General features: G+C 37.5%; 1 long non-coding RNA gene across 1 annotated transcript; it reads left to right on the top strand.

Moving 5' to 3' along the window:
• Positions 1 to 6,756: 6,756 nt before the first annotated feature.
• On the top strand, positions 6,757 to 47,601 carry LOC122701033. Its single transcript, XR_006342903.1, has 3 exons — positions 6,757 to 6,843; positions 30,747 to 30,853; positions 47,493 to 47,601. It is a non-coding gene; the product is annotated as an uncharacterized LOC122701033 (long non-coding RNA).
• Positions 47,602 to 72,089: the final 24,488 nt, after the last annotated feature.

The raw sequence follows: 72,089 nt of genomic DNA on the forward strand, positions 1-72,089 counted from the left end.
AGAGCTGTAAGTCAAGTAACTTAAATAGAAGGCATACAGTTTCTAGAGTAATAGAAATATATCCATTTAAAGACAACATGATTGTTATGCAGAAAATTCTAAAGAATCCACAAGAAGCTCCTAAAACTAGTCAGTGAGCCCAGCAAAGCTTAGGATAAGATATTTAAAAGCAACTATATTTCTACAAACCTGTAAGGAGCAATTGGAAATGAAACTAACAAAAATGTATCATATACAATAGCAATGAAATCATGAAATAACTATACATTTAACAAAACATGTTCAACAACTGTATGACAAAAACTAAAAAATGCCTCATAGACATAGAAAACATACTTACTGGTTACCAAAGGATAAATTAGGAGTTTGGGATTAACAGATATGTACTACTATCTCCCTATCTCCGTTTCCTCAGAGAGATTCTTCTTTAAAAGAAGCAGAACTTTGCATTTGTAGATAACAAGATGCACCAAGGGACCAGTCCGACATGAAGAATTCTTTCTTATGAAACGAAACATACAGACATACAGCAAAAATCTTAGGATATATTTGGGAGCAGATGCCCAGATCAAGGAATAAAAGAAAAATATCTTCATATGCACATATGTATTTTATGGGTAATATAATATGGAAGGTGGTTTTCTTTTCATTTAGGCTCTTAAAATCTTAAGTCTAGGGAATAAGGAGGGGATTTAGATGCTAAGTTTCTTCCTTAGGAAAGGGTCATTCCTAAGTAATTTTTTCTCACTGAGCAAAATAAATATGATAAAAGTCATCAGGCTTATCAAGGGGCACTTTGGTATGATGGAAAATGTAATTTTTATGAAGTAGAAAAAGAATATTTTTATTTTGGGGAGGGAGAGCTTAAATTATATTGGAAACGGGAGTAAGATATTCAAGTTTGTGGTTTTACTGTCTTCTGTTAAAATGGGTAATGTGAAATATTCTACATTATTTACTGGAGAAAGGAACATAACATAACACTTAAAAAGAAGTGGTGAGCCAAAATTATTATGTATAGTAAAATTGTTATTAAATCTTGACAAGCAAGTTAGCATTCCTGTTATGTGTTTACAATTGATTACTATTAACAGGCTGTGTATACATACACAGAGGAAAATGAAAAATGGAATTAAAAACAGTTTTGCTTGTTAGGACTAAAAAATTTCTTTTAGAGATTAGAAATATTTGGAAATAGTTATCTTAACAGTTTCTTATCCAAATTTTAAAATAATTCCTTTTCCTTGGGCTCTAGTTCATTTTGAATGTATTTTGGATACACTAAAATAACAACCATTGTATATCTTACACCAGTTCATCTAATATCTAGAGTAGCTGTCAGCATTTCTTATTTGGTGATTTGCCATTTGAGAAAATGCAGCACAAGCAGAAAATGCAATTTCATAACATTTGCAAAGAGTGCAAACTACAGTTATTTGCAGCTTTGATAATTTTTATTGTTTGCTAAAATTTATCTTTTCCATACTAACTTTTTATTTTGACTAATTAAATTACTCGAAAGTCTCAGCATTTGCAGTTCAGGAATAAGAATCTTGCTATGCTAACAGTTTCTGTTTATGCTCAGAGAAACTAGATCAATCGTGCTGAGTTTATTTTTTCTTCCTCACCAGAATTATTTTTTTCATTTCTCTTATCCTCTGATACCTATATTTCCTTGCCATAATGTTTGATCTGAAAAGTTAAGTTTCTCATTGAAGACTGGAAGGATATACATATTTATATTTGCTTCCTCCAAAGCTCAACAAGTAAGACAATAAACATGGAATTTTAAGCCATAAATCCACAAGAATCAATAACAAACCAAACACACCCAAAAGTTACAATGACAGAAGAAATATTTGAAAGTAGGCTCAGAATGTATTGGGGTTGTAGACCTTTGAAATATCTACTAAGTGGGCGTCTCTGGTGTGCTGGGAAGGTAGTTATGGACGGTGCAGTGTGTTAGTTAAAGAGGGAAGCCGTAATGTCTGAACTCAGACCCTGTTTCCACTATTTGAAGCTGATTTCCTCTTGCGGCTCTGAGCTTCCTGAACTGTACGTAGCATGAAGCCGACGATAGTGGTAACTACGTTAGAGGGCTGTTTTCACTATTAAATTGGTTAGCTTAACTGTTTTCTTCAGTATCTTGAGCCTTGTTATCTCTCAGGGCGCTGCCAGATCGGCTTCCCATCCCACCCCATGGGCTTACTCAGCTGTCACTCTGCATTCAAGCTTCAACCTTCCTGCGCTTTTCACAGCAGTTCCAAATCCGGTGACTGATAGACTGTGACACTCATCACTTCCCTGGACACTCAGAAACAACCTTCACGAAGGTGTGATGATCCAGTCCTAGCACGAGTTGGATCAGGATGTACTACATGCTCAGGGCTGTAGACCTCTGTTGCAGAGTTACAAAGGCCTTAGGCAGTATTGACATCAGGATTTGAAACAGATCTGAGGCCAAATACTGATCCTATCTACCTGTGTGGCTTTAGGCAAGTTGCTTAACCTTCCTATTCATACAAGTATATAATGCCCCACATGGAGTTAATATGTCCCTTATAGTTGTACTGAAATCACCCAGTACATAGCTTGGCATGTAGCAGACACTTGTAACGAACAGCTATTAAAATTTTTTTAAAGTTTTTAAGCATTTCTCAAGTACTCTCCAAGAATGTATTCTATGGCTTAACTGTGGGACTAACAAGTTTCCAGGGATATTCAGCTTATTTGCAATGGTATGATCCTCATGTCCTTATCTGGAGAAAGTGATTCATTGTCTCTTTGGCTAAAACAATGCATACTCTCTCTTTTTTTGTGCCTGTTTTTTTTTATGGCACCCACTGTGTGTATATAAAAATAAACACTAATTTTGCCTATACTTATAAATGCCAGATTAGGGTGCTGATGAACCAGTTTGTCTTTCTCTTTTCTGAATTGCACTGCTTAGACTGGAGGAAGTATTTGGAGGCTGTAATAGCACCATAAAATAGAGAATTTGAATAAATGAAAGATTCTGCTAATGACTTAGATGTTTTGCTATTAGTTTTAAATCTGGTCCAAATACTTGAATGAACAAATGTATAGAAAGGTGTGCACATTTCATTATGGAAGGAGAGTAATGAGCTATGCTTAGTCACTCAGTCATGTCCGACTCTTTGCAACCCCATGAAATGTGACCCCCCAGGCTCCTCTGTCCATGGGGATTCTCCAGGCAAGAATACTGGAGTGGGTTGCCAGATCTCCTCCAGAGGATCTTCCCAATCCAAGGATTGACCCAAGTCTCCCACATTGCAGGTGGATTCAGTACAGTCTGAGCCACCAGGAAAGCTGAAGAATACTGGAATGGGTAGCCTATCCCTTATCCAGGGGATCTTCCCAACCCAGGAATCGAATCGGGGTCTCCTCCATTGGAGGCAGATTCTTTACCAGCTGAGCTACCAGGGAAGGAGATATAGAGAGATTCAAAAAGCAAAACAAAACTTTTTAATTAGGTGTACTGAGATGAAGTGAATTAAATGTGCCTTTTTTTCTTTTTTGTATTGAAATATAGTTAACATACAATGTTACAACAGTTCAGGTGTTCAACATGGAGTGATTCAACATTTGTATGCATTATGAGTTGATCATCATAAGTCAATAACCATCTGTCACCATATAAACTTATTGCAACACTATTGACTGCATTCCCTATGTTGTACATTACATCCTCATGACATTTATTTTATAAATGGAAGGTTGTAACTCTTAATCCCTTTCATCTATTTCACCCCCCGCAAAACCCCTGTACTCTGGTGACTGCCAGTTTGTGTCTATGAATCTGTTCTTGTTTTATTATGTTTATTCATTTGTACTGTTTTTTGAATTCCACGTATAATTGAAATCATACTGCATTTGTCTTTGTCTGACTTATTTAGCATAATACCCTCTAGGTCCATCCATGTTGTTACAAATGGAGATTTCATTTTTTATATGACCGAGTAAAACTGCATTGTGAATATATGCCACATCTTTATCCATTCATCTATTGAGACGCATTTAGCTTGCTTCCATTCTTGGCTATTAAAATAATGCTGCGGTGGACATAGGCATACATATATCTTTTTGAATTAGTGCTTCTGTCCTCTTCGGGTAAGTACTCAGGAGTGGAATTGATGGATCATATGGATCATATGGTTTAATAATTTAAAAATTTTGATATTTTGAGGCAGCTCCATACTGTTTTCTGTGGTGGCTGCAACAATTTATATCCCAGCCTACAGTGCATGATGGTTTCCTTTTTTCCACATTCTTGCCAATGCTTACTTGGTTTAGTTTTTTGGGTTTTTTTTTTTTTTTTTTGGTCTTTTAATAGTAGCCCTTCTCTAAGGTATGAGGTGATATCTTATTGTGGTTTTTATTTGCATTTCCCTGATAATTAGAGACGTTGAGTATCTTTTCATGGCTCTGTAAATTACCTGTATGTATTCCTTGGAAAAATGTCTGTTGATATCTTCTGCCCATTTTTAGATCGAGTTGTTTGTTCTTTTTGATGTTGAGTTGTGTGTGTTCTTTATATATATTGGATATTAACCCCTTATCAGATATGTCATTTGCAGATATCATCTTTCATTCAGTAGGTTGCCTTTACATTTTGTTGATGGTTTCTTTTACTGTACACAAGATGTTTCAGTTTAATATAGTCTCATTTGTTTATATTTTCTTTTGTTGCCTTTTTGCAAGGAGATAGATCTAAAAAAAAATGTTGCTATGATCAGTGTCAGAGAACACACTTCCTATATTTTCTTCTAGGAGTTGTATGGTTCATGTCTTACGTTTAAGTCTTTAATCTATTTTTAATTTATTTGTATATGTGGTATAACAAAGTGGTCCAGTTTCATTCTTTTCCATATCTGTCTTGATTCCCAACAATATTTGCTGAAGAGACTGTCTTTTCTCCACTGTATATTCTTGGCTTCTTTCTTGTAAATTAATTGATCATATAAGCATGCATTTATTTCCAGGATCTTTAGTTTCTTCCATTGATCTATATCTGTTTTTGTGCCAGTACCATGTAGTTTTGATTACTATAGCTATGTACTTAGCTATGTAGAATAGTTTGAAATCAGGGACCATTGTACCTCCTGCTTTTTTTTCCTTTCTCAGCGTTGCTTTGGCTATTCAGGGTCTTCTGTGGTTCCATACAAATTTTAGGACTATTTGTTCTAGTTCCTTAAAAACTGCCATTAGAATTTTGGTAGGGATTGCATTGAATCTGTACATTGCTTTGGATAGTATGATCATTATAACAATATTTTTTGAACCCATGAGTATGGCATATCACTGAATTTATTTGTGTCATCTCAATTACTTTTATCAAGTTCTTATAGTTTTCAGAACACTGGTCTTCCACCTCCTTGGTTAAATTTCTTACTAGATATTTTAGTCTTTTTGATGCAATTATAAATATATTGTTTTTAATTTTTTTTTCTGACAGTTTGTTATTAGTGTCTAGAAATGCAACATTTTTCTGTATATTGATTTTGTATTCTGCAGCTTTATTGAATTCATTCATTTATTGGTTGTAATATTTTTTGATGGAGTCTTTATGTTTTTATAAATATAGCATCATGTCATTTGTAAGTAGCCGTTGTACTTCTTTCTTTCCAATTTGATTCATTTCTTTGTGTTGCCTGAATGCTGAAGCTAAGATTTCTGATACTCTGTTGGATACAAGTGAGTACCCAAGAGAGTGAGTGTCCTTGTCTTATTCCCGATCTTAGAGGAAATGTTTCCAGCTTTTCCCATTGAGGGCTGTCTTATGCCATGTGCTTAGTTGCCCAGCTGAGTCCAACTCTTTGCAGCCCCAAAGATTGCAGCCCACCAGGCTCTTCTGTCCATGGGATTCTCCAGACGGGAATACTGGAGTGGATTACTGTTTCCTCCTCCTGTGTGTTTATCATATGTGCCCTTGTTATATTGAGGTATATTGATTCCTTCTATAACCTGTTTCCTGAGAGGTTTTATCCTAAATGTGTAATGAATTTGGCAAATGCCTTTTATGACTCTGAGATTATCATGTGATTTTTACTGCTCATTTTGTTAATGTGGGGACTTATGTTGATTGATTTGCAGATATGGAACCACTCTTCATCCCTTTTACAACACTCTTTTGATCATGGTGTATAATCCTTAGAATGTATTGAATTTGGTTTGGTAATATTTTATTGAGGCTTTAGTATCTATGTCTACCAGTCATAATTGGCCCCGTACATTTTTTTGTGTGTGGCATCTTTGGTTTGATGTTATGGTGATACTGGTCTTAAACAATGAAGTATTCCTTCCTTTTGAATTTTCTGGAATAATTTCAGAAGGATAGATGTTAACTCTTCTTCATATCTTTGGTGGAACTCAACTGTAAAACCATCTGGTCCTAAACTTTTTGTTTGTTGAGAATTTTTTTGATTACTTGAATCTGGTTCATATTTTCTATTTTCTCTTGATTCAGTTTTTGGAGATTGCACATTTCTAAGAACGTGTCCATTTCTTCTGTGTTTTCCATTTTATTGGCATGTAATTGTTCAAAATAGTCTTTTATGACCCTTTGTATTGTATCTTTAGTATTGGTTGTAACTTCATTTCTGATTTTTATATACTTGAGCCCTCTTCCTTATTTTTTTGATGAGTCTAGCTAAAGGTTTATAGATTTTTGTTGTCTTTAAAAAGAACCAACTCTTAGATTCATTGATCTTTTTTTATTATTTTTTATTCTCTATTTCAGGGGCCCCTAACCCCTGGGCCACAAACCTGTGAGGGTCCATGGCCTGTTTGGAGCCGGGCTGCCAGGCAGGACGTGAGCAGTGGGTGAGCGTGCGAAGTTTCATGTTTATTTACAGTTGCTGGACCTCATTGTTCACGTCACTGCCTCCTGTCAGATCAGTGGCAGCATTATATTCTCACAGGAACATGAACCCTACTATGAACTTCACTGCACGTGCTCTTTATGAGAATCTAATTCCTGATGATCTGAAGTGGAGCTGAGGTGGTGATGCTGGCCCTGGGGAGCGGCTGCAAATACAGGTTATTGTTAGCAGAGAGGTTTGACTGCACAGAAACCATAACAAATTATCTGCTTGCAGACTCATATCAAAACCCGATCAATGAGTGGCAAGTGACAATTGTATAATTTTAAGTTATATATTACAATGTAATAATAGTAGAAATAAAGTGCACAATAAATATACTTTGCTTTGAATCATCCCAAAGACATCCCTTGACCCCTGGTCCATGGAAAAATTGTCTTCCACGAAACCAGTCCCAAAAAGGTTTGGGACCACTTCTCTAGTTCACTTATTTCTGCTATGATCTTTATTATTTCTTTCCTTTACCAGCTTGGGGTTCTGTTTGTTTTTATTTTTGTAGTTCTTTCAGGTGTAACTTTAGATTATTTACTTGAGATGTATTTTGTTTCCTGAGGTAGGCTTTTATTGCTATAAACTTCCCTCTTAGAACTGCTTTTGCTGCATCTCAGAGATTTTGGATCATTGTGTTTTCATTTTTACTTGTCTCAAAGTATTTTTTGATTTCTTCTTTGATTTCTCCAGTGAACACTTTGGTCATTTATTAGCATACTGTGCTCTTTGTCTTTTTTTTTTTTTGTCTTTGTCTTTTTTTTTTTTTTGTCTTTTGATTGGAGCTTTTAGTACATTTACATGTAAATTGCATTAGTACATTTACCTTTAAAGTAATTATTGATAGGTATCTGTTTATCGCCATCTTGTTCATTGTTTTCATAGTTCTTTTCTGTTTCTTTCTTATTCTCTTGTTCTCTGCCCTTGTGATGATGACTTTCTTTCGTGTTGTTTGTATTCCTTCCTATTTATTTCTTGTGTGTGCGTGAAGGTTGTTCAGTCGTGTCTGACTCTTTGCGACCCCATGGACGGTAGCTTGCCTGACTTCACTGTCTGTGGAATTCTCCAAGCAAGAATCCTGGAGTTGGTTGCCGTTCCCTTTTCCATGGGATTTCCCAACCCAGGAATTGAGCCCAGGTCTCCCACATTGCAGGTGGATTCTTTACCGTCGGAGCCACAGGGGAAGCCCATTTATTTCTTAGTATCTGTTGTATGTTTTTGGTTTTGTGGCCCCTGGGTGATAATAGGTGACGGGGAAGATGTTACTCAGGCCCAAGCCAGCACTCTAACTTGAGTTCTTTCTGTAGGCAGAGGGATCACATGCCAAGATAAGTGCCCCACCAGTTACCCAGCAGCCTCCCGCATGCCTCCCCCATCCCCCTCCCACAGGTCATTCCCATGATCAAGCTTCTCTACTTGGCTGCACCCAGCCCAGCCTTGCCTGTGTTACCATTGCTGCTCTGGTGCATCCGAGAAGGGGCTGTGTTACAGGAAGGTGAGTGACCCTTGCCCGCACAGCCCTGCCTCCCAGGCCCGCACCAGCCCCCGACAGCCCCATGATTCCGCATGTGGGCAGAGTCTCATCCCTCCAGGGTTCTGACACAACCAAACAAAGCAGACTGTCTTACCCCGGACACAGATACAGCCTGGGCTGCTCGGGGGCCTCCTGCCTTGGGCTTTCACGGGCGGATGGCCTACGTGCCATGTCCCAGGGAGAAAGGACTCCAGATCCCCCGAGACCAGGGCTGCCTCATATCAGCCAGGTTTCTGGAGGATTCAGGTGGACCAAGGCCAGAGGAGGCCTCTACTGTTGGGAGAAGAGGGAGCTGCCGGCCTAAAGGGAGAAGGATGCTGGCCAAGAGGATGCTAACCTCTGGGGCAGCTGTGCCTTTGAAAGCAACCTGGATCTCTACAGATCTCTACCATTTTAGTAGATGACACCCATATATCATGTTGTTTACATTATAAAAATACCAGAAGTCAAAATACTTAAATCTGTTCATTAGCTGTGTGACCACAGACAGATTATCTCTCTTAGCATCAGTTTCCTATGAATAAACGTTTTAAATTGCATAATGCTTAGTTTTTTGTCAGTTACCGAGCACCTAATGAATAGAACACAATATGTTGAAGGAAATTCCTTAACAGTGTATGAACATGGTTTTCTATAGTTACACACCTGTTATCTTTGAGTATTTCTCAAAAACCCTAATCTGGTGATTAGCTCTTTGGCTTCAGCCTACTCTTCACAAAGACCTCTCAGGCCTGTGCCTTTTAATTCCTATTGTCCTTTGCTGCAATTCCAGAGATTTTTTTTTTTTTTCTTTTAACACTGAAACTTTAAAATCATTTATATGCTCTAAGTAGCAAGATACCTTCATTATGAAGGAAATACTTTGATTTGACTGACGATGAGGAGACTGAGAATTAAGAGGATGTTAAGAAATTCAGAAATGAATGAGGTAAATATTGTGTCAACTACAGACTTTAGTAAGGTATTATTCTATCAGGTAACATGTAAATAATCAGGCAAGTAATGAGTAATACTAACTACTAATACAAGAAGTCAAATACCTTGCTTAGTATTATAGAAAAGAAAGTATACTTTCTAATACAGCAGTATGATTTTTCTAAGACAGATTCATTTGATATTTTATATGTTGAATAGCCTTAAGTCATTGAAAATTTTATGAAATACTGAAATTCACATCAAGCCATTATTCATGCATTAGGATAAATACCTTCTTTTCACTGAAGAACCTGCATGAATTTATAAATCTCTCCTGACATAAGATGTACATGTGGATTTTTTTTCAAAAAATTAATATATGTTAATCAAATGATCACCAATGTCTTTGAATAATGAGTCAAGGATATATCCTTGACTGTAAATTTAATGGCAATACATTGCTTCTGTTCCTCTGCTGTTGTTAGTGGTACTACTTACATATAAGCAATAAATATTTGAATTAACATTGCTTGCATCTACTAAAATAAAAAATGCCAAAATATTATTCTAATGGTTACATCATTATAAAAATATAAAAGTTATATGATTTAATAAATATCAAAATAATCTTACTGCTTAAATTGAAGGAGGAACTTATGAGCTATATGAGTAGGCTCGAACTTGATTAAAGAGAGAGAGTCTCTTACGGGCACTATATAAAGTCACATTTCCTTCAAATAGATTACCATGGATGGTAACTTACAGAAATGGGCAAATAGCTCATGAAATGTTCTTTGCTTAGCTATTTTATACTAATATGTTTGTACACCTCTGTAAGCCTGATCTCCATTGGGTCTGACTACAGTACACTGATTATGGTATTACTTTAATTTCCTGTGGTAAGAAGCACATGGTTGAATTTCCTATTGTTTCTCAAATACCTTCAGAAGTATAGTATCCATGGACTCTTGAATCAAACATCTGCTTTGCATTATTCTAAATGTATTGTTTGCTGGACCAGCAATGCAAAACTACTGAACGAAACTGATTTGGTATTGAATATTTTCTTCAGTTTTTGAGGAAATCAAGGAATGATGTTTCACTACTGTTTCCTCTATGATTTTTGTAAAAGTGTACTTTATTATCAAAATTGACCTTCTCATAACCCAGCATCTATGACAGTGCTGTTTATCATTTGGTTTTGTAAGTGGGAATGCATACCATGACATTTATATATCTTCTGGAAGAATTTACCCTTTAAACAGTACAATCTAACATGTCATATACTAACAGTACTATTTGCTTTTTAATAGAGAGCATATTTAGATTGTCATGCAATTTCAAGTTTTCCAGTACATTATTGTCATCAGACACGAAAGCTGGTGGTTTAGAAATGTTTATTTTTCAGCCAAATAGAATCTAGCTAAATGCAGATGTTTTATACTCCATAAAGTAATTTAGGGAATCACTTAGCAAACACATTTTCATCAATGTTACAGTTCAAACTATTTCATGGCAGTTGCATTTACAATTCAATTCCCATTAAAGCAGCCTCCCAAACTACAAATCACTGGTCTGCTAAGAACTACCTGAAGGTGCCCATAGTTACACTTAATGTGGCGTGTGGACTGCTGAACTGCAGGAAGCCAAGTATTCCTCTGCACTCCAGAACTTTGCAGATAACAGGATTATGACTGTTTGTGTTTAACTTTTTGTATTTTATTCGAGTGGAAGAAAGAAAAAGTCTGAGGGAAAGAGAAACCTGGAGTTGCCTAAGGTCACATGAAATTGCCGGAAGTACAATCAAAAAGAAGGGGAAAAAAAGTCTGTGTGGCTATCCTTTAACTAAGACTTTTTTGCTAAGCTTTCCTATAGTCTCCCTCAGTACTGCCAACAGAATGATCTTTTACATTTTCTCTCCCGAAGGGAAATGTTATTTTTTTCAAGCTCATTCTTTATTCAATTATCTATGTTATTCTACTCCATAAATTATCATGTGTCTACACAAGGACGTTATGACGATAGGAAAATCTCAGTGGAAGACATTGTCACCATGCCACCTTTTTGCAAAGGACCAATCACATGCTTATAAAAACAAAAAGTAAATTAAACAGTCATAAACCTTTATTGAGTACCATTGTTTGCAGAACATTAACTATTAAAAAATAAATGCCATTTTGAGCTGCCTGTTGTGGAATTAGAGATTAACTTTCAACAAGGGTAAATTAGTTTTCCCTCATATAATAAAGTATTCTAATTACTAAGGTATTAATTAAACCAGACTCAGGACCTGACATTCTATTTGCCAGAAAGAATTAACACTCTTTCACAAAGTGATTATCCAATTTTGGTGATAATTAACACATAACAGAATCAGATTTCTCTTTAAGATATGATTTATTCTACTTCATTTAATTATGGGTGTCATGAAAAAAGCATTTAATGTACCTAAAAGCCATTATATTAGCTCCAGTCACCAAATTAACCTACTGTCCATCCTACACATTCTTTCTTTTTCTTCTGTAACTGTTTCTTGTTGATTTGGTTTCCCATAACCCAGTACGTAGAACTGCATAGTATAAACCTGTCACAATTTTGCACTATATGTTATGCAGAGAGGTTCTGAAAGTTTTCCACTGAAAATACTTCTTTCAACCTGTGCTTTCAACAAGAGATATTACCCTTCATCTCTAGTGGCTGAATTATTTGAAGCTGATGAGTCACATAATAGTTCTCAACTTCCCGAAGCACCTCCATTATGGGAAACTACTTTAACACTGTCATTTAGCTTGTGAAATATGAAATGCTGCCATGAGGTTGCTTCTCAGAATATCTAAGAGAAGAAAATATAGATGCCAATTGCTCACTAGGCAGAATCATAAAAGGATAAGCATATAGTGCTCATGTTAAATTTCTCTAGAGTGATCTTACTTCAACTCAGAGTTCTTGCAATCACCTGTTAATATGGTGCTTTCACATTCCAAAGTTTAGTTATTAGAAATGAAATGAAAAGTTCTTTCTACCATCTTTTTATTTTAAAAACTAAATATCTTAGGAAGTAATAAACAATAAATCTAGGGGGAAAAGTGATAAGGTGGCAGTATAAATTTGGGGCCTCAGAAAACAATTTAGAAGCCTGACAAATTTCCCCATTTATTCAAGACACACACAGGTGGTATTCATAGAAAGGTATTAAATCTGTTCAAATAGAAGAGAAGCAAATTTACAGCAAATAAATAGAGCACTGGGTACGTAATTTAAATCTAAATATAAAGTGAGAAGTATTTTAATTTACATTGTAGGCTAATGTTCTATTGGGTTGGCCAAAAGTTCATTGGGGCTTTTCTGTAACATGAAAAAACTCGAATGAACTTTTCAGCCATCCCGATATTTTATAAGTACATCTGTGTTGTATGCAATTGCCATTTGCTTGTATACTTTAATAGTCATAAACATTTTCTCATCATATTATTGTATTTCTTCTGTCTGATCAACTTTTGGGCCATTGTTTGTGTTCATGTAGGTAAGAGATGGGGAAAAGTATTAAAAGGAGTTCCAAAATGGAAGCTCGCTAATTGAATAAAATTAAGATCTGTTAAAGAGAGTTAAAAGGAAAGGACTGAGAAATATAAAAATGGACTCAATTTTATGAGAGAGTAATGAGGAATGATTTGCAAGACTAAGAAATAGTCATTTTGCCACAGGAGGTGGTAGCAGCCAATAGAAATACAGCATTAGAGTAGCCGTGTTTCATTATTGTGATTTTTCCTTTATCACTTTTTGGACATAATTCAGAAAAGTTTTTAAATCCTTTCCAATGGATTTGAAAAGCCTGCAGGGTTTTTGTGCAAATGTGACATTGTACTGACTTTAGCTGTTAGGAAGATTGGCTTTATGCCCCCTGCGTACAATAGTACCAATCGTTTTAGAATGGCAAGAGGATGTAAGTCAACATGTGACGATGACAGATTACACCACTACTTAGGATACTGTAGGGATTCCATAAGGTTATTAAATTCAAATGGGTCTGTGAATCTGTTTATACAGAATAAAAAGTGACCCCAAATTTTATTCTAGAAAATGGGTCCTTTTGAGAGAGAGGAGAGGAGGGAGGGGAGAGAGAGAGTAAGAGCAAGAGAGAGCACAAGAATTCTAAATTTGTGCAATTAAAATTTTAAATTTCTTTGATTTCTCAGAATACTTTAAAATCCACTCATTTTAATTCTGTCTAAAATAAATAACACTCTTCCAGAGCAAATAAACAAATTCCTATGGAAAGGTAAGTTTTATTTTGGTTTTGTTTGTTTTTGGTTTTGCTTTTCCTTTAATGACGTGTTAAAAGAGAATTCACCGTTAATTGCTTTTGTGTAGAAATTACTGTTCTTAGATCTTTATGTTTTCAGTTATTTTAAGATGATAAAAGGTGTTATAACCTTCCTACCTATCAATATAAGATATGTTATACTGAAGTAACAGACTATCCTATAGTTTCAGTGGCTTAAAACAACAAATATTTACAATTTGGTTCATGCTACCTGCCCATCATAGATCACTGGGTGCAGGCAGCAGAAGGAATTTTCTCCTCATTGTATTCATCAGGAACCCAGACTAGAATTCATCTTAATACACCCTTCCATGTGGAGCAGGAAATAGCAACCCACTCCAGTGTTCTTGCCTGGGAAATCCCATGGACAGAGGAACATGGCAGGCTACAGTCCATGGGGTCACAAGAGTCAGACACAACATAGTAACTAAACCACCACCACCATCCTTCCATGATTATCAAGGCCAGGAAAGATGACAGTGGATTTTCCTTTGGTCCTTACCACTTCCAATTCAATGTGACCACACATATGATAGTGTCTAAAGCAAATACATTTACAATACTTAATTTCAAGGGGGCTGGTAATTGAAACCCCACATAATACCTAGATGGGAGAAGAATCAGAAGTGTTCAGTGAACTGCATCATTTATATATTATTTAAAAAAAAAACAGGTGACTTTTCTGTAGAACTCTGTAATTGTGAATAAAGCTAAAGGCCAAATAAAAAGTCTGAATTTTACTAAGAAATGAATTTTAGTGAAAAGCATAGAAAACCAGTGAAAATTATAGTTTCAAATGCCAGTATATGAAACCTCCTCCTTTCCCTCCCATAGGACAGATAATAACACCTCAGTAACAGTGCCTACAGGGTCCCATGTATACTGTGTAGATGCAAGCATTTTTGATGGTACTAATATATTTTTAGGTCATTAAAGTTCAGCTTAGTAAGAACAGAGATTTATTTGAGAATACATGTGCTATCATGACTAAATCAAATCTTTAGTGAGGAATGACTGAGTTAGTGTTTTATGTTATATTCTCACCTTTATTATTTTTCTCTAATTTAAGAATCTCCCAGAGGGATCAGGTAGAGAGGGAGGTGGGAGGAGGGGATTGGGATGGGGAATACATGTAAATCCATGGCTGATTCATGTCAATGTATGAAAAAAACCACTACAATACTGTAAAGAGATTAACTTCCAACTAATAAAAATAAATGGAAAAAAAAAGAAAAAAAAAGAATCTCAAAGATTCATCATCATTGACTTATTTTCATACCTATTCCTATTAAACCACGGAGATATTTTCAGCAGCATCTTGTATTCTTTTTCCTTCATAACTTTTCTTTTTGGCATCCTTGTTTACCCCAGGCATTTGATTATTCTGTCTTGTCCATATGACCTTATAAGCAATACTTTCTCTTCCCCTCCTGCTTCTGTTGTTAAATATTCTATTCTCTTTCCACAAAGATTTTACACACTCCATCCACTCCATGCTGCTGTTGATGTTACCAACCTCTGCCATCATTCAGTTCTCTTTGGTTCCCTTTTCTTATTTTGAGCCTTGGAGTCTGATGTTTGAATTAACTAAGAACTCATGTAGTAGAAGAGATGTGTCTAGAATCCTCTTCCTCATGTTGTTTCCTATACCAAGAGTAAGTGTATATTTTTCCTCTATGAAAGGATTCGTTTCCCATCAATGCCTCCATGAGAATTATTCCCCCAGACAATAAAATAAGTACCATGACATGATATGTATTGGAATGGGGTCTCTCTAACACATTCCTAGACCTCAACTGAGGTGACTGGAATCAATCTTGATCGGACACTTAAAGCATAGTAGTACCTGACTGCACAGTCAACATGTTTGAAGAGGTTTATTTCTTTTATCGGTGTTAATGAAAGGATTAAAGAAACATACATAAAGAACACCATCCCTGATGACCACAGATTTCTTGTACTGCTTGAATATAAATGAATGATATTCTAGTGAAAAAACTGAAAGGAAAGCTAAGAAAGATGATAAGCTAGTTTACCTTGCTATGGGAAAGAAAGAGACAGCAGAAGGTTATCTGATTATACAAAGAAAAAACGAGAGAGGAATTCAGTGATCCCTAGACTTGACATATTCTTTGTACGTAGGAAGAAAACAAGACTTAGAGTTAAGCTAAAGTACGGATTGCACCCTTAGCTGTCTTAGTTTACAAGGGCTGCCCAAACAAACTGACTGGCTTAAACCAGAGAGATGGCCTGTCCCAAGATTCTAGAGACTGAAGTCCAAGATCAAGGTGTCCGGGCGCGAGTGGTTCCTTTCGAGGCTGTGAAGGAGAATCCGTCCCCGTCATCTCTCCTACTCTGCTGGTTTATCTGGCAGTCTTTGCTTTCCTTGGCTTCCGCTGCGTCTCCCTGACCTCTGCCTCCATCGTCACAAGCTGTCCACCCTGTATGTTTCTATGGCAAAGTTTCCCCATTTGGTGACGCAGTTGCAAAGAATCTGCCTGCCAGTGCAGGAGATGCAAGAGATGTGGGTTTGATCCCTGGGTCAGGAAGAGCCCTTAGAGAAGGAAATGGCAACCCACTCCAGTCTGCTGGCCTGGAGAGCTGTGTGAACAGAGGAGCCTTGCAGGCTACAGTCCATGGGCTCATAAAGAGTGAGACATGACTGAAAGACTGAGCACCCCGGGGACCACCATCCTCTAGTACTACCCCTTCTTAACTAATTACCTCTGCAGTGGCTATTTCCAAATAACGTTTGGATTAGGTTTTTATTTTATTATTTTTGACTTTCATGTATTTACTTTTGGCCACACCATGTGGCATGTGGCTTCTGAGGTGGCCATAGTGGTAAAGAACTTGCCTGCTGATGCAAGAGAATAAAAAGATACATGTTTGATCCCTGAGTTGGAAGATCCCCTGGAGGAAGAAATGGCACCCCATTGCAACAGAGGAGCCCAGCAGGCTATAGTCCACTGGCTCACAAAAGAGTCTGACACGACTGACACGATTTAGCACACACATGTGGTACATGGGACCTTAGTTCTCTGACCAGGGATCAAAGCTACGCCCCTTGCACTGGGATCATGGAGTCCCAACCACTGGACTGCCAGGAAAGTCCCCTCTGTGGGTTAGGATTTTAACGTGAATTTTGCAAGGACACAATTCAGCCCATGATAGTAACTAATGACAATACTCAGACATGATCTTAAAATTAAGAATTAGACTTGTTTCAAAACTAAGAATTAGGCTTGTTTCAAAACCCATAGTTATAGTGACAAGGGCGACTCTTAAAATTACTTAACATTGTTCCCCACTCTCAATAGACTATTGTTCAATTGATCTGCAGCTGGACTTGTGTGTCAGACATTTTTAAAATTCCCCAGATTACTCTTAAATGCACAGTAAATGAGGACCACTGGACTAAAAAAACGGAGAAGGCAATGGCACCCCACTCCAGTACTCTTGGCTGGAAAATCCCAGGGATGGAGGAGCCTGGTAGGCTGCAGTCCATGGGAGTCAGACACGATTGAGCAACTTCACTTTCACTTTTCACTTTCATGCATTGGAGAAGGAAATGGCAACCCACTCCAGTGTTCTTGCCTGGAGAATCCCAGGGACGGGGGAACCTGGTGGGCTACCGTCCATGGGGTCGCACAGAGTCGGACACAACTGAAGCGACTTAGCAGCAGCAGCAGCAGGACTAAAAGAATCTGAAGTGTTATAACAGCAAAGCAGCCAACAGCTGAGGATTTGCAGTCCATTAGCTCAAACCTGATGCTACCTTCTAATGTTTGGAAGCTTCTCTGGAAATTCAAAGCTATATGATATTTTCTGTTGAAAGCCACTGATTCATCTAAGTTTACTGCATTTAAAAATTTTTGTTCATTTTTAATATTCCTCCAATTTCCATTTCTTGCATTATTAATCTCACTGCCTTATGTTGTTTTATTATATGCAGTGATGATCTTTAATCTATCCATTAGCTGATAGAGCATAGACACTGACCACCAAAATAGACAGCAGGTTAATAATCAGAAGAGAACAGGCCATAAACCCTGGGAGGCCATCCCAGTGTGTGCCAGCTGGCTGTGTGTTGTGGTTGTGTTTTCTGAGACTGCCTTTGGTTTCTCTGCCCACTTACTGCCGTGTGAGGAAAATATGACTGCTGACCCACACAACTCAGCACGAGGCCATTTGGCAGCTTCTGCTCTAAACCGTCCTGCACTGGTCTGGAGAAATTGTATTTTCAAAGGTGTGTCTACCTCATCCAACTATCTCAGGGACATCCAGTTATAAAAAGGAAAGTTTCTGTCAAAATGGTTAATTTTTTTTTGATGGGTGATCCTCCCACACTCTACGATGCTCCATTTCATAGACTCCCCTCGTTATAGCCATTACATAATCCAGTGGCTGGGAGGACTGTATAGCTTAAGGGCAAGGTGACCACTTGTGGTTACAGCTCTATCTTCACACATAACTGTTCACAAATTACTTCAGTCCTTTCAGTTTCCATTAATATAGATCAGGCAACAATTCCAGCTGCCCTTGATAAAGTTCTTAGGTAAATCAGTCAGGCAGGAGCAATCTTTAAAAAAAACCTATGAAATGAGCTAAGCCTTTTTGCTCTATTCACAAGCTGCATTCTTGTCTCTTTTACTAGATCGTGAAGCTACATTAAAACAATTTTCTAATAAGGTGGATCTGAATGTTTACATGTTGGCATATAGCCAAATGGTATCGAGGGGCTAAATTTTGTTGAGAAGATTATTATTCCCTGACCATGAAATTTCTTCAGACTGTTGAACATTAAAATGGGGCAATCTTTCTTTAAAATTGCATCCAGGAGTGAGGAGAGGTAAAACAATATATCCTCCACCAACTCTCTGAGAAAAATAGTTCTGCTTTGTCTGTCAGTTCAGCTCAGGGGAAAAGTTGAATGCTATTTTCACCGTAGCAGTCCATCACGAAGATCATCAGATCTGAAAGAACTTAGCTAAAGAAGCTGAAACAAGGTGGCTTCCTGTAGCCAAAAAAAATATGTTTTTGTGGATGTAAGATTGAAAGAGTGGCCCTCTCTGGTGTAAACGCTCTCTCAGAAGGTATCAAGCCAGTCCCACAACGGAGAAATTTTAATAATTTTTACAATTCAACATGCTTGAATTCTATACTGATTCATTCTATGCAATGATGCTTTTCTGAATTTTGCCTATTTATGTATGGAACATTACCGGAATGAAATATATTCCTTCTGTGAAATTAGAAAATAATACTAGTGGGAGATAAGCCCATCTCTACTCTCCACAATGATTTTGTTTCAGAAATAAACTATATGAGAGGAAAGTACATCTCCCTTGAGCAGGGACACAGATCATTGCCCGCCTGTAGTTCTCACCACATTGCTGCCCACCACTCACAGTGCTCAACCATCGTGCAGTGGGAGAGCTGAAGGGGGAACCTCGTCCACACACATTCATGTTTGTTCTTTCCACCTAGGACACTTCCTCTGTGGTTACAGTGCTGAAGGAAGTCACTGTCAAAGGCAGATCAGCTTCTTAGTAGCTACCATCTTGCCATTAGCTAAAGTCTCAAGTGTCATAGAAAAGATATTTTCTCATGATGCACTGGAGTTTCTTGAGTGTCCTTCTGGATTCACTTTCTCTCCAGTATTTTCATTCTATCTCACAATTGGGTAACATTTGGGTAGGAAGGTTTTTTTTTTCTCTTGTCCAGTCTCTTTGTATTCAAATTTTTCCTCTTCTTCCTTTGTTTTCACCACTTATCAATTATACCACTTTTATTCAACTGTTAGTGTTTTTGTTTTTTTGTTTGTTTTTTGCATCTTTTATCTCAGGTCAATCAGCCCATTCAGTCGCTCAGTCATGTCCGACGCTTTGCGACCCCATGGACTGCAGCATGCCAGGCCTCCCTGTCCATCACTAACTCCCGGAGCTTACTCAAACTCTTGTCCATCACATCGGTGATGCCATCCAACCATCTCATCCTCTGTTGTCCCCTTCTCCTCCCACCTTCAATCTTTCCCAGCATCAGGGTCTTTTCCAATGAGTCAGTTCTTTGCATCAGGTGGCCAAAGTATTGGAATTCAGCTTCAACATCAGTCCCTCCAATGAATATTCAGGACTGATTTCTTTTAGGATGGACTGGTTGGATCTCCTTGCAGTCCAAGGGACTCTCAAGAGTCTTCTCCAAAACCACAGTTCAAAAGCATCAATTCTTCAGCATCCAGCTCTCACATCTATACATGACTACTGGAAAAACCATAGCTTTGACTAGATGGACATTTGTTGGCAAAGTAATGTCTCTGCTTTTTAATATGCTGTCTAGGTTGGTCAGAGCTTTTCTTGCAAGGAGGAGGTGTCTTTTATCTCAGGCACACCCCTCCTTTTCCTAAGCCCAGCTCCTGGGAACCTGACCTCCACCTGGACTCTGGTGCTCTTGCTTGCCTGAGAGGGTGATGAGCCAGAGTCAGCTAAGCTGGGCTTGTGGGAGCCAGTTGTGTGCATCTTTTCCCAACTCTTTGTGCAGTGACTTCAACCGAGTAGCTTAGGATTGGCCACGGTGGGAATACTTACGTCAGGCACATTGGAAAATGTTGCAAATGTTGAAAGCCTTTGCTTTCGTGGAGAGTTAGTAGGGTTAGGAAATTTCAGCTCTTAGTTTTGGTCTCTGTTTCCACATGTACTGATCCCCTAGGTCAAAAATAGCAGCCCTATTGATTTTCATCAGCCTGAAACCCTGACTTACTTGCTAGCTAGGACTATTATGAATATGCAGTACTTTCATTATATCAAGTGCGTTTTGGTGGGTATATCTAAAAAATAAATTCTGAGAAAATGGGTTACTGGGTTAAAAGACATAAAATAAACATTTTGTATGTGTGTCCAACTCTTTGGGACCTCATGGACTATAGCCCACCAGGCTTCTCTGTCCAGGCAATAATACTGGAGAATTTTCCAGGCAATAAAACTGGAGAATCTTCCAGGCAATAATACTGGAGTGGGTTGCCATTTCCTTCCTTCTGCATAGGATCTTTCCAACCTGGGGATCGAACCCAGGTCTCCTGCATTGCAAGCAGATTCTTTATTGTCTGAGCCACCAGAGAAGCCTCTTTTATTTTGCTAGATTATGCCAAATTGCTCTGTGTTTCAAGATTTTTAACGTTTCTGCTAATAGTACAGAAAAGTGCACATTAATTTCTCCACACTTTCACATGGATTTGGTGTATCCAAATATTATTTAACTATTCTGAGACAAAAAGTTTTCTTTTGGTTTTTATTTTTTTCATTACATGTCATATTGACTTTTCTTGTGTGTTTCTTGGCCATTTTATATTTATGTTATGCTTTTTTATTTGTAGCATTTCCTTTTGCTCTTCTTACACTTTCATCTCTCTGCTTACATTCATCCACATATTCTGGCATGTTCATTTTTTTTGCCATTAAGAGCCTTGGCCATATTAGTCATAGTTATTTTACGTTCCTGGTCTGATCATTCCAATATCTCTGTCACAACTGAATCTGATTCTGATGCTTTTATTTTCTTTTTTTTTTTTTTATGCTTCAAACTGTGTTTTTTCTCTTGTAGTTCAACTTGTCGTTTTTTGTTGACAGTCAAGCATGATGTATCAGGTGAAAGGAACTGATGTAAAGTGGCCTTTAGTGTGAGGTTCATTTGTCCAGGAGTTCAGCTGTATTTACCTTCTGCTGTAGGTGTCAGGGGCTAAGTGTCCTTTAGTATTTTTGTTTGTGTCTCCTGTTGTCTTTAACTTCCCTTAAAGATTCTTTTTTTCAATGTCGATATACTTTTTTAAAATTTTTATTGGGGTATAGTTGCTTTGCAGTGCTGTGTTAGTTTCAGGTGTATAGCAAAGCAAATCAGTTACACCTATACACATATCCACTCTTTTTCAGATTCTTTTCCCATATCAGCCATTACAGAGTACTGAGTATAGTTCCTGGGCTATACAGTATGTCCTTACTGGTTATTTATTTTATGTGTAGTAGTGTGTATTGGAGAAGGCAATGGCACCCCACTCCAGTACTCCTGCCTGGAAAATCCCATGGACAGAGGAGCCTGGTGGGCTGCAGTCCATGGGTCGCTAAGAGTTGGACACGACTGAGCGACTTCACTTTCACTTTTCACTTTCACGCATTGGAGAAGGAAATGGCAACCCACTCCAGTGTTCTTGCCTGGAGAATCCCAGGGACGGGGGAGCCTGGTGGGCTGCCGTCTATGGGGTCTCACAGAGTCGGACACGACTGGAGCAACTTAGCAGCAGTGTGTACATGTCAGTCCATTCTTTCAAATTATCACTCCCCCCATTTACCCCTCAGAAAACATAAGGTATTTTTTTCTACATCTGTGATTCTATTTCTGTTTTGTAGGTAAGTTCATGTGTACATTTTTTTTTTTTTTAGATTCCACATATAAGTAATATCATATGATGTGTGTCTTTCCCTGTCTGTCTTGTTTCACTTGGTATGACAATCTCTCTTAAAGTAGGAACAGGGCTTGCAGTTCTTTCGCCTGGCACCCATCATTGTTATAAAGGACCCCAGTTACTGTGATGGTGAAGTGTCGGGGGAGAGGAGGCATCTGTGACTCCATTGGTAGGTTCCATTCTTTGAAGGGACCTGTGCTCCCAGGTTGTGACCTGCACTCATTCTCCTCACTTTTCTGTCTTCGATACTTTAGGTGACGCAGGAAGGCTGAGGGGCTGGAGTTGGGTATTTCTCTTCTCCTTGGTCAGTTAGTTGTTGGGTTAGTTGTTCAGTCATGTCCGACTCTTTGCAGTCCCATGGACAGTCGCTCACCAGGCTCCTCTGTCCATGGAATTCTCCAGACAAGAATACGGGAGTGGGTTTCCATGCCCTTCTCCCCTTGGTCAGTTAAGGTTCTGGTAAAATCAAACTTGGGGCTTCCCTGGTGGTCAGTGGTAAAGAAACCTCCTGCCAGGCAGCAGACCCTGGTTTGATCTCCCTGTCAGGAAGATCCCCTGGAGGAGGGCATGGCAACCCACTCCAGTATGCTGGCCTGGAGAATCCTACAGACAGAGGAGCCTGGCAGACTGCAGTCCATGGGATCGCAAAGAGTTGGACATGACTTAATGGAATAGCAACAACAGCAAAATCAATCTTGCCAGGCTCTGGAAAAATAATTTCCTTAGGGAGAGACATTTGCTATGAAGAATAGGTGCTCTGGACATATTTCAAAAGTGGTACTTCTCCCCTTCACCTGCCAGAAGCATGAGGGGACTTTTCTCCACTTTTCATAATGAGAGCCTGGTGAGATTTCTAGACGTTAGGCTCATGAAATTGTGGCAGTCCATTTAGGGCTCCCTTTGATGCTGGCTTCAGTTGTGGGTATCTGCTCCCTCTGTAAGCTGTGATTTTCTGAGTTTACCCATCTCTCCAGCTTTCAGGGCAGTACTTTTCCCTGTGATCCCAATTCTCTCATATTGAAAGAAGAATTACTGGCTTTCAGATTTTCTCAACTTTATTCTGTGTGAGAATGGAGGTGGTGTCTTCTGAACTCTTTATATGCCAGATCAGCCGGTTTTACATTCTTTTCAGAAAACTGTTTAATTATTAGCACATTTAAAATTATTATAGCATTATACACCTTATTTCATTTCTCCATTGTGAAAGAAGTGATAGTGTACAGTTTAGAGGCTAGGGAGTTAGACTTAAATTGCATATCCCATGACTAAGCAGTGCATTTTTGCACTAAGACCTTGGAACATAATTAACCTATCTTTGCCTCAGTTCATCTTCCACAAAATTAGAGTCATAAGAACTTTCCTGAAATATGTAGATGATTACGTGTTCTCTTATTTGATAAACACTGGTCATCTAGACTGGAGGTTGGCAGACTAAGATCTGTGGTCCCAATTCAGCTCATCACCTGTTTGGGTGATTAAAGTTGCATTTCCAACAAATTGTCAGGTGACGCTGATGCTGCTGGTCCAGAAACCACACTTTGAGAACCACCGATCTAAGCTGTTCTACAAAAGAACTGTAACTATCCTGAAAAGTTACGGCCTACATCTACTTCCCTTTCCCTGAGCTCATATGAACTTGTTTTGTTTTGAGTCTATCTTCTCATGAAAGAAAACAGTCAACTCAGGGACAGAGCTCAGAGCACAAAGTCTAACCATGAGCTTACTGAGACCTCTCTGGTTCAGCCTTTGTCTCTCCACCTGTGTAAGCCATTAAATGTTGCCAGCTTCCTCCTACCTCCAGCTTCTCCATGGAGGGTCTCCCAGGCGGTGTCCTCACCATCTTCCAGCCTTCCAGAATCAATGTTTTTACAGTATTCTCACTGTGGTAAGAGTAAATCATTTGTAATATTGACCTGGGAATTTATAGGCCATGAAAGCTGGAGGAGCTCTATTTACCTAAGGAGAAGTTAAGCAGTTTTTTGCTGGGAGGTTTTTCTTTTTGATGATGTCCAAATTATCATACTATGAATTAGGCATACATTGCAGTTGGATTGACTTGTTTGTTAAAAGTGTACACGTTTATAGGTATTGATTTTAGGGATTATGGGACGATCTTGTCACTGCATTTAAAATGAAAGAAAAACATATTTTAAATTATAAGCTCTACCTAAACTTTGCTTTCAGAGTAGTTATTTAGATCTTAAACGGTGTACAATACATGACATAAATTATAGCTTTTAATCAGGCCTCTTAAAATTTCCATGAATTCAACTACATAAGGATCTGTCATTCACTTGCTATATACTAGACACAGAAATATCAGCAACAAAATTGGTAAAAGACTTTTGTGGTTTTTTTTTTTTTTTACACATTTTGACACACTTTCTTTACGTATTTATACAAAGGCGGGATAAGATATATAAATAATACATGAAATAATAAGTAAATTAGCAGATAAATAATACAGTGCAGACTTAGATAAATGTTCTTAAAATATATAAATGTATGAAAGATCAAAGAAGAGGAGAAACATATGTGGCAAGGGAAATCTAGTCAGTTACCTTGAGAGTGTAATGTTGGCCATGGATCTTGAAAAACAGCAATATTTCTGTAGGAAGGCCTGTTGAATGAGGGCACTTAAGTTAATAGAAACAGCATGAGCAAAAGCACAGCAAGGAGTCAAAAAAGTTTGAACTATTAGGATGGCAGGTAGTATTGTTTGGCTGTTAATATATAAAGGAGAAAAAAAGGAAGGCTTCCCTGATGGCTCAGCTGTAGAGAACCTGCCTGCAATGCAGGAGATGCAAGAGATGCAGGTTCAATCCCTGGGTTTGGAAGAACCTCTGGAGAAGGATATGGCAACCCAATCCAGCATTCTTGCCTGGGAAATCCCATGGATGGAGGGCTTGGCAGGCTATTATTCAGAGGGTTGCAAGAGTCAGACATGACTGAGCGACTCAGTACACAACACCTATAGGGGAGAAGTAGGTGATGACACTAAGACATGTAGATATTTATGAAATATGTACTTAATCTGGGTTGGCATAAGTAGTAAGTTTTGAGCAGGAAAGGATATGTTCAGAAGTAAAGCACTAGTTGGCAAGTCTGGCATGGAGTTTTATATTCTGTGGGGATAAATTAGAAAATAAGAATATGAGTGTCTGAAATAGCAGAAGTTATAAGAAAGGAGTTGAGAGATTCAGTACCATATTCATGGAAAAATATATATCTATATATGTATATCTTGGTATAGAGTCAGAGGTTTAATACATAACATTTTAGGTATGTAGACAATTATATAGTTGGAAAAAATGCTTGGAAAAAGCAAAATATATAGTTTGGTCATTTTTCTATTTTGCTGACATATGTGCTGTACTGTGCTTAGTCGTGTCTGACTCGGCGACTCCATGAACTGTAGCCCACCAGACACCTCTGTCCATGGGGATTCTCCAGGCAAGAACACTGGAGTGGGTTGCCTTGCCCTCCTGCAGATCTCCCCAGTGCAGGGATCGAACCTAGGTCTCCTGCATTGCAGGTGGATTCTTTACTGCCTGAGCCACCAGGGAAACCCAAGAATACTGGAGTGGGTAGCTTATCCCTTCTCCAGGGAATCTTCCCAACCCAGGAATTGAACCAGGGTCTCCTGCATTGCAGGTAGATTCTTTACCAGTTGAGCTAGGTAGAAACATGGAAATATGAATGCTGAAGTATTAATAAGGATGTTCCCTGAGAGGTGATATCAGGAGTAATGTTTATTTTTCCCTTTTGCTATTTTCTGGAAGAATAGGTGAGTTACATTATAAATGTCTTGAGGTTTATATTTTTGAATCATTTGTGTACTCAACTTAAATTCTTCGTTAATCTAGGCTATTTATTTAAAAGTCCTCTTTAGTGTGTGGTGAACTATTTGTTAGGTTAAAGGAACTATGATGGCATAGTAATATTGACTACTCACCCATTAACATTATTTGAGTCACTTTTCTTACTTTCTAATACCATGCGACGGTCCACAATATACATGTTTCCAGTTAGTGCTGTTATTTATTGTGGAAATTAGTAAATGTCCCCTGGAACACAAACATGAAAAGTACCGAAGATAAAGGTTTTAAGACATACTACATTTGCAAGGACTCAATTTTATTTTTTAAGGAAAATGGAACTTGTGATGCTATCAATGTTTTCTTTTAGTTAAGCATCATATAAAAACAGAATTACATGCTTGAATGCCAAAAAAAAGCACTCTTACATAATTGGAATTCATTGGTTTACACAGAAAAAGTGGAGAAGATAAAACATATTAGTGATATTTGTAACTTTTATTGGCATTATGACAGTTCTAATTACATTTTATTTACTTTTTCTACATTTCCAAGCATTCCTTAAAAAGCATCAAACATATATTCCTAAAATAGTATGAAAAATTCTTAGAAAGTGTGATATTTAATTTTATGTGTCAATTTGACTAGGCTAAGGAATGCCCATATTGTTAGTAAAGTATTATTTCTGAATGTGTATGTGAAAGTGTTTCTGGAAGAGATTAGCATTTGAATTGGCAAATTGAGTAAAGGAGATGACCTTCTGCAATGTGGGCGGAATCCAGTGCAATGATGGCCCAAAGAGAACAAAAAGTTGGAGGAAAGGCTATTTGCTGTCTCTACTTGAGCTGAGACCCATTTTCTCCCACCTTCAGACTCACTGGGGCTCCTAGTTCTCAGGCTTTCAGCCTCAAACCAGCACTTATATAGACCATCAGCCCTCCCCTGACCAGCTTCAAATTCAGTCTATACTTCAGACTCAGACTGAATTATGCCACCAGCTTTCCTGGTTCTCCAGACCCAGAACATGGGACTTACTGGCCTTCACAACAACATGAGCCAATTCCTGTGATAAACAGATAGACAGAGATAGACAGATTAATCAATCCTGCCTTACTCCTTTCTTCCATTCTATTTCTCTGGAAAACCCTAATACAGAGAACGTATTGCTGATGGTAGCAGGTAGTACTGTATTTTTATAAAGTTATTAAATTAAATAGGTATAAAATTAAGGCTCTAAATTCTGATGCTTATTTCAAATATGTGACTCATTTATTTACTTAATGAAATAAAATATATGTACATAAATACCCCAACTCGAACTACTGGTGTGGATTGAGTGTGTGATTGTAGGATCTGGATAATATGTCATCCTTATTCTGGAATATCATACAATATTAGGGACCCAATAAACTGGAAAATTCTGAAAGAGATGGGAATACCAGACCACCTGACCTGCCTCTTGAGAAACCTGTATGCAGGTCAGGAAGCAACAGTTAGAACTGGGCATGGAGCAACAGACTGGTTTCAAATAGGGAAAGGCTGTATATTGTCACCCTGCTTATTTAACTTATATGCAGAGTACATCATGAGAAATTCTGAACTGGAAGAAGCACAAGCTGGAATTAAGATTGCCGGAAGAAATATCAATAACCTCAGATATGCAGATGACACCACCCTTATGGCAGAAAGTGAAGACCTAAAGAGCCTCTTGATGAAAGTGAAAGAAGAGAGTGAAAAAGTTGGCTTAAAGCTTAACATTCAGAAAACTAAGATCATGGAATCTGGTCCTACCACCTCATGGGAAATAGATGGGGAGACAGTGGAAAAACAGTGTCAGACTTCATTTTTTTGGGCTCCAAAATCACTGCAGATGGTGACTGCAGCCATGAAATTAAAAGATGCTTACTCCTTGGAAGGAAAGTTATGACCAACCTAGATAGCATATTAAAAAGCAGAGACATTACTTTGCCAACATAGGTCCATCTGGTCAAGGCTATGGTTTTTCCAGTGGTCATGTATGGATGTGAGAGTTGGACTATAAAGAAAGCTGAGCGCCAAAGAATTGATGCTTTTGAACTGTGGTGTTGGAGAAGACTCTTGAGAGTCCCTTGGACTGCAAGAAGATCCAACCAGTCCATCCTAAAGGAGATCAGTCCTGGGTGTTCATTGGAAGGACTGATGCTGAAGCTGAAACTCCAGTACTTTGGCCACCTCATGCAGAGTTGACTCATTGGAAAGACCCTGATGCTGGGAGGGATTGGGGGCAGGAGGAGAAGGGGATGACAGAGGATGAGATGGCTGGATGGCATCACTGACTCAATGGGCATGAGTTTGAGTAAACTTTGAGAGCTGGTGATGGACAGGGAGGCCTGACGTGCTACGATTCATGGGGTCGCAAAGAGTCGGACATGACTGAGCGACTGCACTGAAAGAAACTGATGCATTCACAAGCAAAAAGGATGATAAAATTGGCTAATTGTTTCTTAATAAAGTACTACACAAAATTCTGGGCTTCTCTGGTAGCTCAGTCAGTAAAGAATCTGTCTGCAGTGCAGGAGACCCAAGTTTGATCCCTGATTTGGGAAGATCCCTTCAAGAAGGAAATGGCAAACCACTCCAACATCCTTATCTGGAAAATCCCATAGACAGAGGAGCCTGGTGGGCTGCAGTCCATGGGGTTGCAAAGAGTTAGGCACGACTAAGGGACTAACACTTCACTTCACACAAAATCCTGTGGTAAAACAGGGGAGAAGACACCCATTACTTCCCAGGGAGGTAAAGGTTAACAAATAAGGAGAATGGATACTTGAACTGAGTAATTAAAAGTTTAAAAGAGGAGTACAGATACAGAACAAATACCAAAAGAATTAAAATGTGCAGGAGAGACATTGGAGAGTATGATATACTCTTTTACTAAGGAGATATACATTGTGACTAGGACATATTGTAAATTTGGATAGAGGCAGAAAATGAACCTTCTTAAATTAAGACAGATCATGGCCTTATGGTAAAATTCTGTAGTCTAAATGATTTAAGATGTATCCTGATATCACAGGACTTACTAAAGATGTCTTAACCAGGGAATAATTTTGCATTCATTTGTTGTTGTTAAGAAGAATTAGCCATTAGTCAAATAAATTTAAAACATCTAATTCAATTCATTAAATGATTGATGAATTGGGCAGTGTCTCATCTAGCAAGTAGAGGGGAGCTCCAGAGGAATACAAGAAGGAGCATGTTTCCTAAGGTAGGACAAGGAAGTCATACATAGAATAAAGACTTATTTCAGATTGGGTCACCTAACTTGTGGGAGAAAAGGGCCTTCGTAGGTGGGTTACTGCATTTTCCTTTGGGGGACGCTGATGGAACGGCTCCATGCAACAGATCACCACACTGGTGCTCATCAGAAAATTGCTGACTGACCAATTAAGACAACACTTCTAAAGAAAGCTGAAGTATTATTTAGGGTTGGTATTGTTGGGGGAGTGTGTAATTTCCTCAGTTCTGTGTTGCCACAGCAAAGATTTGAAATGGCAGACCAGTATTACAGCTCTGTTACAGCTCAGTTTTATTTGGCAAGCAAAGGATAGTACACCCTTGAGGAATGAAGGTGGGCTGACCCCAAAGAAGAGGCCTCCATCCGTCTTGGCCTCCTCCTTTTATTCATTTGTCTCCTCCCCGCTGAGCCTGCTCTATGCAAACTGGCCTAGCCCAGAAGAGGGTGTGTTTGTTTCACCTGAAGTGCTCACTCGGGTCCACAGGGGTTTTTTTGTTCCATTTTTGCCGGCTTTTCCCTTTCTTTATCTTTTAGCCACTGCCATTTTGGACTCCTTTTTCCTATTCCAACTACCTAATAGTATTAAACTTCAGTTTGGTGGCATGGTCTAGCATAAGTGACTCCATTTGGGGCCTTTGGTTCATTTTTAACAGTCAGTGCAGGGTAATGGTGGGAAAGGGAAGAGCCTTTACAGAAGGGCCAAATGAGAATCCATTGTGAACTAATCACACTGAAGGGGCTTCCCTGGTGGCCCGAGTGGTAAAGAACCCACCTGCCAGCTCAGGAAATGTGAGAGATGTGGGCTCAATCCCTGAGTCAGGAAGATCCCTTGGAGAAGGGCAAGGCAACCCACTCCTGTATTCTTGCCTGGAGAATTCCCTGGACAGAGAAGCTACATGGATTGGTGGGCTACAGTCCATGGGGTCACAAAGAGTTGGACACAACTGAAGTGACTGGGCACATGCAATCACCCTGAGACAGATGAGCATGTTTCGTTCTCTCTAGACTAGGGAACTCTTCAGATCAGGGTATATTTCTAAATGCTTTATTGTTAGCTAAGGTAATTATAACTTCTGTATAATTTCTGTAGAGTTATGTATCTGATGGAATTACTAAAGTTGATTAAACCTCAGTGACAGAAAAGTGTCCCAACTTCTAAATAGCTAGGTTGTTTTTTTGCTTTTTGTTTGTTTTGTGAAATGTGAAAACCAAACGACTCCATTTTAGTATAGCACCCCCATTTTGAGTAAAACCCCCTCCCGAGGAGAGAAAGAAACTCAACGAGCCAATCAGGGGAGGACAGTAAAGTCCCTCACCCCCCCCCCCCTTACTCTAACCCACCAATCAGTAGCTAACAAGACATCCTTAGTTGAAGAATTAACCAACCCCCTTAAGCTTCCCTTCTCGCTTCCCCTGCTATGCAGTATAAAAAAGATTCGCCACTTTCACTCGGGGCTCCTTCGCCATTGTGTGAAGAGAGTCCCTGCTCGAGCTTGTAATAAAGTTCCTTACTGTTTTTGCATCGATCCGCAGCTCCTGTGGTGTTTGGTGGGATTCCGCGATCCGGGTACAACATTTTGGGGGCTCGTCCGGGATCCCCCAGACCCTCCAGGACCCGTGCTTCAGAGGATGAATGGCCGGTAAGCAGTAGCAGCAGCTGCATTTGTATCTGTAAGGGGGCCCCGCTCTGTAGCTGGACTTAAACCTAGGCGGACATGCCGATACGGTCTCCAGCAGGGAGCAGGAAGAGACGTCTTCCAGCTCCCACTCAGTAGTCCCGTATAGATATATATATATATATACATCTGATATACTCTGCACCTTTTGTTCTCGGAATTGCGCGCTCTGTTATTTGTCTGGTGTGTCGTCTTATTTGTTCATTGTGTGACTGACCGACGATGGGACAGACCCAGTTGTGATTTGTGACGGCCATTTTGCTTTGTCTGGCCACCATTTAGACCTGCTGCCATTTTGTTAGAACTTGATTTTCTTTCCCTGTGCCTTGAGACCAGAGCTCTCAGGAACACTTATCTAGACCATCTCTAACTCCTGAGACTGAGAGAAAAAGGAAAAAAGCCTTTAAAAATGTTATTTATTTAAATTTTATATTGTAATATCTAATTCATGACCAAACTTAGAAAATGAAGCTAGATCTTGCACTGTGTCTGTCTAAATATGTTTTGGTATGTCTTTGTCTCTGGGTAATATTTTTTAGGTTAATTTGTAAATGAGGTCTATTTAATTGGCTTAGAAAAAGGTAAGTGCTTACAAATCAAATAATTCTAAATTAAACAATAAATTCCAGGTTCAGATGAACTGAACCTGAATTTCAGGGAATATTCAGGGAATATTCAGGGAAATATTCAGTATTAAATACCTGATATTAATGTTTGTTTGTTGACCTGTCTAATACAGACATGTCTTAGAGTAATTAACATCAAGTAGAATATTTTCATTGTATCTAGGTTTAATATAAGTTAAATATTATACCTGTTACAAGTTTGTCAACAAGGAAATTACCTCGAGTGAAAGAACTTCTAAAAAATGTAAATGAGGTATGAGTTTGTATATAAACTCTAGTAAGAATAATTATTCTTTGAGAATATCTGCTACAATAGTCTCCCCGGATTGGCGTAACTTGAATTTCTAAGGGTTGTGCTGAACTAAGTATTATAAGTCTATTAAATAATTAGATCATTTCCAAATTAAATAAGATTTTGAAACATTTACTACTAAACACTGATTTCCTTTTACAGAAAAACTAAAGAGATTTGGGACTATAAATGAATAATGTTTGATGCCATCCTAAAATGTTTTAAGAAAGCAAGGGTTTTAGAAGTTATCACTGGTATTTATGCTCACCAATCTATAAAATGCTAATATAAAAGTTAGCTCTTGGTTGCTAAAGGAAAGCAGGAAGTGTGCTTTCAGTAAAAAAAAAAAAAAAGGGGTTATGAAAAAATACTAAAAAAAATTATGCGCAGTCAGGATTTTCTAAAATTAGATTATAATTAGTTAGATAAATGGATTTTGTTAAAAATGACATGGTCATAAGAAAACTGGTTAGAGCCAATTAGGTCCAAGATGGCGGAGCTGACTTTCACTAGACCTTGAGCCTTGGTATTTACGCCCATTGTGACATATCAACAAGCTAAATGATACACCCATCAACATTGACTAAATCTGACCAAATGTTCTAAATGCTTTTAATTGACCTTTTGGATAAAACTTCCTAAATCAAATTCTTTTGAAGTTCCTTTGACCTCTAGCTAACTTTGGGGTGCTTCAGAGGGCCCCTGAAACATCCCAAAGAGAGATATTAAACTGTGTTTATTTGGTTGGTTAAATTACATGAAAAAGATTATCAAATGAGTAATAAATCCGCTCATGTTATAATGTATGGAAAATTACTAACACAGATATCCTAGAAATTATATGGAGTTCTTAACATTTTGATATGTCTTGGTATTCTAATGAAAAACCTGATGACTTCACAAAAGTTAACAAAGGACTGAATGAACCAGCGAATATGCTTATAACTTTTATGGTTATAGGAATTATAGGTTTGAATCTTGTGTTTTCTGGGAGTAGGGAAAACCTTCCTCTCAAACTAATTATGAAAATAATTTGGTAAAATTACACGTTATAAACAAAACAATTATATTTTTTCCTCCAGAAATTTGAAACTCTTAGGTTTCCAGTAAGTTTATCAAATAAGCTAGGAAGGTTATCTCACTAACAGGTACAAAAATCTCAAGGAATTATTGAGACCTTAAAAAGAGGAGTTCACCTAGATTTGTTAGGCAAAATCTGTGATAAGCCTTTGGTGTGAGTTTCCCAGCCCTGTTTTATATTAAAAGTTCAGCCTGAGATTCTATAAACGTTTTAGCAAAATAAAAAGTCTATAATCAATTATGGTTATATAAATCATCAGACCAAAATTAGTGAGAACAGACCTATTTTGCAAACAAACTAGTCTTAATTTGGTTGTATTTGATAAAAATGAGGGTAACTTTAGGGAGAAAAAGATATTTCAAAAAATGTTAAATCCCAGTTTTTTAATGGAGGTCTGCATGTAGTAAGACTCATTTCTCAGATAGTTCTTTGCTGTTATGTGATGTTAATGTGAAAGTTTGTTTCTGAAGTTTATCTCAGTAATCTATCTTTGGATGAAGATCAGATGCCTCATGACCTGCAACCAGGACTGGAAAAAGACATAATTTAAGAGACTGTCTCCAACCTGGATAGAAGGACTTTTTATCAGGTACTCTTAACTAGATCATGCACAATGAAACTGAAGGGAAATTAACTCTTAGATTAATTCCCACTTCCAAAGGCCCCTACACTGGATTGGTCTATAGAGAAGATAGCTGACCTGATCTCACCTTAAAATGATGCTCAAACAAGAAAAACTACACTACACCAGGATGAGAAGACAACAACATCAGAGGTAGACAGCTTGCCCAAGATGCTGGATCTGCTTCGTATGATCATTTATAATGTTTTCTTGACTTCTTAGACCTTTGCATATAAATCAAATGCTTTTCTATCATAGGCCTGATCCTATGCTAGTTTTAGAAATCAATCCACTTGTTGGGTTTGTGGCCAATTACCTGTATCTAGTTCTGGGTTACCTTGGTAAATTTCTCTACTACAAGACTCTAACTGGTTGGCCCTGAGGAAATTTACTTTAAAAAAAAAATTATAGTCATATTCAGGTCACTGTGATACTACCAGACGGGATCCCCTCACTGGGCCAATTAATAATGCCTACTCTGACTCTGGCCATAAATAAATTTGAGCCTTTTTCTATTCCTCAAGTTCAATCAGAGCAACAAAAAGTTTTAGCAAAGGAAAAAAAAATCTCCCACAATTATGAGATGGATTTATATAGATAACACCATGCTATGGTAATTTAGGTTTAAAGTTTCCTCTGTGTTGAAAACAATTAAGTCATACTAAGGATAATCAGTCTAGTAACACTAGAAAACTGGGCTATGTGCCTTATAGATGGTGGTGCCAATGTATAATTTCCCTGAAAGATAAAGATTCATACAGAGTAGACTAAGTCAGATGACCTGAGATATACTGGGCTACATCTAATAGAAGCTCTTAACTTGTCTTACTTGTGACTTTACTAATACTGCTGGCTATGTTCTTTGTATTTCACCTGTTTTACAAAACTGCTATTTCTTACACTGCCAAATGTGTGACTGAGGCCTCTGATGAAATAATATATAGTTCCCTATGAGATCGATGATGATAACAGTGTAACTCTAGATATGAGAAAAAACAACAAGAGGGAATGTTTTCCTGGACCAAGAGGCTAGTAAGACAGGAGGTCCAGAGAATTTTGGATACTGTTTTATGGCCTAGTCCAGTAACAGCACATTGAGTGGCCAGTCAACAAAATCTTTGCCAAACCTGAGAATGGACATTCTCAGCACCATGGGATAAAATGGTCATGAAATGCCCCCCTCAAAATCATGGTCAAGTTTATGAGCAAAAAGGGGCTCTTCCAACTGAAGATTGACACTTGCCATCTACATCTACAGATATTAAATCATGACAACTGCAACAGCTGACTTTCAACGGCCCTGAAAGGAGTTCAGGGTGAAAATCAAGAATGAGGCACTCGGTGGTCTGAGCAAAACTGGCAGAACAGGCCTTCAGATAGTTAGATCTTTTCAGGAGATTTTATGAGTCCCAATTCTTGCATCTTCTCATACCTAGAGAAACACTGACATCATTAATGGTGCCATCTGCTTTGGCTATTAAGGAAAAATTTTACAATTAAAAGTCAAAATAGAGTACTCAGCTATGGTTCAGACATCCTGAGAAATAACCAGGTGTTACTATGGGTGTAATTTCAGATCAGACATTGTATTGCTAAACACTTGAGTTTTCTGAGTCGTGTCAGGCTTAGATGCCACCATTCTCAAAATAATGTCTGCTGGAAGCTAGTAACTTCTACCTTACTTTTTATAAAACTAGGCAACTGGCCACCTGGCTACAAGTCTCCCTGAAGTGCCAGGTCCAGACTGGGTTTCAGGCCTATTCTTCTAAAAGAAAGAGATTTATTTTGTCTATTAAAACTCCAGTTATCCCTCCTCCAGCTGGGTATGTTACAACATACTAACTGGGTATGTTACAACAAAATGGCAGACTAAGGGATTGAGATTTTAATCATACAAGGCTCAGATCTAGGACTTGGAGCTCAGGAATACTTCCAATTCAGTGTCTCTTCTCCAAGCTGAGGCAGTCCTATGCCCCATTTTGACAGGAAGTTATCACAGTCATGGTTGCCCTGTTCCCTAAATTAAAACTGAGCATGACTCTGTGGGGTGGTGACTCTGGAGTACAGATCTGCTGTGTGTTCTCCATTTCTTATCTGTAGGATATAGGCTTCATTCAGCCTCCTTGACCTTCCCTGAGTTCCAAAGGGTGGATTCAAACAATTGCTAATCAGGGAAGGGAGGGAATACAGAAACAGCGGGGAAACAATCAAATGGCGGTACAGCCTTGAGACAGGGTCCTAGTTCTTACCCAAAGAAATATGCATAACAATGTCTTTTGAGTTCTTCTACAGAACTGGAGCCCCCACCCAGGTGGAGGATGGTAACTTCAGACTAAACACAAGATTCCTGGAGCACAGCTCTGTTGCTTGACCACCAGCCAATCAAAAAAAAAAAAAAGTCACAAACCCTGCAGCCCTCACCCCAAATGTTGCCTACTGTTTCTGGGGACCAGTGATGACCATCCTCTTAGGTCTCCTATTTGGCCCCTGTCTATTTTACCTCTGAGAGGCGCCAACAGCTTCAAACTAAATTGCTGTTATTACAAGAGTAAAAGCTGGTTTCAGATATGGAACACCCCAACTTAGGTCAGGTATAGAGAGACTTCTGCTCTGCTAGGCAGGCCTACACCCAGGCACAGCAGGAAGAAGTTACAGAAGAAAGAGACCTCCGCCCCGATTCCCAAAAAGCAACTTGAGTATGAAGTCTCTTAGGGGGGAGTTGTTGTTAGGAGAAGCACACTGATTGAAACCGCCCACCCTGGCCAGGCACCATAGTAACCATTTGCATGAGTTGTTTTATGACAGGAGATCCTGATAAGGAATACGGAACTAATAAGCCACTACCAGCCAGAAGAGTTCGAGAAAGGTCGAGAGGAGACACTGCCTGTCCGTCCACTTCCCAGAATTCCTCTCCTAGCATCCATCTTGGCTGAGTGATGTGTGCGCCACCAGGAAAGACTCTGAATTAGATTGATTGGCCAAAGACAACCCGGAAACTAATCTTAACTGTAGGTCCCTGTATATTAAATAAAATTATGTCCTTTGTAAAAGATAGATTTAATACCGTCCACATAATGTTACTCAGATCTCAATATTCGACTGTCTCCACAGATGATAAAGTTGACTCTGTAGAAGACCCATGATTGGGCCTTCCATAGGAACTAGAAGAGGGGGAAATGTGAAATGTGAAACCCAAATGACTCCATTTTAGTATAGCACTGCCATTTTGAGTAAAACCCCCTCCCGAGGAGAGAAAGAAACTCAACGAGCCAATCAGGGGAGGACAGTAAAGTCCCTCACCCCCCCCCCTTACTCTAACCCACCAATCAGTAGCTAACAAGACATCCTTAGTTGAAGAATTAACCAACCCCCTTAAGCTTCCCTTCCCGCTTCCCCTGCTATGCAGTATAAAAAAGATTCGCCACTTTCACTCGGGGCTCCTTCGCCTTTGTGTGAAGAGAGTCCCTGCTCGAGCTTGTAATAAAGTTCCTCACTGTTTATGCATCGATCCGCAGCTCCTATGGTGTTTGGTGGGATTCTGCGATCTGGGTACAACAGTTTGTTTGTTTGTTTCTTGTTTTTTTCTATAGAAACCCTATTCCAAGTACTAGATCTGAAGGGAGTGGGTAATGGGGGGCAGTGTTCAGGGACTGTCTTCTCAGGTTTACTCAACTCAATCATTAGCTTTCCCTCAATTACTTTTTCTCTTTTACCCCAAATATTTTATTTATCCTTTAGTACAAAATATTTGATTTTTGCATTTTCTCCATTATTCCCAGTGTTCTTATTCATCCATAAACTTTATGTCTGAAAACATACAGACGTTTTACTTTACATACTTAAAAAGCTAGTCTTTAAAATGATGAAAGGGAGCAGAGGAGGGAGGGAGGACAATGACCAGAACAACAACAAAACCTATTTTTCAAACTCTTTTCTCTGCTGTGACCTTCAGAATCTGCCTGTGGAATCTGTGCACTGGGAATTGCCTCTTCTTTATCTAGGTCTTTTATAGGATTAAAAGGCCTTTCCCTGAGCACAACAGTTCTAGTTTGCAGCCTATCTACATGCTTGGGGGAGGCTAAGACTAAGGAATTTATAGTACCTGTTAAGACCGGGAGGCCTGGCGTGCTGCGATTCATGGGGTCGCAAAGAGTCGGACACGACTGAGCGACTGAACTGAACTGAACTGAAGGCAGCCCAGTGATCTGAAATGGGTGTGGTCCTGGACTTTGTCCCTAAGATTCCTGCTGTCAGTAACTGCCTTGCATCTGTGCTCATCAGATCCTTTCTTTTGAGACTCTGCAGCTTTCGCTAGTTTACCTTCTATATTCCTTCCACTCTAAAAATATTAATCTCTTCCAATTAAATGGAGTTTAAATTTCTTTCTGTAGAGATATTGGAGAAGGTGGTTGGCTAAAATGTTCTCTTTGCAGCGAGTTGGTAAACACTTCTAGATCTTTTTCAGAACAATGACTCTGTGATCTAGTTCTATACAGTGCTTATTAAGAAGGTGTTTGCTGCTGCTGCTGCTAAGTTGCTTCAGTTGTGTCCAACTCTGTGCGACCCCATAGACGGCAGCCCACCAGGCTCCCCCGTCCCTGGGATTCTCCAGGCAAGGACACTGGAGTGGGTTGCCATTTCCTTCTCCAATGCATGAAAGTGAAAATTGAAAGTGAAGTTGCTCAGTCGTGTCCAATTCTTCGTGACCCCATGGACTGCAGCCCACCAGGCTCCTCTGCCCATGGGATTTTCCAGGCAAGAGTACTGGAGTGGGTTGCCATTGCCTTCTCCAGAAGGTGTTTAAAGACTCTGAATGAAGATGTGTTTAATGTGAAATGTTGTTAATGGACTTAGGTCACTCTCTGAAAACTATTTGTGATAGTCTGGCCCTGTTAATACCAGAGTGGGCTATGTCTCAACCTTTATGAAATATGAATAATATAGTACCATATTTTCATATTCACATATACTTGTATGTAATCTATATGTTTCATATTCTATATTTTTGTGAAAATTCACAAACATGTACATACACATATCTTAATTATTTTCAGAAAACTTAGATTGAAAGGTTTACAATCTGATAATTTTTTTAAACAATTTTGAGATACATTTACTAAACCTTCATATAAAAATACATGTAACCTGAATTAAGCTATTATAGTAGAATATTACATTTATCCATTAGGATAAAAATTTTTCCTACTGTCTGTCAGGGGTTGTCTTATACTGTCAACCAATAAGCAGAAACATAAAATTTAAACATGCTAGTTCTACTTATTATATAATCATCAACCCTTTTTGAAGAGGCAAGGCTTCCCCTGTGGCTCAACTGTGATGAATCCACCTGCAATGCAGGAGACACAGGTTTGATCTCTGGGTTGGTAACATCATCCGGAGGAGGAAATGGCAACCCACTCCAGTATTCTTGCCTGAAAAGTCCTGTGGACAGAGGAGCCTGATGGGCTACAGCCCATGGGATCACAAAATGCAAAGTTAGACACAACATAACGACTGAGCACAATAGTGGTTTGAAGAGGCAGATTCAAAGACAGTTTATTTCTTTATACTCAGAAAGGTAATTTTTGTGTAATATTTACAGCAGTTTTCTGTGAATGAGATTGCTGGTTTACTGGACCAAATCCAGAAATGTAGTAATGAATAACCAAGAGAGGTTTTATATCCCTACAGTTTTTACCAATTGATAATACCTTCTTTGTACATCTAGTGGTATATAATATTTAAAAATGTGTGATTCTAGAACTTAATCTCTTTAAATGAAATTCTGAGCCTGAGATTTTGTCTGAAACATACTATCCTATCTACATTTTATATTACGTAGTGTATCCAGGTCAGGAAACAACAGTTAGAATTGGACATGGAACAACAGACTGGTTCCAAATAGGAAAAGGAGTACGTTAAGGCTGTATATTGTCACCCTGCTTATTTAACTTATATGCAGAGTACATCATGAGAAACTCAGGGCTGGAAGAAGCACAAGCTGGAATCAAGATTGCTGGGAGAAATATCAATAACCTCAGATATGCAGATGACACCACCCTTATGGCAGAAAGTGAAGAAGACCTAAAGAGCCTCTTGATGAAAGTGAAAGAAGAGAGAGAAAAAGTTGGCTTAAAGCTTAACATTCAGAAAACTAAGATCATGGCATCTGGTCCCATCACTTCATGGCAAATAGATGGGGAAACAGTGGAAACAGTGGCTGACTATTTTTCTGGGCTCCAAAATCACTGCAGATGGTGATTGCAGCCATGAAATTAAAAGACACTTACTCCTTGGAAGGAAAGTTATGACCAACCTATATAGCATATTAAAAAGCAGAGACATTACTTTGCCAACAAAGGTCCGTCTAGTCAAGGCTATGGGTTTTCCATTAGTCATGTATAGATGTGAGAGTTGGACAATAAAGAAAGCTGATCACCGAAAAATTGATGCTTTTGAACTGTGGTGTTGGAGAAGACTCTTGAGAGTTTCTTTGACTGCAAGGAGATCCAACCAGTCCATCCTAAAGGAGATTAGCCCTGGTGTTCATTGGAGGGACTGATGAAGCTGAAACTCCAATAGTTTGGCCACTTGATGTGAAGAGCTGACTCATTGGAAAAGACCCTGATGGTGGGAAAGATTGAAGGCAGGAGGAGAAGGGGACGACAGAGGATGAGATGGTTGGAAGGCATCACCAACTCAATGGACATGGGTTTGGGTGGACTCCGGGAGTTGGTGATGGACAGGGAGTCCTGGCGTGCTGTGGTTTATGGGGTTGCAAAGAGTTGGACACGACTGAGTGGCTGAACTGAACTGAACTGAAAGTATTAAAGAAGTATGTAATTCAGGTATATATTGGGAGAAGTAAAATAAAGTAGATATTGTAGACATGAGGTAAAATTTGCCACATTTCTGGATATTTAAGCCTGAGATGTATTTGACAAAAGTGAATGAGATACCAATTAAACTGTGTAAACCAACCACTCATATTGTATAAACCAACCACTCGTATTTAATGTAAATAATCACTGGTGGTGGAGATTTAGTTACTAAGTCGTGTCCGACTCTTGCATCCCAAATGGACTATAGCTTGCCTGACTCCTCTGTCCCTGGGATTCTTCAGGCAAGAATACTGGAGTGTTCCCATTTCCTTCTACAGGGAATCTTGCCAACCCAGGAGTGGAACCCTGGTCTCCTGCATTGCAGCAGACTGTTTACAGACTAAGCTACAAGGGAAGTCTCCAAATAATCACCGCATTATTTTTATTCTAGATCTCCTCAACTGTACACTGATTTATACTTTAAGAAAACACTTCTATTAGCATTATAGGTGAAAAATTTAAGCTAACAATGAATGAAACAAAGAAACTAAACATAGGGCTGTGATTTAGGAGACAGTGCTTCAACCTCTGGCGCTGACACAAATGAGAAACAGGATTTTTGACAAGTTGTATGACCTTTCTGGTCCTTAGTTTTCATCTATAACATCAGCAGGTTAGCATTAAAATATTTTTAATGTTCTTTCCAGAATTATTTTATATGACCATGTTTTCTTCCCACTGCTGCTGCTAAGTCGCTTCAGTCGTGTCTGACTACATGCAACCCCATAGACAGCAGCCCACCAGGCTCCTCTGTCCCTGGGATTCTCCAGGCAAGAACACTGGAGTGGGTTTCCATTTCCTTCTCCAATGCATGCATGCATGCTAAGTCGCTTCAGTTGTGTTCAACTCTGTGCGGCCCCACAGACAGCAGCCCACCAGCCTCCCCTGTCCACAGGATTCTCTAGGCAAGAATACTGGAGTGGGTTGCCATTTCCTGCTTCTTCTTCTTCCTACTAGCACAATTAATAGAAGAAAATAAAAAACAAAAACCTCCAGGCTAAATGTATAGTCCACAGCACATTTGCTATTGCAGAGCCCTGATCAAGAGAAGCCAGAGGAGATGGACCAGGGACAGTCAGGGAGCATCTTGTGAAGTGATACCTCTTTCTAACTGTCTATTGAATGGCTGTTGCTTTGCCTAAAGTGTTTTCCAAACTGATCTTCAAAATAAACAGGCCAACCAGCTAATTACCTTAAGATAGTTAGTAAAAGGCCTCACTTTTAGGGAGGTGCTGAAGAAGTCATGATTTCAGCTCTTGAGTCGATAACAATTGGAAGGACTGATGCTGAAGCTGAAACTCCAATGCTTTGGCCACCTGATGGGAAGAACTGATTCATCAGAAAATACCTTGATGCTGGGAAAGATTGAAGGTGGGAGGAGAAGGGGATGACAGAGGATGAGATGATGTGATGGCATCACCGACTCAATGGACATGAGTTTGAGTAAACTCCGGGAGTTGGTGATGGACAGGGAGGCCTGGAGTGCTGCAGCCCATGGGGTCGCAAAGAGTTGGACACGACTGAGTGACTGAACTAAACTGAACTAGTATTCTTACCTGGGAAACCTCATGGACAGAGGAGCCTGACAGGCTATAGTCCATGGGGTCACAAAAGAGTTGGACATGACTTAGTGACTACACAACAACAACTGTCTCTAGATCTTAGATTTCTGGGGTAACTTTTTTCTCCCTTCCACAGTCAAGCTGGTGGATATCTCTAAGGTCTGCTACAGTTCCTTCATTAAATTTTTTCATATATTCTAAGTAGTGTGTCCCTTCAGATATCAATATATATATTGATATATATTGTTTTATATATTCTGAAAATACTGACAAAAATACTGGAGATTACTCATTAATCACCATGGCCTTAACAGTTTTGTTTTTACCCCTCTTTTTCAGTTTTGTTTTTTTAGTTCTGTATAATTTATTTTGTTTTTAAATCATGAAAATAAAGTCTTTTTTCCCTACCATCTGCACTCACTCCTGAGTGAGTTCATTTGACAGCTCTATGCAAATTGCATCCTGTAGTTTCAATGGTTCACTGCTTTCTATCTACTTTCGGTTGTATCTCATGAATTCCCTTGATGTTTTTTTTTTTAGGAAGGAAGCTAAATTTTTATTACTCTCTTGTTCTCTTTTACTCAAAAAGTAGATAGAGGCCATTTTCTACTAGGCTTTTCAAAAATAAACATAGAAAGTATATGGACTAATAAAATGAGCTTGTATAGCATTTTACCAAATAAATTGATGCCTCACCAAAATCAAAATGTATTCAAAGTAGCTAAGAAAATCCTAGTTTGTTATTTTTATACTCTTACAAATTTCTTTTCTCAGTAGAGTTAAGAAATATATGTATATATCTGTAAATTAAGTTTAACAGCAATTTGTTATGCCCCAAACAGCTATTGAAAAGCTTGGGCAATTCAGTCAACAGAAAATTCCATTTTAATAAAATTATTTTGCAATATCTTCACGAATTAGTAACCTTGTTTGTATGTTAATATCAATTTCAACTACAAGTTAATCCTCATATGTTATTTCTTCACAAACATTTCCAGCACAGTTGAAGGTCACTTAAAGATTCTCTGTGTTTTCTTTTATATGCTTTAAACTCTTACCTTTAGGTCTGTAACCCATTTCAAGTTTATTTTAGTAAGATAGGAGCAATGGGACAAGGTTAATTTTTTTATATGCTTAGTCGATGTTTCCAGGACTGTTTCTGAAAACACCATTATTTCCTTTATTCAATCGCCTTGACTTTGTCAAAAATAAATTGGCTGCATAGATGAGGGTCTATTTCTGGATTCTTTATACTATTCAATTGATGTGAATGTTTGCCTTCCTGAAAATAATAAGTTCTCTTGATTACTATAGCTTTATAATAATATTTGAGAATAAGTCAAAGTCCACTAAGTACTCTTTTTTTTTAATTTTATTTGACTACACCAGAAACTTTGCATTTTCATACACATTTTTTGACTGATTTATGTGTTTCTACAAATATGCCTATTGGGATTCAGTGATTGTTTTCTGACATGTGAACAAAGTATATCTGACCATTTACTTGACCATTTACTTAGGTAGTCTTTAATTTTTCTCAGTGTTGTTTAACACATTGTGGTGTACAGACTACACTCTTTTGATGAACTTATTCCTGAGTATCTTATTCTTTTTGGTACTATTGTGATTGAAATTACATTCTTAATTTTATTTTCATATTGTTTGTTGCTAACATGTAGATATGTCGTTAACTAGTATATATTGCTCATGAACCTTGTATTACTGGTAAAATCATTTCTAATAGGTAGTGACTTTTAAGATTCCTTAGATTTTGTATATAAAAATCATGCTGCTGTGAGTAAAAACAGTTTCACTTCTTCATATCTGCATGTATTTAATATTTTTATAACCTTAACCCCGTGGCTCAGACCTCTGTACACTGTTGACTAAATGTGATTAAGAGTGGACTCCATGCCCTTTTTCTAATTTTAGAAATGTTCAGTTTATCAGCATTAAGTACAATGTCAGCTGTAGGTTTACTGGTGATAACTCTTCATTAGGATAAAGTTTATTGTGAATATGCGTTGAATGCAATCAAATGCTTTCTCTGTATCTATTAGGATGACCATAAGATTTTTGTGTGCTTGTGTGTTTAGTCATGTCTGACTCTTTGTGATGCCATGGACAGTAGACTGCCAGGCTCCTCTGTCCATGGAATTTTCCAGGGAAGAATACTAGAGTGAGTTGCCATTTCCCACACCAGGGGATCTTCCCTAACCAAGGATCAATGCCGTGTCTCTTGCGTCCCCTGTATGGTAGGGACATTCTTTACCACTGTGCCACCTTACTGGGTATTGTATATTATTTTTCAAAACCCATTTTATATTGAAGTTGATCAACAATGTTATGTTCGTTTCAGGTATACAACAAAGTGATTCAGTTATACATATACATACACAGGTATACGTTCTTTTTCAAATTCTTTTCCAGTTCAGTTCAGTTCAGTTCAGTTGCTCAGTCATGTCTGACTCTGCGACTCCATGAATCACAGCATGCCAGGCCTCCCTGTCCATCACCAACTCCTGGAGTTTACTCAAACTCATATCCATCGAGTCGGTGATATCATCCAACCATCTCATCCTCTGCCGTCCCCTTCTCCTCCTGCCCCCAATCCCTCCCAGCATCAGGGTCTTTTCAAATGAGTCAACTCTTCGCATGAGGTGGCCAAAGTACTGAAGTTTCAGCTTGAGCACCAGTCCTTCCAATGAACACCCAGAACTGATCTCCTTTAGGAGGGACTGGTTGGATCTCCTTGCAGTCCAAGGGACTCTTAAGAGTCTTCTCCAACACCACAGTTCAAAAGCATCAATTATTCTGCGCTCACTTTCTTCACAGTCCAACTTTCACATCCATTATGACCAATGGAAAAACCATAGCCTTGAACAGATGGACCTTTGTTGGCAAAGTAATGTCTCTGCTTTTTAATATGCTATCTAGGTTGGTCATAACTTTCCTTCCAAGGAGTAAGCTCCTTTTAATTTCATGGCTGCAATCACCATCTGCAATTAGATTGTTACAAATACTGAGCAGTTTCCCATGCTATACAGTAGGTCCTTGTTGGTTTTCCATTTTAAATACAGAGAAGTACACACATGTCAGTCCCAAAATCTCTATCACTCCCTCCCCTGCCCTTCCCCCACTCTGGTAACCATACGTTGGTTCTCCAAGTCTGCAAGTCTGTTTCTGTTTTGTTAAGTTCACTTACATTTCTTTTTAGATCCCATTTATAAGGGATGTAGTGTGATATTTGTCTTTCTTGGCCTGACTTCTCTGTGTGACAGTCTCTAGGTCCGTCCATGTTGCTACAAATGGCATGATTTCATTCTTTTTCACGATTAAATTTCCATTGTATGTGTGCACCACATCTTCTTTATCTATCCTTCTGTTCCTGGACATTTAGGTTGCTTCCATGTCTTGTCTCTGGTTTTTCAGATACTAAAACACTCTGAACGATCCTGGGCTATATATCACTTGCTCTTGACTGATTCTCATTTTCATATATCACTTAATTTGATGTGCTAATATTTATTAAGAACATTTATGTTTAAGTTCTTGAGGTATATTGGTTTAAAGTTTGTTTTTTTCTTTCTTCTGACTTGGGTAACAGGCTAATATTAGACTTTTAGATTGTATACTTCCTCTTTACATTTGTAAAAAGTTTTTGTAGGATTGGTAGTATTTCTTTCAAAAAAAATAAAAATTTGTTAAAAGGGTAGATCTCAAGGTGAGTGTTATTACTACATGCCTCAAAAAGGGACACAAGCAAACTTTTGGAGGTAACAGTATGTCTATTTCCTTGTTTGTGCTGATATTTCCTGAGTGTTTGCATATGCCCATTTCATCAAATGATAAACACTAAAAATGTTCAGTTTCACTAATTAGATCTCAATAAGTTCAGCCTCTCAGTCATGTCTGACTCTTTGTGACCCCATGGACTGTAGCACACCAGGCCTCCCTGTCCATCACCAACTCCTGGAGCTTGCTCAAACTCATGTCCATTGAGTCAGTGATGCCATCCAACCATTTCATCCTCTCTCGTCCCTTTCTCCTCCTGCCTTCAATCTTTCCCAGCATCAGGGTCTTTCCTAATGAATCAGCTCTTCACATTAGGTTGCCAAATTATTGGAGTTTCAGCTTCAGCATCAGTCCCTCCAATGAATATTCAGGACTAATTTCCTTTAGGATTGACTGGTTTGATCTCCTTGCAGTCCGAGGGACTCTCAAGAGTCTTCTCCAACACCACAGTTCAAAAGCACCAATTCTTCGGTGCTCAGCTTTCTTCATATTCCAACTCTCACATCCATACATAACTACTGGAAAAACCATAGCTTTGACTACACTGCCTTTGTTGGCAAAGTACTGTCTCTGCTTTTTAATATGTTGTTGGATTGGCCATTTTTTGATTGAGTTGCTTTTGTTTTGATTGAGCTGCATAAGCTGTTTGTAAATTTTGGAGAGTAACCCCTTGTTAGTTGCACTGTCTGTAAATATTTTCTCCCATTCTGTGGGTTGTCTTTTCATTTTGTTTATGGTTTTCTTTGCTGTGCAGAAGATTTAATTAAGTCCTATGTTTATTTTTGTTTTTTATTTTTATTTCTCTCAGAGGTGGATTTACATTAAAGAGTGTTCTGCCTGTTTTCTTCTAAGAGTATTATGATGTTCAACCTTCAGTTAGATCTTTGATCCAATATGAGTTTATTTTTTTCATGGTCTTAGAGGTGTTCTAATTTCATTCTTTTACATGTAGCTGTCCAGTTTTTCCAGCACCGCTTATTGGAAAGACTGTCTTTTCTCCATTATATAGTCTTGCCTCCTTTGTCAAAGATTAATTGACCACAGGTGCATGGGTTTATTTATGGACTTTCTATCTTGTCCCATTGATGTATATGTCTGTTCTTTTACCAGTACCATACTTTTTGATTACTGTACCTTGTAGTATAGTCTGAAGTAACAGAACCTGATTCCTCTAACTCTTGTTTTTCTTTCTTAGGATTGCTTTGTCTATTCAGGGTCTTTTGTGTTTCAAGACAAATTTAATAAATTTTTGTTCTAGTTCTGTGAACAATTCCATTGCTAATTTGATGGGGATTGCATTAAATCAGTGGATTGCTTTCGATAGTAAAGTCATTTTGACAACATTGATTTTTATAATCCAAAAACGTGGTATATATTTCCATCTGTTTGAATTGTCTTTGATTTGTTTGATCAGCATCTTATAGTTTTCAAAGTACAGGTCTTTCCTCTCTTTTAGGTAGGTTTATTCCTAGATATTTTATTCTTTTGGATGTGATGGTAAGTAAGATTATTTCCTTAATTTCTTTTTTTTTTTTTTTTTGATCTTTCATTGTTAGGGCATAGGAATGAAAGAGAATTCTATGTATTAGTTTTATATCCTGCAACTTTACCAAATTCATTGATAAGCTCTAGTAGTTTTTTTATAACATCTTTAAGGTTGTCAATGTATAGTATTGTGTCATTTGCAAACAATGACAGTTTTACTTCTCTAATTTGAAATCCTTTTATTTCTTTTTCTTTGCAGATTGCCGTGGCTGGGGCCTCCAAACCTTTGCTGAGTAATAGTTGTGAGAGTGGGCATCCTCCCACTGTTCCTGATCTTAGATGGAATGTTCTGTTTTTCACCACTGAGAATGATGTTAGCTGTGGATTTGTCATATATGGCCTTCATTAAATTGAGGTAAGTCCCCTCTATTCCCACTTTCTGGAGAGTTGTTTTTTTTTTTCTTATCATAAATGTTTGTTGAATTTTGTCAAAAGTTTTTCTGCATCTATAGAGATGATCATTTGATTTTTAGTATTCAGTTTGTTAATGTGGTTTGTCAAAGTGGTTTATTTGTGGATATTGAAAAATCCTTGCATCCCTGGGATAAATCCCACTTAATCATGTTGTATGATCTTTTCAATGCATTGTTGGACTTGTTTGCTAGCATTTTGTTGAGGATTTTTGTATCTATGTTCATCATAGATTTTAATTTTTATTTTTTGTGTCATCTTCATCTCATTTTGGTATCAGGCTGATGGTGGCCTCATAGAATGAGCTAAGGAGTGTCCCTATCAAATTTTTGGAAGAGTTTCAGAAGGATAGCACTTAGCTTTTCTCTAAATGTTTAATAGAATTTGCCTGTGAAGTGATCTTGGTCCTGGGCTTTTGTTGGGAATTTTTAAATCAGTGTTTTGTTTTCAGTACTTGTGATTGGTCTGTTCACATTTTTTATTTCTTCATGATTCAGTCTTAGAAGGTTGTACCTTTGTAAGAATTTATCCATTTCTTCTAGGTTGTCCATTTTATTGGTATAGAGTTATTTGTTGTAGTCTGTAACTGGTAACTGTGTGTACCTTCTCCTTTTTCACTTTTAATTTTATTGATTTGAGTCCTCTCCTAGTTTTTTCTTAAGGCTGGCTAAAGGTTTATCAGTCTTGTTTATCTTCTAAAAGAAGCAGCCTTTGTTTCATTGATATTTTCCATTTTTTTTTATCTTTATGATTGCTTTTAAAAGAAATATTTGGCATTAGTTGATTTACAGTGGTTTCTCTCCTTGTGCTAACTTTGAAATTGTTTGATCTTCTTTCTCTAGCTGCTTTAAATGTAAGGTTAAGCTGTTTATTAAATAATTTTATTGTTTCCTGAGGTAAGATTGTATTGCTAAAAATTTCCCTCTTAGAACTGCATTTGCTGTGTCCTATAGGCTTTGGATTATTGTGTTTTTGTTGTCATTTGCCTCTAGGTATTGTTTTAAATTCCTCTTTGACTTCTTCAGTGAGTCATTGGTTATTTTCAGTTCAGCTTAGTTCAGTTGCTCAGTCGTGTCCGACTCTGCAATCCCATGGACTGCAGCACGCCAGGCCTCCCTGTCCATCACCAACTCCCAGAGCTTGCTCAAACTCATGTCCATCACATTGGTGATGCCATCCAACCATCTCATCCTCTGTCATACCCTTATCCTCCCGCCTTCAATCTTTCCCAGCATCAGGATCTTTTCCAATGAGTCAATTCTTTGCATCAGTTGGCCATAGTATTGGAATCCAGCTTCAACATCAGTCCCTCCAATGAATATTCAGGACTGATTTCCTTTAGGATGGACTGGTTGGATCTCCTTGCAGTCCAAGGGACTCTCAAGAGTCTGCTCCAAAACCACAGTTCAAAAGCATTAATTCTTCAATGCTCAGCTTTCTTTATGGTCCAACTCTCACATTTAGTTACATATTCTTTAGCCTCCATGTGTTCTGATTTTTATAGTTTTTTTCCCCCTCTAATTGATTTCTAATCAATTGTGATTGATTCTAAGCATTGTGGTTGGAAAAGATGGTTGACATGATTTCAGTTTTTTAAAATTTACCAAGGCTTGATTTGTGGCCCAAGATATGATCTGTTCTGGAGAAATGTCCCATGTGCACTTGAGAAGAATGTCTATTCTGCTCCTTTTGGTGAAATGCTCTATAAATATCAGGTAAGTCCTTCTGGCCTAATGCTTTGTTTAAGGCCTGTGCTTTCTTTTGATCTTCTGTCTGGATGATCTGTCCTTTGATGAAGGTGAGGGGCGGGGGCGGTTAAAGTCCCTCACTATTATTGTGTTATTGTTGATCTTTCCTTTTATGACGTTTAGTATTTGCCTTATATATTAGGGTGCATATATATTTACAATTGCTATATCTTCTTCTTGACTTGATCCCTTGATCATTATGCATTGTCCTTCTTTGTGTCTCTTAACAGTCTTTATTTGAAAATCCATTTTGTCTGATATGAGTATTGCTATTGTATTTCTTTTGATTTCCATTTATGTAGAATACCTTTTCCCATCCCCTCACTTTTAGTCTGTATGTGTCCCTAGATCTGAAGTGGGTTTCCTATAAACAGTATATATCACCAGTCTTGTTTTTGTATCCATTCAGCCAGTCTATATCTTTTCATTGGAGCATTTAATCCACTTGCATTTAAGGTGATTATTGACATGAATGTTCTTATTTCCATTTGGTTAATTGTTTGGATTTGTTTTTGAAGGTCTTTTTTATTCCCTTCCTCTCCTGTTCTCTTCTCTTGTAATTTGATAATGATCTTTATTGTTATGTCTGGACTGCTTTTTCTTTTGCATGTTTATCTATTGTAGATTTTTGGTTTGTAATTTCCATGAGGTTTTGATATATTAATAGCAGTCTATATATTGTACAAGATTATTTTAAGTTGCTGGTCTCTTAATTTCCAATACATTTCCAATATCCTGCATTTATACTCTCCTCGTGATTGCTGGTTTTAATATCATATTTGTGTGTTGGTTATTGCCTACCTTTGTTTGTTGAGGCTTTTTTTTTAATATAAATGTTTTAAGATGTAAATTTCCTCTGAAAAGCACTGCTTTACCTGCATGCTGTAAATTTTGAAATCTTGTGGGTTTTTATTAATTTATTCAAAATGCATTATATTTTCATTGTATATTTCTCTTTTGATACATGGGTTGTTTAGAGCTGTGTAGGTTGCCAAATACTTGAGAATTTCCCCAAGTTCCTTCTGTTTTTGATTTCTACCTTAATTCCATGGTGGTCAGAGAATATAGTGAATGTGCTTTCAGTTCTTTTAAATTTATTAAGATATGCTGTAGTGTCAAGCAAATGATCTATCTTGTGCTTGAAAAAAAATGTTCTTCTGCCTTCTACCTTCCTGTAGAGTACTCTATAAAGGTCAGGTAGGTCAAGTTGGTTGATAGTGTTAATCATGTCATTATACCATTCCTGATATTCTGTTCAGTTGTTTTGTCAATTAATAGAAATACTGTATCAAATCTTGCAATTCTTATTATTTTTTACTCTTGATTATGTCAAATTTTGCTTCCTGTGTTATAAACTGCTAGATATTTAGTTAAGAAAAACTAAAGCACAAAGGCTTATATACAAATATTTATGGCAGCTTTATTCACAGTAGGAAAAAACAAAAAACAATCCTTATGTTTATCAAACATAATGAAGCCTCTTTACACAATAAAACACTATTCAGTATTTTTTTAATATCAAGAAAAAAAAACAAAATAGTCTACTAATATGTGCAACATGGACTGAAATAAATATTAGCTTTTTGAGCAAAAAAAAAGCCATATTCAAGTCAATCATTGATTGCCTGGGGCTGGGAAAGATAAACTGAGACTGCAAATAGCCATGGGAATCTTTGTGTAGAGTCTGAAAATGATCTATATCTTGATTATAGTAGTGGTTTCATTGAGTGTGTACTATCTGACAAAATTTATTATATTATAAATATGTTATAAATATCATATTATAAACATGTTGATAACATAAATAATTCACACATGTGTGCCATTATCCTTAATAATGTGGGCTGCTTCTCTTACAAAACCTGCTTATATAAATTTGAGATGAATATCTTCCAATGGCGATATAGAAGGCAATATAAAAGTAAGGATGTTCTAAGTTTAGAGAATGAAAACTTAAATTGTGCATCTTTTACACGTGAATGAACCCAGATCTAACAATCCTAAGTATTAATAGCTTTGGCTGAAAGAAGTTACACAATAACCTTCATAAGTATTTCTTACTCTGTTTCATAAATGATCATTAACCCAGTATGATATTTATTTATTAATAGTATATAAATAAGGGACTTCCCAGACAGTCCAGTGGTTAAGACTCCATGCTCCCAATTCAGGGAGTAAAAGTTCAATCCCTTGTCAGGAAACTAAGATCCTGCATGCCACATGGTGTGGCCAAATGTGTATGTGTGTATGTATAAAATATATACAAATAAACAAGGAAACAAACCTCCCCCTAGTCACAGTGCTGAATGACCAAAATTGCAGAGATCATGGTTGAGTTGATCTTTGCTTTATTTTGTATGAGTTCAAAGCAACTATTTTCTAAATTATTCAGAAGAGATGATCAATACATCATTTTAAAAGATACCTAATTAATTGTTTCACAGTCATCATTGCTTGAGTTCTTCATCCACTGTTTCAGGCCCCAGGATATATCCAACACAAGTTTGATATGGTCTTTGCCCTCACTGAAGTTAAAATCCAATAGGAGCAGGCAATGTATTATTAACTGTGTAAAGTGCTATAAGTGAATATAAAATGATATAGGACAGTATTATGTGTGAAGTTGGGGATGTCTCCTTAAAATCAAGTAGATGTTTACTTTAAAGGGGGAATGCTTCTGAGGAGATATTTGAGCACTGACCTTAAGTATGAAAAGAGATCACTGTGTGAATATCTCCAGGAAGAGCATTCAAAACAGATTATAGATATCAAGTGCCAAGTGCTAGAGATCAGAAAAAGCTCCGAATTTTTCTGTGTAAAGAAGGGAGGCCAATTGAACCTAAACTTAGGGGATCAGGTTGGAGTTGGGTGACAGGAGATACTTAATTAAGCAGTTAACCAAACAATATTGTTCCCAGCTAAAATTCCTCAAAGTCTAGTTCTCCTAAAATGTTTTTAAACTTTGAAGTGAACTTGTAACACTATGGGATAGACTTTCTCAGTATAAAATAAAACTGAAGAACTTTATGTAAATTTTTTTCTTCAAGTAGCACTTTAAATTTCTGAAATTATAAAAAACAAACTCTAATTGTAAAATTCACAAGTATTTTAAAGTAAACGTTCAGTATTTGCCTGGATGATTAGATATGCATCTTCAAAAACTGGAAATGTTCAGTTCACTAATTGAACATAAAATTTAGAGAATTCATTTGCAGTATGTTAAGCTGAAGCATGGATATACACATTTACAGTTCATATCTTGGGTTACCTGGAGTTTAGGAAAAGAGCATTTTAACCATTAAAATGTAAGCAGGCTGACTTGAAGCAACAATAACTCATTAATCTAACTTAATCATTCAATAATTTTCCATAATTTGAGGAACTGCATGTCTAATAAAAAATAGGAAGTTTGATTTTATAATATATTCATTGCTCCATTGACTTTGAACCACTCATATGTTCACCTGATCAGAAATTTCTAGTTGGCTGACATGAAATCTATTAACCTTTGCAATTTATTAAATAAAAAATTTAATCACATGGCCCCAAGTAGCAGATTTAATTAATGTTTTTAAAATATTCATTACCTTAGACACCTTTATCATTTAAGTTCCAGATGTACCATTGTCAGCTTCTAAGTATTTAGAGTTACAATACTGAAGCATCAGTTTATATAATGTTTGATTAGTGATCTTCAACCAGCAGCTGTCTCCTTTCTTCCATTCAGTTTTATATTTCAGACCTTTGGGATTTCTTAAAACATACAAAATAGAATACACAAATAAATGATAATCTAAAATAATTTAATTCTTTATTGCTGTCCCCATATTTGATAGCAGAAAAATAACCTCCTTGAATAATAGATACATGTATACACAGATATGTAACTAAGGAAAAAGAAGCAAAGAAAAAAATTGGTGGCATCCATCAGGTAAGCAGTAAGTGCCAGCCACAAGATTAGGTGCTGAATGTGCCTTATCTTTAAAAGTAAGATAAATGAAACTTAAAACTAATAAAGAGGAGGAAACTGGATTCAAAACCAAGTATTTATGGCCCCAAAGCTATGATTTTTCCTTTGTGCCATGTTGCCACTAGGACACGATATAAAAAACAGCAAACTAATCATTCCTCCGTTATTAGTCTTTACTTTTGTGTTCATGTGGATATTAAAAACTGTAAGAGTATGTTTCACTAGGTCATCAGTAACTTGGCACTGGTCCTAAGCAGAGTGTAGACCTACTGGGTCCCCAAAAGTGGCTGCTTTCAGGTCCTTTTATTTGACCACAAGTCTCCAAATGACTATTTCCAGTTTATCCAAGTCCAGCTATGTTGAAAAAGAGTAAAAAATGTATTAATTGGAACATATATTTTAACATGCATTTTTCGACGCTTTGCCCTTTTCTCATCTAAAGAGAGTTCTGCCTTTTCTCCTTCAGAGCTTTGTCACTTTAATCTTGGGAGAATGGGTCCTATCGGAAAGTAGAGGACTAGACACAACAAAAATAATCCAGCACAGTCTAGATACAAAGTTTGCACGCAAAGGAAGTGCTCGGGATTCTGGGTGCAGAGGCAGTTGAGAGAGGAAGGAGGGGGTAGGATTAAGGTCAGAGAAGGCCATGAGACAGTGTGGAAGGGATGCTTTTCTGGAGTTTGGAGAGTAGAGATCTTTGGGGTTTGGGAAGTAGATAAAGACTTTCTGGGTCAAAGAAGGAGATCTTAGTAATGAAAGGAGGTTTAGATTTTACAGATTACATAGTTGGCTTTCTGGATTAGGGGGTGCTTGTATAAAAGTGTGACAGGCCACAGGTTTGGCCGTTTGCTGTGTGGCAATGCTTTATCCATCTGTGAATACAGAATGGGAAACCTCTGCGGAGAGACCCTTGCACAGTGAGGCTGTGTGTGTGCGTGTGTGCTCAGTCGCTCAGTTGTGTCCAGCTGTTTGCAACCCTGGACTGTAGTGTCTCTGAGAGTTACAAGGAAAGGTTGTGACTGACCATTGCTGTGGATGGCCTTGGGTAAAAAAGATTGAGGCAAGTTATGCCACACAGTGGAAGAAGGCATGGTTAAGATTTGTGCATCCTAAATTAGGGTTACAGATGCTTAGACGTTTGAAGTTATTTAAAAAGAGTGATATCAGCAGAAGCAATATCTGATAATGACTTTCTCATTTTTGAACACAATATGAAGTACTTGGTTAAAATACCCTTCTGCCTAGGAGAAATGCTTATTTCATTCACTACTTTATGTAAAGAACTTATTAAATGATCTATAACCAAACAACAAGAAGGAGTCTCTTACTATCTTTTAAAAGACTATTCCTCAAAGAACACCCTTTAGTATTTTTAGTTCAGTTCAGTTCAGTTCAGTCACTCAGTCGTGTCCAAATCTTTGCGACCCCATGGACTGCAGCATGAGGCCTCCCCCGGCGTTACAGCAATTCCCGGTGGTGCCACCCAGCCATCCCATCCTCTGTCGTCCCCTTCTCCTCTCACCTTCAGTCTTTCCCAGCATCAGGGTCTTTTCCAAGGAGTCAGCTCTTCGCATCAGGTGGCCAAAGTATTGGAGTTTCAGCTTCAGCATCAGTCCTTCCAATGAACACCCAGGACTGCTCTCCTTTAGGATGGACCGGTTGGATCTCCTTGCAGTCCAAGGGGCTCTCAAGAGTCTTCTCCAACACCACAGTTCAAAAGCACCAATTCTTCAGCACTCAGCGTTCTTCACAGTCCAACTCTCACATCCATACATGACTACTGGAAAGCCATAGCCTTGACCAGACTGACCTTTGTTGGCAAAGTAATGTCTCTGCTTTTTAATATGCTGTCTAGGTTGGTGATAACTTTCCTTCCAAGGTGTAAGCGTCTTTTTATTTCATGGCTGCAATCACCATCTGCAGTGATTTTAAAGGTGGAATAAATGAGTTGACCTATTTCAAAATTAGTGTAGGCCTTTGGATCATGTTTACTTAAACAGCACTCTGAAGATAGACCCAGTGGGTTAGGGTCATAAAGTTTGCAAATAGGTAGAGAGCCGGGGGAGTAAGCAGCTAGGCTACTGAAAAATGGGGAAGAGGGTGGCATTAAGGTAGCGATGGAACCTGGAGGGAGAACACTGATGAAGCTCAACCAGTGAACTCTTACCTCTTAGAGAAGAAAAAGGTAATAGAACTGAACCGAGTCAGAGAAAATAGGACAGTGGATTCTAATAGTTGATTGGAACATCTTCATAAATGTTAACAGACGTATCTACAGCTGTTAAGAACACACTAGAGCATCATATCTGAAGTCAAAGCCATTACTTCTGGATCTTGTTTCGGGGCTAAACCCCTGATACGACAGCTGGGAGTGTGGCCTCAGGAGTCACGCAGGCAGTCAGACGTGCAGATCAGCCTGGAGACATGTATTTGTTTTGTCTCAGCCTCTTCGGCCCACTCAGTCACTGACATGTTAGTCATTGCCAATCATTTTCTTTAAGTAAGTGAAGACAAGAAGATAAAGATTGTTAACAACTCAATGAAGTGGGTAGAATGATAAAAGCCTAATTTTAAGACTTAAGACATACCTAATAAAAATGTTATAAAACACTCAAATATAAGGCTGATGTCGAGGCTAATACTTTACTTTTTTATTGAAGTGTCATTGCTTTACAATGTTGTGTTAGTTCCTGCTTCAACAAGTGAATAGCAAAGCGAATCAGCCACATGTATACACCTGCTCCCTCTTGAATCTCCTCCCACCTCCTCCCCGATGATCCACCCCTCCGGGTCATCACAGAGCACCAGGCTAAGCTACACGTCCTAACACCATACACAAAAGTAAACTCAAAATGAATCAAGGACCAGACAGTATGAAACTCTTCAAGGAAAATATAGGCAGAACACTCTTTGACATAAATCGCAGCTAGTAATTAATATTTTAATGCAGAGATATAAAAAGCAGTAAATAAAATGGTGTGCATTAAAATGGCATGTTATCTGGAACACTGAGTGTCCCGTATTCTGTAAATCAATTGCTATAAATTATTTCAGAAAAAAATATAGTAAGCTAAAAAGATGTCATCTTAATTTAGTTCTGTTTTGAAAACAAACATGCTGAAAAATAGCAACTTTCCAAGAAAGGATGGTTAATTATGAGCATTCTGCTCCAGACACATTCAAAGTGCAATTACTCTGTATGTAAAATGGATAGTTCCTTGAGTTTCTCAATTCTGAAAGTTGATCAGATATGCCAGGCATGTGATTACTAAGTAGGCATAATTTCACCAGTTTTCCCAAGTATTCTTTTTTTATTCAAGAAATGAAGGTAATGATCATGAAAGTAGGTATCTGACCACCTTGGCTGAACTGACAAAGTTCTACTGTACCATTTTTATAGACACAAAGGCAATTTAACAAATCTAACATTATTATTATTATCATTATTATTATTGTAGGTAATATAGGTATTATAGCTATTATAGGTAATATAGGTATTATAGATATTATTTAGGGTTAAAAGTAAATTTATGAAATAATGATTATAATAATGTATTTGTCATATTTCTTAGATTTAGTTATTTAAAAATATCTGATTCTAGGAGGGTTTTCTTCAAAGCAATATTTGAAAAAATATGATTAAAGTTTACTCTTTTCCATTTCATCACTGAGTAAGAGATTATATTTGATGTAATAGTGACATGGGGCATTTCTCATTTGCTTTAAGCAAATAGAATAATGATTTCAAAACTTTTTTAGTATCTTCTTCTGCACAACACAGAGAATAAGTATACTTTATGAACATGTAGCTATTATTTTCTCCGATTTTTTTTCTTTTAAATAAAAATTTAGTTGTAAAATGTGCTCTACTATACCTAAAACACCTCACTATACCTAAAATATTCAGGCATGAGAGTTTTCCTCATGAGAGTGAATGATGAATGCCTGCTTGGGTATAATCTCTCTCCTTTTACTAAAGGTTACAAAATTCTAGGACAATTCAGTATTTTTAAACACTGTATTAAAATATCTGGAGAAATATATTGATTTGAGATTCATGATGTTCTTCATGCATTTGTGTAGGTTTTGACTGGCTGATCTAAAATGCAGAAATTTGGGTCTTACAAAATTTGGATCCAAAATGTGCCAAATATTCAATACTAAATTGACATGTTAGTGTTTAACAACCAGGCTGCTATCTGGCCAATTCTTACCTGTTGACTAGTGGCTTTTAACTATGTACTAGATGTAATAAACTTTAATTTTTGAAACATGCCTACATCCAGACCTCAACTATTCTGGAAGACCGATCCTGACCTCTCCAGCTTCCTACTCCTGGAATATATTTCAATTCTTCACAGCCTACCTCCCATAAACCTTGAAGCAATTCTTTTAGCATCTAAAGAAGTTTGCTACTGCTGCTAAGTAGCTCCAGTCGTGTCCGACTCTGTGCGACCCCATAGACGGCAGCCCACCCGGCTCCCCCGTCCCTGGGATTCTCCAGGCAAGAACACTGGAGTGGGCTGCCATTGCCTTCTCCAGTGCGTGAAAGTGAAAAGTGAAAGTGAAGTCGCGCAGTCCAACTCTTAGCGACCCCATGGACTGCCGCCCACCAGGCTCCTGCGTCCATGGGATTTTCCAGGCAAGAGTACTGGAGTGGGGTGCCAAAAGAAGTTTGACAGGTGCCTATTTTGTAGACATTATTCATCCTTCCTTCAAGTTTCAGGTGTAATTAAAGAAACTCTCTCTCTTTCGTACTTCCTTTGCTCCATCTACCTGCATTTTACACAGAATTTCTAACCTTTTACTGCACAATTTAGTATCATGTCTGCTTATACATTCCAGATTGCAGATCTCTCCATTGCAGGTAGTATTTTTGATTTTGTAATTCCCAATAACAAGTACTTAGTATAAACAGCAGTGCATGGCATGTATTTGGCACTCAAAAAAAGCTTAATGAAAACACGGACGAACTTATCTTTTGAGGGCTATCTAAAGAGGTTTGTGCTATGTGAGACCCTTAAAGTCCTGTAAGGGTTTATCCAGGACACAGCAGATGGCTAAACTTTCTTCTCTTCTTAAATCTAATAATTAACATACAGAACCTTGAAGCTAGGAGTGGAAAGGGCATTTTCCTCAAAGACATTGCCATTTAAGGAAAATACCATGTAATAACTTCTAAAGTATATTTAAACTGTCACTTCAACTCGAATGTTGACCCAGTTAAACAACAAAGTAATTGATCCTTTATTAAGCAGGCCTAAATCATTTTGTAATTATTATATACGTTCAACAATAAAGTTATGGATAATATTGCCTTGCTTCAGCTCTAATATAAAACTAAAATATATTTATCCTAAGTACAAAAAATGGAGTAGATGGGGTCCTTAATGTCTGTTTCTGGATTCGTTTTACTACCTCCTTCTCTGAAAACACCCCATACCCAAGTAAGCCTATAGTTGGGTCTTAGAAAACAAGTCTCAGGCTTGAAATTCTGAAAATTATGGGAATTCAAGTGAGAATTCCACTGTCTTTTATCAGGCAAATCATTGGATTGTAAGGTGAGTTGAGTCTAATTGCAGGTTGATTCCACTCTAGGAGATGGATAGTGCCAGCATCCAGTTTATAGTCTCAAAAGGGTGTGTCTGCTGACATTCCCTGCTGGAATCGAGTAAAAATCTCCATCATGTTGAGAAGGGAATACCTAACCCTTATTCTTCTAGATGACCCTTAGACCGCTGCTCTGCCCTTAGGGAGATAGTAAAGTTGGCAACTCATTAGCTACTAGCTCAGAGAAAGCTAAAGAAAAAACCATTGACCAAAAAGATAACATTATTCTTCTGTCTCTGACTTATAAATCTGCAGTGTTTAAGAAAGCAAAAAGGAGATTATTTTTTTTAGGATCAAAATACTTTAATAAGATATCAGTGTCAAAACACATTTCCTTATAAAGCTTCTGTATAGTAATAATGTTGTCAGTGGGAATTTGACAGTATAATAATACTCATGAAATCATTACCGTGATAGGTAAGGTTAATATGATGCTTGGAATTTTTTTTTTAATGTTTTAGTAAGGGTAGAGTGCCTTTCAGTCAGTTCAGTCACTCAGTCGTGTCTGACTCTCTGTGATCCCATGAATCGCAGCATGCCAGGCCTCCCTATCCATCACCAACTCCCAGAGTCCACCCAAACCCATGTCCATTGTGTCCGTGATGCCATCCAACCATCTCATCCTCTGTCATCCCCTTCTCCTCCTGCCCCCAATCCCTCCCAGCATCCGGGTCTGTTCCAATGAGTCAGCTCTTCGCATCAAGTGGCCAAACTATTGGAGTTTCAGCTTCAGCATCAGTCCTTCCAATGAACACCCAGGACTGATCTCCTTTAGGATGGACTGGTTGGATCTCCTTTCAGTCCAAGGGACTCTCAAGAGTTTTCTCCAACACCACAGTTCAAAAGCATCAATTCTTCAGCGCTCAGCTTTCTTTATAGTCCAACTCTCACATCCATACATGACCACTGGAAAAACCATAGCCTTGACTAGACGGACCTTTGTTGGCAAAGTAGTGTCTCTGCTTTCAATATGTTGGTCATAACTTTCCTTCCAAGGAGTAAGCATCTTTTAATTTCATGGCTGCAGTCACCATCTGCAGTGATTTTGGAGCCCCCCAAAATAAAGTCAGCCACTGTTTCTGCTGTTTCCCCATCTATTTGCCATGAAGTGATGGGACCGGATGCCATGATCTTAGTTTTCTGAATGTTGAGCTTTAAGCCAACTTTTTCACTCTCCTCTTTCACTTTCATCAAGAGGCTCTTTAGTTCCTCTTTGCTTCTGCCGTAAAGACGGTGTTATCTGCACATATAAGATTATTGATATTTCTCCTGGCAATCTCGATTCCAGCTTGTGCTTCATCCAGCCCGGTATTTCACATGATATACTCTGCATATAAGTTAGATAAACAAGATGAAAATATACATCCTTGCTGTACTCCCTTCTCAATTAGGAACCAGTCCATTCTTCCATGTCCCTTCCAACTGTTGCTTCTTGACCTCCATACAGATTTCTCAGGAGGCAGGTGAGGTGGTCTGGTATTCCCATCTCTTGAAGAATTTTCCACATTTTGTGGTGATCCACACAGTCAAAGGCTTTAACGTCATCAAAGAAGCAGATGTTTTTCTGGAATTCTTTTGCTTTTTTGATGATTCAGTGGATGTTGGCAATTTGATCTCTGGTTCCTCTGCCTTTTCTCAATCCAGCTTGAAGATTTGGAAGCTCTTAATTCACATACTGTAGGAGTCTAGCTTGGAGTCTGTAGTCTCCCCTCCCCCCCCCCCTTTTTTTTAATTTTGTTGCCTTTACTTTTGATGTCAAATCCAAAAAAATCATCATCCATGCTGATTTCAAGTAACTTTAACACCTATATTTTAAAATATCGTGTCTTAAATTCAAGTCTTTAAAACATTTTAGGTTAATTTCTGTGTATGGTATAAGACAGTGATCTAATTTTATTGTTTTGCATGTGACTGCCCAGTTTTGAACACCACCATTTAATGAACAGATTGTATCCCCCACCATAAATTTTTGGCTCCTTTTTCCTAAAATAATTGACCCCATAAATGTAGATTTATTTCTGAGCTATATATTATGTTACATTAATATATTTGTCTGTTTTTGTGCCAGACTTATATTATTTTGATTGCCCTAACTCTGTGATATAGTTTAAAATCATGGAGCATGATGCCTCAAGCTTTGTTCTTTTTACTCAAGATTTCTTTTTATCTAATATGTTTGGTGTCTTTTTGGATCCATACAAATTTGGGGATTGTTTGTTCTATGTCTTTGAAAAATGCTGCTGGAATTTGATAGAGATTGTATTGAATCTGTAGATTACTTTGTGTAGTATGGACACAATATTAATTCTTCCAATCTATAAGCATGGGATATCTATTCATCTGTGTTCTCTTCAATTTTTATCAGTCTCACAGTTTTCAGGGTACAGTTATTTCACATCCTTTGTATCTTTATCCCTAGGAATTTTATTCATATTGATGCAATTGTAAATGGGATTGTTTCCCTCATTACTTTTTCTGATAGTTCATTATTACTGTATAGAAATGCAACAGATATCTTGATAGATTCTTTAGGGTTTTCTCTATAGAATATCATGTCATGTGCAAATAGTGGTAGTTTTCCCTCTTCCTTCTTAATTTGGATGTATTTTACTTCTTTTACTAACCTAATTGCTCTGGCTAGGACTTCCAATACGGTATTGAATAAAATTAGTGAGAATAGGCATTTTTGTCTTGTTCCTGATGTGAAAGGAAATTGAGCTAAAGGTTAGGGTTTCATTTTTTAATGCTCTATTTCATTTATTTCTGCTATGATTTCTATTAGCTCCTTTTAAAATTAACTTTGGGTTTCATTTGTTCTTTCTCTAATTCCTCAAGTGTGACATTAGGTTGTTTTGAGATTTTTCTTGAGGAAGGCACTTACTGCTATGAACTTTTCTCTTAGAAATAATTTATATGATAGCTTTTGGTATGTGTCCCATTTTAGTTTGATTCAATATATTTTTTTTATTTCACCTTACATTTCTTTTTCCCCAATATTGTTTAGTAGTTTGTTGTTTTATCTCCAGATATTTGTGAATTTCCCAGTCTTCTTCTTGCAGTTGGCTTCTGGTATCACACCATGGTGGTAAAAAAAAGTTGCTTGGGATAACTTCAGTACCTCTTAATTTTTTAAGTTTTGTTTTGTAACCTAACATATGATTTATCCTGGAGAATGCCCATGAGCACTTGAGAAGAATGTGTGTTCTGGTACTTTTGGATGGAATGTGTTGTATGTATATTAACAAAGTCTATGTGGTCAGTCTTGTATACTGGTGAAGGCTGTGTGTGTTTCCTTATTTTTTTCTCTAGATGACCTATCCATTGATGATTGGGGTACTTAAGTCCCCTAGTAATATTGTATTGCATTGTTTTCTGTTTCTTCCTTTAGGTTTGTTATTATTTGCTTTATTCACATATGGGCTTCTATGTTGGGTACCTAAATTTTTACAATTGTTTTCTTCTGATAGCTGATGTCTACCTCTGATGTCTATCTCTTCTGTGTCCTATTGAATCATACCTTTCCATTTGTCTGAATTCCAGCTAGGATATTTACTTAATAACTTACTTATTTTCCATATTGTGCTCCTAGGAGAGAGGCTGCAAGATGGTTTAAGTCAACCACATAATGTAGATCTGTGTGCATGCATGTAGTCACTCAGTCATGTCTGACTCTTTGCGACCCCCATGACCTGTAACCCAACAGGCTCCTGTCCCCATGGAATTTCCCAGGCAAGAATACTGGAGTGGGTAGTCATTCCCTTCTTCAGGGAATCTTCCCAACCCAGGGATCGAACCTGCATCTCCTGCCCTATAGGCTGATTCTTTACCACCTCAGCCACACATGTGGATCTATATATGTTTTCACATGTTCTAATAAAATGAATATACTTAGAAAATAATTCATACACATATATCTAAACTTGAGCTAGATAATGTTAAAGAAATCCTTTGGAGGGGTAAAAGTCTTGTTTATAGCTCGGCTTTAAGTTTTTTGAATAATGTAGCATTTGGAGTGTGTAACATAATATGTAATCAAATTTATTTGAACTATGTTCTCATTTGGAAATTAAAATGTAAATTTAGACCTTTGAGTGGACCTGGCCATAGAACATGTTGTTTGATATATTTAGAGGCATCTATTTAACTCAAATTATCTTGATAAACATTTTCCCTTTTCCATAATCATCTGTATGCATTAAAAGAACCTGTAAATTAGTAAGTTTTAAAATGTACATTAAGGATTATATGGTCAATACGTGTTTCTATGCTTTGTGGAATACAGAATCTTGTCCTATGTTCATTTAGGGAGAGGGTCTTTCAGAATTATCACTTCTCATTATTATGAATATAGTTAAAAATTCACACATTGGTATGCCAAGATTACTCATTAGCTACTGGACATATTTACTTAGCACTATGATTTTTAGTATTTCTTCCCTTTGATAGCTCTGAGTAACATATTTTAAAATATAATATTAATTTCTGTATACTTAAAATTTTGAAAAATTTCCATCATGTGAATATGTTATACAGCCCTTATGCTGAAGTACTAATACTCTTGGCCAGATCATCAGTATTACTGACATTTGTCCATTAATGTGGGATTAATTGAAAAGTGTAAAATGTAATCCTGTTAATCTGAGGTATGAAAGTGAGATTTTATCTCAGTAAACAAGATATTTTTGTGTATTAATTCATCTAAAGCTTCCAAAATATGTCATTAAGGGGAAAAATGATTAAGTATTGCTTGTAAGAACGTCAATATCTACATTGAAAATATAATGCTCTATGGTAATAACTTTAAGATATTATACATTCTTTCACTCCTCAGAGTGTTATAAATCATAATGTCAATGAGCTAGAGGCTTCATAGTTCTCTCAACATAAATAATAATGAGTTCCAAATGAGTAGGCAAGTGGATATTTGTAAGACTATTTAAGTGCTTTGATTTAGAGTCGTCAATGAGCTCATAAAAGCACAGAAGACAACTGAAGATAAACAGAAAGGAACATATAATTTAACACTGGGTGTTCTCTAGGTGTTTGAAAGATGTGAACAGTCGATAGGTTAAGAATAAACACTGCCTCGGGAAAAGGAAGTGGAAGTAGCTAAAGGGTTCAGTTAGATAAAATGAGCAAGAGATATGCTTTATGACATAGTGTCTACAGGTAACAATACTGTATTGTAGACTTACAATTTTTCTAAGAGGGTAGATCCTATATTGTGTTCCTATCACAAAGACTAACAGTAATATTATCACAAGGCAACTTTTGAAGGTGATGAATATGTTTATGGTATGGATTATGGTGATGGTTTCATGAATGGGTACTTATCTCTAAAATCTTAAGGTTGTATTCATTAATATGTACAACTTTAAGTTTTTATTTTATACTGGAGTACAGTTGATTTACAATGCCATGTTTCAGGTGTATAGCAAAGTGATTCAGTCATACACACACATACAACTATCCTTTTTCAAATTCCTTTCCCATTTAGGTTATTGCAGAATATTGAGCAGAGTTCCTGTGCTAATACTGTAGGCCCTCACTGTTTATCTATTTTAAGTATAATTTTTAATAAATCATACCTCAGTACAATAATTTTTAAAAGGATGAATAAATTCTGAGTTGGCAAATACTGTGAGTCCTGGTACACTGACATCTCACCTTATAGGGATCCCAGGATTAAGGTTCCTAGCATCCCAAGCCATATCGGCATCTGTTGATAAGAAGTATTGACAGCACACAATTCAGTAACATGCCACACTATAATGAAAGGGTAATCCTCCCTTTCTATAAAATCATCCAGATATGCTTAAAAAAACCTAGAAGGGTATTAAGAACACGGAAAACACAATCTTTAGGTATGATTAACGGGGGGAAAAGGTTTGATTTAAGAAGTCAAAGATGTCAAGAGAAAGAAAAACACAGAGCTCAACTCAAGATAAAAGTATTAGCTTTGAACTCTTTCATGGTTCCTATTGAGAGGCAAATTTCTCATCAGAATATTAGACATAGAGAAGAATTGCTGAGGTATATATTTACATGAAGCATTACTTTTAAAACTTTGTAAGAGTTTCCTATTGCTGTTATAACAAATTATTATAAATTTAGTGGCTGAAACAATACAAATCTACGCTCTTAAATCGGAGGTCAGAAGTCTGAAATGGGTAGGACTAGGTTGAAATCAAAGCATTGCCAGGGTCCAGCCTCGGCAGGATCCAGGGGGTACCCTCGGAATGAATGGCATCGGTGAGAGAGAGAAGACACATGAGACCAGCCTTAATAGAGCCAAGTCTGCGAGGGAGAGAGAGAGAGAGAGAAAGAGAGAGAGAGAGAGAGTGACCAGATGAGGGGTGCAGCAGAGTCTGGCAATGCTTTATTTTTTACCATGGCTTTTATACCCTAAGTTAGTACATTTCTGAGGGGAGGATAGTTTAACATTACATCAGCTTGTTCTTCACGAAACCAGGGTGTTTTCTGCATACTTCTTTGTTTATGAGGGTCTTGTACATTATCTTCTGGCCTTGGGGCCTATTAACATTTCATGCAGGTCAGGTGAATGTAAAACTATTTTCCGTTTCTGTGGTGACCTTAACTGAAAGGTAGCAGTCTCATAGGGCAACAGTACAGAGTAGAAATATAACTGTGTTAACACAAAAATTAATCCTTCTGCAGAAGTTGTCAGTTGCGTTTATCTAAGAAGTTTACCCCACACTGACTCTGCGACTTTGGTGATGCAGCCCCTGCCTAGCGCTCCTGGCTAATAATTAACAACTGTTTCATTGTTACCACACTAGAGCTAAGCTCTTATTTTTCTAGATCTATAACTATATTAACAATGGTTTCTCTAACACAACCTTAGCACATTAAGAGCAAAAACACAGCAAGCAAATGTTAACCCAATAGCCACTTTTAGAATAACTTTTCTTGTGTTTTCTAATAGGGCTTCCTCACTCCCCAAAGGACTCTATGTCTGTTAGGGCCTTTATATGATCAGGTTCTTTATGTTATTTTATGATTAGGGTATTATAAGCAATCATGCATATTAGTACCAAGGGCATAGATGCATTTGCCAAACAAACTAAAATACCAGCAAAGGAGTTTAAATTAAGACACTCCTTTCACCCTGGATAATCTCATAAAATACCACCACCAGGGAAACTTATTGATTAAAGTTCTAAATTGATTCTTATTTGGAAAGAGATCAGGGAAGGCTGGGGAGTAGTCTATTGAAGCAAGCATCAGAAAGACAGATATCATCTTTAAGGTGAGCGCTGGGGGCAGCTTTTCGGAATCCCTGAAAACCTGATCCACCTTGCCTGTCAGGTTTTCTGCCTCATGACCTTGTCATGGGTGGGACCTCGTGTGCCGGCTCCCGGCAAAGCGTGGCTGGGATGTGCTCCGTCTGAAGGCTCTTGGGAGGATTCTGTTTTTCTTGCCTTATCAACTTCCTGAGGCCACCTGCACTCCTTGGTTCATGACCCCCCATGACTCAGATCTCTGCCTCCTACCATTCATCACATTTCCTCTGATTCCTACTATTCTGTCTCCCTTTTTTCTCAAAAGAACCCCTGTGACTATGTTGTACCTATTCGGGTAATAGGGGATAATTTCCCATCTCAGGATCCTGAATGGAATCAAATTTACCAAATCTTTTTTGCCATGTAAGTAAGTAAGTAAAGTCGCTCAGTCGTGTCTGACTCTTTGTGACCCCATGGACTGTAGCCTACCAGGTTCCTCTGTCCATGGGATTTTCCAGGCAAGAGTACTGGGGTGGGTTGCCAGTTCCTTCTCCAGGGGATCTTCCCGACCCAGGGATCGAACCCGGGTGTCCAGCATTGGAGACAGACGCTTTACCATCTGAGCCACCAGGGAAGCCCGCCATGTAAGATAACATATCTGCTGATTCTAAAGGTTATAAATGGACACCTTTGGGAAACCATTATTCCACCTACTGCAAGGTTATGGCACCACTTCTTACAGGAAACAAATTGCTGCCCCTAGAGTACTGTACATGAAAAAAGGCTGGCTCCGAGCTCTGGCTCTGAGGGTACCCCTGTGACTCTAATGGTCACTAATTCTGAGTCTCCATTTCCTAAACAGTATAAATAGGCATCAGAATGCTTCCTTTGATAACAGCACTCTGCAAAGTATAGCATAATTTATCAGAAGGGGGGGGTGGTCTATTCTGAACTGAACCACTGATATGTATCTATGCTTCTGCTTATTTTCAAATGCAATTTGGGGCTGGAATTAATAGGTTGCTACTGAGTCTGTCCAGCTGTAAAGCCCTACCTTTTTAAAACAACAATTAAGAAGAACCTTTTTAGATACAATCTACATATTTAAAACAGTTTAGAATTATTCTAGGCTAAATGTATATTACAGATATGATGTGACTGAACACATTCAGAAAAAAAGAGTACATATCTTCACTTCTCCTTTGGTCTTGTCTGAGGGGTAAAATATTTATTTTGAAATGGGCATCTACCTTTCTGTACTATCTTCATGGATATAGTGACATGCCTACTTTAAAAAATTTCTCATGGAAACTGGCTATACTATCATTTTTCCAGGTACCTTGTATACTTGCTGAAGACAGAAGATTTTGCTCAAAATGACAATTTAATAATTGTAATGGAAATAGAACCCTACTTAATCACTTAGTTACCTCTTTGTGGCAACTGAATTTTTATCCATTCCACTTATATGCACAACTGGTTTAATAGCTTTTCATTGAATAGGTTTTTTGAACTAATTGACTGCCGAGTCAAATAATCAGACCAATCCTGCATAGAGATGTGGAATAAATATCTCCTCTTATGGAATTTAACTGGTCACTAGCCTGCTTTATGAAAGTCTTAACTAATTCCCACTGACCTCCTTACCCTGCACTGTACATATTGGGTCATTCTACAGAGATGAAATAGCTAACTCTAGCAAGTTAGATCATTAAGAAGGTTAGTAACAATTCCTCCTCTAATTGTTACCTGTTTATTTAATAGGTCTTGATTTGAAAAATTTGTTTCACTCTACAATTGCTTCTCATGGTTATCGGTAAACCCGTCTTTTATTCATCTAACCCCTTGAATTTCATTTCAAGGATTTAGGAATTTCTAAAGTCACTTTTGTGACAAATGCTAACCTTTTTTAAAGAATGTTTTCACAAGTAATGTTGACATTTTATTTTGTGATCATTGTAGGCTCAACATGTAGCTGAAGGAACTAACACAAAAAGATTCCACAAGGTAATGCCTAGTTTTCTGCACTATGAACACATTGTCTTAGTATAATATCATAGCCAGAAGAGTCACATTGATACATTCCACTTACTTGATTCACATTTCACAGGTTTTAGAGGTACTTTTGTGTGCCATTAGTTCTTTGCAATTTTTATGTTTTATATATGCACATTTCTGTGACCACTACAGAACACATCCATCCCTTTTCTAGCACCCAGGGATATCCCCCAGGCATCTTCTTGTTCTCCTCCTGCTTTTGCTTCTTTTTCTGACAGTTATCAGTGGAAAAAGGAAAATATTTTCAATAAACAGTGCTGGAAAAGGTGGATAGCTACATGAAAAAAAGAACAGGAAAAAGCTTAGCTCTTATTTCACAGCAAATACAAAATTGATTTAAATGGATCATGTGGACCATAGACCAAAATACTGGAGCCAAGCTATTTAGCTTCTCCAAAAAAAAAATGGATTAGAAATTTACCTTTTGCTACTTAACACAAAGTTCAGATTCTAAATGTAAAATATAAAACTTTAAAAATATTACAAAATAAAATATGCTAATAATTTTAGGGTAAGAAAGATCCATTTAACAAGCTACAAAATAAAGAAATCAAAGGAACAGACTAATGCATTTAATTATATAATAGTAAACAAATTTTGACAAACAAGTAACAGACTGGGGAAAATATTTAAAACCTATATGTGATAGAATTTATATGAAAATAACAAGATAAATAAGGAGAAAATTTATGAACAGATATCACAAAATAGTATACCAAAATTAACTTTATATATATGAAAATATTTAATCTTATATGCTATCTGGAAAGTAAAATCAAATGATAATTATTTATGTTTTTTCCATCATACTACCAATTGAAAAGGAAAATAAATACACTTGATATATCTGATGGTCAGAATTGGCCAAATGGTGGGAAAATGCTCATCAACACTGGTGCGTTTTTGAAATGCAATATCAAAATACCTATTTATTTCTAAAATGCATATAATTCTAAACTCAGGAATGCTTCCCTAAGATATCTTGGAGTGTCCATGTACAAAGAATAATACATTCTGTTTTTATGTCTTTTTAAAAAATTCTTGGAGATTGACTAAATGTCCACTAATAACAGAATTGTGATACAAAAATATAGTTCACTGTTACAAATAGACTATAATTAAATAGATTCATATATGTGGCAAAGAAAGTTCCACGTCACATTTTTTTTAAATGCAATTCAAAGAAAATTCATGTGGTCTGAATCTAGTTATAAAGAAAATCATACTGATCACAAAAGTATAAGTTCTTTCATCAATACTTATTTACAGTACCATTAAAATTGTAAACAGCTGTATGTATTTATTAAACTCTACTTACCAAGTTTTGAATACACACATAAGACACACCATCATTAACACTTACTTTGTGAGAAGTAAAATGACAGTGCTGAAGGGAAAATGCTTTTCATATAAATCACTGTCAACCCGTTATAACCCTTTCTTGAACTGATTATTTTTTAAAGAGTTACACTGTAAGAGTTTTAAAGGAGGCATAATCCTAGGAGATAATTAAAAACCATACATATGCATGAATGTTTACCAACTGCAAAATCTTAAGAATCTATCAACATTTTAGCAATATATTGCAAAAATTCTTGATATATTTATACAATAAGGAAAGTACGTTTAAATGTAAAAGACAGGAAAGATAGTTTCACTTATTACAAATCATAAATCACAAATTAGAGGAATGCAAATTTACCATCCACTATGGTGTTTTGTCCAAGAACACTGTTTCAGATGATGAAGCATTTTCAAATATGCTTAGGCTTTTAATATACAACAAAAAATTGATTTCACTGTTCATCTTGCTTATGACATCTCTACCCAAAGGCTACAAAAAAGCATCCTACTTTAAAGTCTTGAATAAAAATTATAAACACAAGATACTCAAAGAGGTGAGAAGTTTCTATAAAGTTGACTCTAATCAAAAAGGAAATTATTCTTTAGTCAGCTTAAGTCCTGAATTTGGGAATAGGCTTTAGCAGGCTTAATGATGTCAATGCAATTCATGTTGCCTCCTTATAGAGGAAAAATTGCCATAAAAGCCTCTAGGAAGGAAATCAAACAGATGCTCAACTCCTGATTTTAAGAAAATACTTAATTTAGAAGTGTATTTAACACCTTTTTATTTTCATTGGTAAAAAGCATACCTCTTGAAAAATCTTTATTTCATTATCACCTGCTGCCTTCTTGCTCCCCAGGAAAGGCAAAGCTTAATGAGATATTCTTATGTAACAATAGAAGTTCTTAAAAGAAAATTAGAAAGCTTGCTCCCAAAGAGATTTACAGATTAATTTGCCCAATCACCTCATAATATAAGGGAGGAAATTAAAGAAATATTTTCTAGAAATGAAAAAAGATTGCTTCTTTTTTTTTTTTTTTTTTTTTTTTCATGTAATTATGCAGGAAGCCTTGGCTGGCTTCTCCCAGTGTGGTTTATTCTTAAGTCTTTATACCTGTGACTCACTAATCAGTCATGAAGGTCAAGAGAGCATCATGGAGAGAATGTTTGGGGGCTGGAAAATGAGCAAATCAGCAGATCATATCCAAGGCAGAATAGCTAAGGACTGAGAAAAAGAAAGCAAAGGATATTTAGGATTGCCTAAGATTAACAGCCCCTGCCTGTGTAAAGACATATTGAAAGCAGTTTATATGCATTCCAAGGACAACCACCTCCACACACACAGCTAGTTAGAAGGGAAAATGCAAACAGGAAAAAACAGGAAGCAGAGAGGATGTACCTATTTCACAAATAACCTTCACAATCTCTATTATACACTCAACTATATCCAGTGTACTAGATTCTATGTGGTTATAAAATACTTTTTCCCTTGGGGTCATTAAGACTTCTGGGTTCATCACATAATTTTGAGGTTCTATGGTTACAAATGTTTATGTCCAAAAATGGCATTTTAAAAGCAAATATTATAATTAAAACTTTTTTTCTATTTATCTTGAACTACCTGAGGTATTACATAGGACTGCATTATCTGGTGATCCTGTGACTGTTGGATTAGTCATTTGGATCTATGGGAAATTCTTTCTTGAGACAGAGGAATGATTTGTTGAGCTGACCTGAAAAAGGTGCACTAAATATGCTAGGTATGATACCCACAACTCAACTGCAAGCCAGTCTACTACATACCATAAAATCACAACTTGAGAAAGTCACTGTTGAACCATATTAATGAAAGATACCACCTCACATACAATGATAGGCATATGATGGAACTATGTATTTTGATCAAGATAAAGTCTTTGGGCATCTTGAATTATTAAAAAAAAAAAAAAAAACAGGATTGTAAAGTAAAGTCCTTTCTGGCTTACTTCACTCTGTATAATGGGCTCCAGTTTCATCCATCTCATTAGAACTGATTCAAATGAATTCTTTTTAATGGCTGAGTAATATTCCATGGTGTATATGTACCACAGCTTCCTTATCCATTCTTCTGCTGGTGCACTGGGAAGACCCAGAGGGATCGGGTAGAGAGGGAGGTGGGAGGGGGGATCGGGATGGGGAATACATGTAAATCCATGGCTGATTCATGTCAATGTATGAAAAAAACCACTACAATATTGTAAAGTAATTAGTCTCCAACTAATAATAATTAAAAAAAAAAGTAAAGTCCTACTTCTTACTAACTTAAGCAGTTCCCGGGATATAGACTTAATTGCTAAACTCAGGCAAGGAGAAATGTGAAATGAAGATAAACAGATATGTCTCAACCAATAATTTAGGAGAATCCTATTAG

The sequence above is a fragment of the Cervus elaphus genome, chromosome 9, assembly GCF_910594005.1.
Source record: "Cervus elaphus chromosome 9, mCerEla1.1, whole genome shotgun sequence".
Taxonomy (NCBI): domain Eukaryota; kingdom Metazoa; phylum Chordata; class Mammalia; order Artiodactyla; family Cervidae; genus Cervus; species Cervus elaphus.